This window comes from Lepisma saccharinum, unplaced genomic scaffold, assembly GCF_977018435.1.
Source record: "Lepisma saccharinum unplaced genomic scaffold, izLepSacc3.1 HAP1_SCAFFOLD_387, whole genome shotgun sequence".
In the NCBI taxonomy this organism is placed as follows: Eukaryota; Metazoa; Arthropoda; class Insecta; order Zygentoma; family Lepismatidae; genus Lepisma; species Lepisma saccharinum.
In genome coordinates this window covers 110,734-182,822 of record NW_028143093.1, presented here as the reverse complement: position 1 = coordinate 182,822, position 72,089 = coordinate 110,734, and the positions used below count along the sequence as shown (strand labels likewise).

The window sequence follows — 72,089 nt, the reverse complement described above, 5'->3', positions numbered from 1 at the left end:
TGAAGGATTTCGGTTTTGTATACCTATGTGTAATGATAAAGTGCTTGAAGAGTGTCATTAGGTACAGCTAATTATATAACAAGTAAAGGCTTTGTCAAATGTTTCACAAATATTTAAAATTTAGACTTCTTATGAGTTGATCGGGAACCATCTCAACTCCAGTTTTTTCTTCTTTTCTAATACAACGCCCTATAGATGTCTGAGAAAATACCAAATACATGGCTTCTAAAAGGCATTGGATGTAGTACACATCTGCCATAAATTGTTTAAATATATTTTTATGCGTAGCTATAGAACTTTAAAATTAGAATGATAAGAACTGAAGTGGAACTCCAAAAGTATGATACTCGTATATTCAATAATGTCGTTTCTATATCCAGTGGGTGGGAGATGATTATTCCTGATTGGGGTGGCTCAATATCCTCTTCACCCTCTTTAATCTCAACCTGCATTAAAATGAATAGATGCATCTTTGTTCGCAATTTTCACATTTCAAACTTCTGATTTCTCGTTCCGTTAAATCCAAATAAGTCCAGAACGAGGTCCAGAGCTTTATATGTTTCAGAATTGTTATCTGGTTTTAAAATCGGTTTACTTTTAATTCTAAGAAAAACAGAAAAAATATTTATGCAAATTTTGCATAAAATAACAGGATATTCGTGTGTGCTGTTCTAAAATATAATATTTCTCATGGCTTCACATTATACCTAGATATCAAGGACGTATTTAGGGGAGGGGGGCTGATTCCCATACCCGAAAGACTTACCAAGTAGTAAAAGTAAATAATCAAAATATTGTTTAGCATTTGTTATGTTATCGATGGTTATTTCCGCTGAACTTATTGGAAGGCAAGAAATTTGGCGCATACGGCTTTGAAGGATTCCAAAGATTTATCTACACTACTAATCACCCATAAAATATTAATCAGGAACTTTACTCTTCATTAATTGGATCTAACTCCTTTTTTGTTATTCATTAAATATTCAATTATTTTTCTATTTGACATTAAATTCCTTGCCAGGGCAGTTGTTTTTTATGCAAATCTTGGCGATCTTAACTACACGTAAGCTAGATAATGAATACGTGCTGTTATATCTATATTATTTTACTATCTTTTACCTATTCATGTAATAACAACAATTAATTATTGAGTCATTCCATGCCAAATCAACACAGATATGTGCAATTTCTAACCTGACCATCTCCGATTTTAATGAAATTTGGGGAGTTGAAACAATGCATGGAACTTAGTAACTATGAAAATTTTTAGTTTCGTGCGTCTTGTAATTGTTAAATTATTCAAGGTCAAAGTTAGCAGAAATTGCCCTATTTGAGCCCGCTTAGCTATACTAAATGTGCTGTAACTTCGCCCCTATTTCGCCTAGGAAGCTCAAATAAAGCTTATTGTACAGGGAATTAAACAAGCTTTAAAGTGATATATAACAAGCACACCTTTCGATAAAAATATAATTTTGTCACGTGACCTTGACCTTTGACCTTGAATATCTCAAAACATGTCATCACCAAAAATCGTGATAAAATATATTTGGTCCCTCATTCCATACTATAAAACATATCAAAAGATCATTTTGGGACTGCAATGGGATAAGAAGATACAAAATAATATGTGTAACTATGTGACTGATAAAAGCCTCATTACATGAACTATGACGAGTCAAGAGTCCTTTAACACCCCCTACAAAATCTAAAGGAGTTATCCTGGTCATGAAAGAAATAGGTTAGGCACAGGGAGATCTCTAGCTGTGTGTGTGTCAAGCGCAGGTCCAGCACATTTTTGACCGCCATATTGAATTCAACGCAAAAATTTCAAAGGAAAGGGTGTGATGTGATATATCAAATCAGGCTAGAACTTCACGAGAAATGAAGCAGCGAAGGTTTATCCAAAGAATCTTTAACCAGCAAAAAGTTATTACTGCATGCTTGTAACCATTTTCTCCTTTTCGAGGTGTTAAAAACAAAGTTTTAAGAATGCTCCTAACGTGTTAGGAACTCGTCGAGATCACGGTGACATCTTGGGAGAGAAAGAAGTATACGCAATTGCATATGATTTTAATCAGCGACATTCACCAAATACTTGATTAGTGGAGAGAATATTGGGAAAAGTATCTCAAACAATTACGTGACACTTCCTTTGGAATGAAAAATTCTTCAGTGACGAGGCTAATTTTTATGTTCAAGGTAAAGTTAATCAAAATTATATGCAATACCTGTGATTTGATAATCTACAGTAGACAGACAATGAGAATTAGGCCTATAAGAGCTTAATACAAAAATACAAAGAGGTTGACGCTTCAGCGAACAGAAATACAGTAGTAAGGAAAATCACTTCCATGAGGACTGTTTACCGAAAAGAGTTGGCCAGAGTGAACAAACCAATCAGTTCGTTCCGACTCTGGGGATGATGATGTTTACAAGTCAATGTTAAGGCATTTTCATTTATTTGGATTTTTGACTGATCAAGAAACTACGAGAGAGAACGAATTATTTTCTGCCTTTCCAGATTAGTCGCAACGATCAGATTGAATGTTGTTTTTATTGAACCGATGACGCCATGCTTACTCTGTCGCCATGTAATCAAGAGGCCGCGAGTTCAATCTAGGGGTAGAGACACATTAAAAAGTGGTTCGAATTCCACTTTAAATTATAGGTCCAACCCGGATTAGCCTATCTTAGTGTCTGGGGCAGAGTGGTTATCGCATCACGCTATGACGCCAGAGGTCCCAGGTTCGAATCTCGACCTGGGCATGGGTGTTTGTGAGTGTCCGTCAATTTGATCATACATCACCCATCCCATCTTCGCAGTTAGCTAAAAATAGCGAAGTAAAATAAACCAAACCACAAATGGTAACAAGGTGGTACTTTTTTCAACCCCTCAGGAAGTGTGCTTTAATCAGGGTGCCAAATCATTGAAGACTGGTGGGGTAGAAAGATTTTAATCTGCAAGCTTCCCCCACAAACATATTCATAAATTACAAGATATATACATTTATAATGTTATTAAAAGTAAAAATAAATTACTAAATTAAAAATATATTATCATTAATTACATAGAAATAAATTAATTTGTTACTTTTATATGTATTAGATATCATGAAGTAGCAAATAAAATCCTTTACTCACTGGTTAAAGATGTTTATGAAATAGTTGACGTTTTATTATGTGGACGTTTTTATTTAGTTTTTGCTTTATGTTAATTTAAATCAATTAGATTTTATAGTTATTTTTGTCTTGCATTCTCGTCTTACTTTTGTTTTGCGTACTGATGTAGATTTGTTAATGATCTCTTGAGAGAGAAAAATCATTCAACACTCACAACCACACTACTTTGTGTGTGTTTTCGATATTATTCTTAGTAAAGTATATTCAAAATTAAAAGTAATTGCTTATCTTTTGCTTGTTGTAACAAAACTCTCCCTCAGGGGATTTTTGATGCCAAGATTTTTGGTGGGGGGAAATCTCCCCCGTTCCCCCCAGGATTTCGCACCCTGGTTTTATTAACTTACCGTACCTTATCCCCATGGCAATACTGTCAGAGTAATGCTCTAGAAAGCCAGATGTCACAAGTTCGAACCATATTGATGTGCATGTATATCACTGTGTTCTTCCCATCAAAATTTAATCACTTCGTCATCCATTATTCAATTCAATTCAATTCAATTTTTCTTTATTAAAGGGCGAGGTTCAGCCTGCGGTAATCCTGAGGTAATCCAGGAGGTAAAAGAGCGGCATGAAGTAATGAAAATATAAATAACTTGTGCATTACAATTAATTTATTATTTATAATGGAAATATTTTTGAGCAAACTGAATTATAAATACATTTTTCATTATAGAATCATCAAGGAAGGGTATTTATGTTAACTTTTGATTTTTGAACATTGTAAAGTATTCTGTGGAATTAGGTAAACTAATCGTAGTGAACTATTGGAATAGTCTTTTAGGTAATGCTAATATAATATTATACGTTTACAATAAAGGTTCATTATTCACATATTTATAAGAGAACTTAGGTGATAAGTAAATAAGAACAATGTTTCTCACCACGCAATTCACGAAGTAACGTCACGTGTGAAAATTGGTGCATTTTCGGTAGTCAGTGCTTGTACCATCTTGAACGTCTCGTGCTCAATTTGCCTTCTTTTTGGAAGACAATCTGTGAAAATTGACCAGAGTAGAAACTCCAGTTCCTCCAGCGCAGAACTGAGTAGGAAGAGACGTACATCAAGACGTAGAGTGTGGACTCACCAGAACTGCAACATCTTCTAACGTACAGTTTTGAACTGCGCAAGCAAGACGTACATCAAGACGTAGCGTGTGCACCGGGTTTTAGAGAGCAGCAGCCAAGTTCTCACTGTTCTGTGTCGTAAGAGCAACAGACAAAATGTCCACGTTAAGCAAATATAAATATTTTATTTTGGGGAGAATCTTAACCTAATTTAAATTATGCTTGAAACTTGTAACAATTTGATTTGATTTGTTGTTTTTTAAATCAACTTCATGCACAGAAAGACTAATCGGGACTGGACCTACAGTTTAAAGTGGGATTCGAACATTATAGTACTTCTTATGTAATCACAAAAAACACAATTCTGCATGCTGCCGAATAAATGGAAACTTCAAATTTTGTATGATGATTATTAATTGTACTCCTCGAAAGTGTTACGTGTCAGTCACATATAAAATTATAAATACATATAATTACATTATAAATATGTACAAATTAAAGTTATATAAATATATTATATATTTTTTTCTGCAACCACCAAAATTCAGAACCACGAGCCGCCACTGATTTCAAGGGTTTCTCAGCATGCTATAATGAGCAAGAACGACTTTCAGAAAACAAATGGGAGGATGAAACATCTGCTTCTAGTTTTCGTAAGGACTTGATACTGGTAAAATTGGCTGGACACATGCGAAGAAATTTTTCAGTCGATAAATCATGCATCTTTATTCTCAATCAACATTGCTGCTCACGGCAGCACTGTACGAAACTGTCTGTCTTTTGGTGAATGCATTTCCCCCACATATAATATAACTTCCCTGGTCCGTCTTCTGTTTTTACAGATTTTTACTTTCTTGAAAGCAGACATTTCGGCTGTAATAACTAATATCGAGTATACACGTATGTTATGATGTTCTTCTGAACACTCCCAAATGTTAACCTCATTTCCACGTACTTCACCTCAGCAACTGCAGTCTTGGAGACCAACGAGGCTCTGGCGTCTGAACCTACGGCCAGCACAATCCTTTGTAGTGTTGTTTGATTTGAAATTTTCCTTTTATTGATTGATTGATTCATTTCTTGATTTAAGTCCACTTTATGCACAGTAAGGGTAATCGGGACTGGACCTACAGTTTTAAAGTGGGATCCGAACCACTTGTGCCTCCACCGGATATCGAACACGGGACCCCTTGATTACAAGGCGACGACGCTACCACTGCGACATCGGGGAGGCCTAAGATTTTCTTTTTAAATACACCTTTTGCACATATAGGAAAATCCGGAGTGGACCTACAGTTTAAAGTGGGATCCATCCGAACCACTTGTGCCTCCACAGGGTATTGAACCCGAGTCCCCTTGATCACAAGGCGACGACGTTACACTAAGCCATCGGGGAGGTCATCTAAGTATGGTTGTATGTATGGTCTCCTGTGTCTTGCTCATAGGAATATATGCGCTGGGTGCTCCTGTACCGCCTCGGTTTTTACCGTGGTAGGGAGATTTTAGAGACACGAATGGTGGTTTTTTATACATTGTAAGGAGTTTGGATGACGGGTGAAAATAGCCTAAGTACTGCCGCATGCTAAATTTTAATTTCACTCAATCAGTAACATTCTTCGATGGACATCGGTAACAATCACACAAAATTCATGGCTAATTAATACTACAACAAAAACAACTATTATTATTATTGTTATTATTATTAATAATAATAACAATACTAATAACAGTTATTATGATTATTATTAAATGTTATTGCAAGTAGCCTATAACAATAATATACTATTCATTAGTCAATGCCAGTTACAATACATGTAATTAAATAGGACTAAGGACACATGCTGCTAGAAAAATTCGATTCACAACTACATAATTCATTATTTTTTGTAAGGTGAAAACCAACAAGTGTAATATGTCAAATTATAGATAAGCGTTTACGCTACAATATTTGTTTGGAACATTTTCTTCTAAGATGCGTAGATTATTAATAAATTAATTATAAATATAAAATAAATAGTAAAAAATATTTTCTTTACTAATCCATGATTAACTACTTAACGGTTGTTTCTATCGAAAAACTTGAGATAACATTAAATATAGAACGCATATTAAGGTATCATTTTTAAAAAGTTCGTTGAGATCGGCCCGTTGGTTTCAGAGATATAGCGATTTTTTTTCAAATGTCAACATCCGCCATCTTGGATTGGCCGCCATTTCAATTAGCTAGCACTTTTTGATGGCAATTATGTTTTTTTGGTATCCTTACACACCCATATAACTGTGGCATAAAGGAAAATTAGTACCCCCAAATTATACCGAATTCTTGATTTTGGCCACTTGGCCCATGGACTATAATGTCTCCTCTAACGATCTATCGACTTCCTTCTCTCTCCAACTCTTCCTTTCAGAATCGCCGTCTCTCTTACTCCCCATCGTTTTATTCCCCCCCTATCGTCATACATTCACCTGAGTCACGGAAGCCATTGGACGTTTACTTAGCAAATGACTGAGTCATCATCTACCAGATTGCAAGTTCATACGTGTTCTTACAGATCCTCCCGAACGGGCAAATCCCCATTATTATAAATTGCAGTTCTGTGCACCAGTAATAATATATTTTTTAAAAACTAAAACATTAAAATAACGCAGGAGGGAAACTGGAGAAATCTCTTCAATGACGATGAAAAACTGTAAATGAATGAAGTAGAAACTGCAGATGTACTTGTTTTCATCAACCACAGAAGAGAGATAAGCGTAATGCAGTGACTCACAGTCTGCTTATTGTTTGAGCAATGCTCACAATCACAGATCCCGTTTTTGGTTTAAACACTGAGCATACACGACGACAATCGGAAATCGAAAGCGGACAACGTGATTCCCATGACGTTTGTTGAGGGTGCGGACCCTTGCACAGTGCAAACACCCCTTGGCGCCATGAGCGTGGCCAGAAATTTTTGCAGAGGGGGTCGGGCAAATGATAAAAGTAGAATAGTAGATAAATAATAAGTATTATTACCACGATTATAAATGTTATTATACAATAATAAATATTATAAACTAAAAAAATAAATTTTATTCCAAATAATAATAATAATTCTTATTATTATATAAATGTGGAGACTCGATCCACCATCCAGTGAATACCAGCACAACTGTTCTCCATTATTTCATTTGCATTTTATGCACTTAGTATCTGAAATGCATTTTGATATTAACCTTTGCACGTTTCATTCAAGGCTTTAAATGTTAGGGAGATTTTCTTTATAGATTGTGTTGTGTGACCTCTAACCTACAACTGTAATTATTAGAACTTTGAAAACTGTGAAACCATTTGTTCTTCGGATGGAATGAATGGTAGAATATAACCTTGTTCCTATATTTTCACCCAATGTTTTCGATCCAATGCATTTTTACTTTGATTATTCTGTTCGAATACTAACTAAATGAACTTTATTTCTGTTCTTAACAATAAGAGTAACAAACTTTCGGTTTCTTGTATCTTAGGGAGTGCACCGAGCCGTTCGACCCCCCCTCCCCCCTCCCGACGTCCATGGTGATGCCGTCTGTGTGAGCTACAGAAAGTTGTTAACGGATAAAAATAAGGAAGACACATCTCTTTCCTTATCGCAATATCTACCTCGACGAAATTCCTAGACAAGCTCTTGTGTCCATTGTCGATGTTCGTTACTGATGATTCGATAGCAGCCCTGATTGATTGCTTGGCAAGAGAGCGCTGAGGAAACGACAGGAAGACACCCGCCTGGCTTACCTTTCTGGATCCCGTAATAACAACGTGAATATCAAAACATATTTCTTTGAAGACGTGGCTCACCCAAATCTTTGACAGTCGTGAAGCCGCCCACAGCAGAAAGTCTGGGGCTGCCTCTATTTATAGCTGTGCAGTTCTGTCAAGGGTTTTTGAGATATTTCACGTTCTTATGCAAGTACCTATTTGCGTTTTTGCAAATTTTCTTTTGTGTGAGGAAATTTCACAGGACGTGAAAGAAGAATTGTGCTGTGGGCCTAGTGTATAATGTGAAAATACCGTTTCATGAACGTGTACAAGGAAATAAGAGAAGGTACTCAAAATTCTTGTCAATGTGTGCTTGATTTTTTTTCTTTTATATGTATCCTTCTATTTTTTTTCTGGTATGAGACGGAGCTCCCTGAGATGCCACTCTTACCCGCGACGTGAGGCTCGGCGCCGATAGTTACGCCACTGTGGACCTGATTCGCTGCTCTTGGCTACTACGATCAGGGGTGTCCACAGGGGAGACAAAATTTTGAAGTTTAGCTACCAATTCTATATATCTTCACACAAAAATGGGGGAATCGTTTCATTTGATTGACTTGTTATTGATTTTTAGTTATGGTTATTATGTACAGGTTTTTTACCTGCCTGTGGGTGATCACTGCGATGGGGTTGAAATCAAACACCACCTCTCGTTCCTTTAGAATCGGTTTGAAAAGGGAGGGACTTGCTTTCGCATTTATACAAGCGATTAGGGTGGCATTCGCCCCACTTCTTGCAGCTTTTGCCTTATCTACCAAGGGAAAGTAAACTGTCCTTGCCCCTAGTTTTGGCACCTTGCCCCCCCCCCCCCCAGTTTTGGAACTCAATCGCCGCCACTAAATACAAGGCTAGTCAAGCAGATAAAATGTTAAAAATAAGGTTCAGTACACTAGCAATGGCAGTCAGCCTATAAGCAGTTTTGCACGTTTTATGTTAGGAAACGTGAAAGTGAGCCGTGCTTTTCCTTTCTTTAGTCTTTTAATTTCAACTGCAATGAAAGATTTCGAATGCTATGCGCCTTTCGATTGTTGGTATTTCGGCAAGTGGTAAACAATGGCTGGTGTTTTCAATGTGGTAGTTCCGAGTTGGCTCGGAACTTCGGACACACTGCAGACTTCAGTTTTAGCCTAATGTTGGACGATTTCAGGCACGATGTGTTTCTCTTGCAGTGACAGCGATTGGGTGGGGGCGTGGGGGAATAGCCCACCCCATTCTTTGACACTCTTGCCCCTGCACTATGCTCAACCTAATCTACTAAGGGAAAGTAAACCGTCCTGCCCCCTCCCTAGTTTGGACACCTTGCTCCCCTAGTTTTGGAACCTAATCGCCGTGCTACTGACTGGATAATTGTAAAATATTGTCAGTTTTCGTTGTCTAAAGCTTACTTTCGTTGACTATGTAAATTGAAAGGGGAAAATCCATTTCAAAGAAGCTTACAAGCTAGTTCAAATACATGTGTATGTAGAGGCACAACCACAAATTGTTGTCTGGGTTGACGGGGGCAAGTACCAGGATAAATGTGCCAAAATGATATAATAATAATTATTATTATATAATTTTATTATTACTACTACTACTACTAGTAGTAGTAGTATCAAAGACGTTATTATCCTCGTAAATAACGCAAAAAAGGGAGTAGAAGTCGGTGCTAAAGTAAGCCTGTTTGTGTTGTAACAAACTATTTGCCAATAATGGAAAACAAGCACACACACAGTATTTTTGAAAGACAGAAAGTACATTCCGAATATAATTCTTTGTGTACACATGACAGGTATAACTTTCACAGCATATGTTTTATACTTAAGCAAGAAAATTTTTACATCCAATTTTTTGCAAACTGAAAGTAATATTGATTTAATAGGGCGCAATTAATTTCATGGGGTGCCATGGCATTCTCTCTTTTACAACTTTTTTTCATTTATATCGTTCGGAGTCGACTCCCGTCGCCCCCTAGCTACGGTTCAGAACTTGATGAGACCAAGAAAAGCAGGCATTGCGAGCATTGCCGGATCTACAAATTTTGGGCCTTCCCGCAAAGTATTACTAAAGGCTTCTTCTGTATAAAATATACGTACTTGCGAAAGGACATGTCAAAACTTTTGCTGTTATTCGGTTTCTTGTGCATGTTTATATAGACACATACAAATGCATATACGTGCTTTGGAAAAACATTGAATTTATTTTTGTTAGCGTTGCTTTACCGCCACTTTTGGCTATTCGCGATATGATAGGATGAAATTGAGAAAAGAACACTCACATACTCGTAGAACATCCATGGCTAAGCCGGATTCGAAGCCGGTAACCGCGTCGTAGCACGCTGTGCTAACAACTTCGCCACGGAGGTCGACATATCTCTCGAGCTAGGTACAATTCTCTTTCATAATAGTTCTGCATTTGCTCTGCTTCTCCTATCAGTTCATCATGCGTTGTGTTTGGTGCGCAGTAGTGTTTAGTTAAGAAAATCAGATTTGAGGGCCCCCAAAGTAAGTTGCAATATCGTTCTATCCAAGGAGTTTTCGTCACTTTCTCCGCCGTGTTTGAATTCTATGTACTAAGACCCGTCTCACCTCTTAACTCACATGTACGTACGTACAGTAGAAAACTACTCCTAGTTCCACACCACAGATCTAGGGAAGAAACACTTGCAGTTAGAAATAAATTAATGTTCAGTTAGTGGTGTGGAACATTAAACAGAACTTATTAACCGAAAACTACTGCGTCTGCCAACTTAAAATGAACAACTCCTTTCATTTTACAACATTTCGGTAACAGCTAGTTTGACTAACAACAATAGCCAACCTGATTGACTTCTGCTTTGTAAATCCCTATAAGGTTATTTCACCCTTTCAGTCTGTCGACGTAATCTGACTTTCATTCGTGTGTTAATGACTTGATAACCTTTGCCTTAAGTGATGTGAAACTGCTTCAACAGGAAGCACCGGCCAAGTAATGTAGTGGAGGGATGGAACCCACTACATGCGCTAGGTAGTCGCATTCGAGAGTGTAAGACCTTATACAGAAAGCTTAAAGGCTGAGGCAAAAAATTTTAATGCCATGATTCTTAGGATGGAAATGAGCCTTGAAGATGTAAAACGGAAGAAAAAATATGTTTTTGTTTTTTGGAGAGGAGCACTAACAAGTACTGTAGCTATAAGGAACTTGGTGGTATTCCTAAATATTTAAGAAGAATGTCATGTTTTGAAATTTGAATTTGAAATTTAGATAAAGTTAATAATTGTAATATTAAATGACGAAGCTCTTTTCAGTTATGAAGTGTGCAGTACGTATTCCTATAAAAAATAATCCACACTTTTATTATTAACTTATATATACTTTGGCTACTACTTTAATCATGTTGAATTTTCTATGATCCAAAAAAACACTGACCAGTCTCAAGTCCGGAACTGAATAGCTTTAAAAGAAATCGTTAAATAGACTCGGGAAGCGTGAGAGAAAGATGTAGGTCCCAAGGCAGAAAAATGTGTTGGCGATTAGGACACAGCCCTTCGAGTATATTCCTATTCAGGCAGCAAGTGTTCGCAATTAGGACGACACCTTTCACGGTTTATATATCTGGCAGTGATTGCGAACGAAGCGAGATAGAAAATTTTACGAAAAGTAAAGTATTTACATAAAATTTGAAATGAAGGGGGCAATCGCCCCTCTGTGACCCCCCTGCAGGTGCCCTTGGCCGTCAATGTTTGCCCCCCTTGCCCCCCTAGAATTGACTTCCATCAAGGTTGGGGGCAATGCACCCCTGCCCGATGTGGTTGCACCACTGTGTGTATAGAGTACATGTAGAAGTCTTTACATTCTAACTATTATGCAATTAAATATACGTGTATTGATATAATAAATCATCGCCAGGATAAGTGGGAAAACACACTGAACTTAAACATGCATATGAAACTAAAAATAATTTTCCCATAAAGTACAAAACTGTGGAAGTTAAATTTGGAAGTGGGCCTTGACAATATCACACCAATGATGAACCAGGTTAACAAAATCAGCCTAATGAGATGAGCTACGAGAAACATGACAGGTAATAATTTTAAAACTTCTTAATACTATCCTTCCTGTTCACATTATTTGATTGTGAAATGTTTCTGAAGCTTTGCAATCGTGATGGGGAAGATACGATTGATTTGATTTGATTAATTTTTACTTCGCTTTTGTGCCACTTTTGGCTAATTTGCGAAGATGGGGATGAGAAAGAAAGTAATTCAGGTACAGACGACGTGACGGGTTCTGAATAAATTATGGATAAGCAGAAAAAGGTTAAGAATGAATTTCTTCAATCATACCGTGTGTGGTGTTGTCCAGTTTTCGACCTTTCCAAATATGCAGGTATTGTATACAATTCTGATCTCTATACAAGCGACAAGTTGCTCTGCAGAATACACAATGAGTGTAATTACAATCATTAAAAACAGACGATGTTAGTGTATGACTGATGAATGTTTAATGTCTTCTACCTTAATTCCATCCTGTTAGTCCGATATTTTAAAAGTGGAGCCAATTGAGGAAATTATCAATAAGCCTGCTGCAACAGCTTTGCCACATCAGAAGTTAACATCATTTGTGTAAAATGTTATTTCAATCAATGGAAAAGTGGCGGGGATTAGGGGGGGGGCAGTTGCCCCCCCCACGTTTTGCCACTTTTGCCCCTGCACTATGCTACACTTTATCTACGAAGGGAAAATAAGCTGCCCTTGCCCCCTAGTTTTGGAACCCAATCGCCGCCACTGCAAAGTAATATAAAATATACATGTAATTGTCTGCATTGTAAACAATACCTAAAGTAAACATAAAGTACAATGATTAAATATGTCTGTATTATATTGTTCCGCAAATTTTGTCTGACCAAATAATTTGAGTAAATAGTTCGGCATAAAGGGGGGGGGGGAGTTCTACCTTTTGGGGGGAGACTGCGGCATAGGCCTTGGAGAGATGAACACCCCTGACTACGATTATCTTCCTTTTTCCTCTGATTTTTCCTATTATCCTTCCCCTCCATCTTTCGTGCATCACTCTCTCTCTCTCTCCCTCTCTCTCTCTCTCTCTCTCTCTCTCTCTGTGTGTGTGTGTGTGTGTCTTTCTTTGTGAACCTCTCTATCTAACTCAGTTTATCTCTTTCTTCTTCTCTATTCTTTCTTCTTTGCACTCCCTCTATCTTCCTGCCTTTCTCTTTCTTCCTCTAACGTTTTTTTCCTAAGCAATGACCTGAAGTTCTGCTCCCATTTGCATGCAATATATTTTCGTAGAATAAGAAATGAAAACTCCAACAATTTTAGGGCATCTCTCGAGTTAAAAATTCCTAATGTGTGATTTCGGAAGGCATGTAAGGACTGTTCTGTAAATCAAAAAGATGAATGAAACCTACCATTACAAAATTTGGAAAATACACTCGGCGCAAGAGATTAAATTATAAGAGGAAATTTGCTGTAATATATAGGAATCACACATCTTGCGTTGAATTACAGTCAGCGATTGGCATGCTTTCGGAACATTAAGTTTTATTTAAACACAGTGGCGGCGATTAGGGAGGCAGTTGCACCCACTTTTTGTCCCCGCACTACGAGAAAGTAAACTGTCATTGTGACCCTAGTTTTGGCACCCAATGGCTGCTACTCTTAAACATATAACACGTGTTTAATGTATTGTGCATTCATGCAGTAATTAAATACTGAAAGCATATAATAGTTGTCTATTTATAAAACCATCTTTGTATTTTCTTTGAATCTACATGATAATTACATGTGCTTGACATTAATGCTTCAATTGTTTTAACAACATAAACGACAATTAAATGCACATAGGTATCATCTTAAGGATTTTTTTCTTTCGTTACCTGGCGTCATTTTTCGTCCACGTTTGGCTAATCGCGACGATAAGGATGAGTGATGATGATGAAATTGATGTAAAATGACACTCACAGAGAACAAGCACGTTCAGGCCGGGATTTGAACTCGGAACCCCTGGAGTCGTAGCGTGCTGTACTAAGCAATCCGTCACGGAGGCCGACTCTCGTGATATTGAACACCCACTCATTCCTAAGTCAACTTCTGCACATAAAGTAATACTTGTGTTTGTGTGTGTGTGGGAGGGGGGGGGGGGTGCCTATCCGCATTATTTAATTTTCAAATACAGTTTTGTTTACCTTACATTTCCAAGGTTTCCACTATTTTCGCGAAGAAATGAATAGCCAGTATTAAAACCATTACTTCTCCTAATATCGCAATTCTTGATGAAAAATGAAACTTGCAGTACAAATATTCTGTGAGGGAGTAAATTTTCAGCGCACGCAATATTCTGGCGTGGCCTATGGATACTAATGAAAAGAAGATGGAAGGTTTCTCTTTGGTTTTCCGCTTTCCGAAGTCCCGTTACAATTGACATGGCTTTAAATCGTGATAAAGAAACCAGTTGACTCTTTTACGTGACAAGGAGTTCCCCGGTAGCTTCTCCTACAATTTGCTGAGCAGGTGATTCGAAACTTTTCCTCTTGACATTAAAACGGACTCCCTCCTCCCCTTTCCCCGGTCAACTCGGCGTGGAAAATGTTCGATTCGGCCACGTTCGTCCTTGCCAATGCGAACATTGCAATACAAGCGATATGAGATTCTTGAAACAGGTTCATGGAAGTCATATAATGTAATCCGTACATGTCAAAGAATGATAAGATCTTCCCTCCCTCCCCCTCCCCCCTCCCAAGGTACAGCTTTCCACTTCCCTATCAGTTGCAAAAGCTGTCTGCGAAAGCTCACGTGTTTGTTTTATTTATCTTTTCTAGAGAAGAAGTTTAGCTATAAAAGAGTTTTGTGGCTCAGCTTGCAAGTTATTTGACACACGGAGTGTAGACACATCATGAACTTCACAATATTATCAGTTCTTGCTTTCTTGACGTCATTGACAAGAGCAGCAGGCCAAGATTTAGAGCCACCGTGTGACAGGTAAGGAAGATTGCATGGTTATGCGTTGTTTTCAGATAATGTGTCCATAGGGATCGAAATGAACGCGTTCCGGCTCGTCAATAACTGGAACCTTCCGTTCCGTCTCGTCACTGTCGTAACAGTAGAAAAAAAAGCAGACAGCATGTTAACGGAAGTAAAGCGTTTCGTTTAGTGAAAATTCCCATTTCGAGCCCTGGGTGTCTGCAAACATAGAGCTCAACGTGTCGCATTCCACTTAGCGACGACGAGTGAATGGTTAACTAATAATTTGGCACACACAAGATAAACTATGTAGAAAGTAGGAGGCTCGACTAGGATTCGAACTCTGGTCTCTGGCACGCCGTGCCTTTGCTGTACCAGCAATTTTTCCTCTTTTTAATGCGGAAGGCTTTGCGTGTCATCCTTTCGCAACATTGCACCGTTCTAATTTTATTTTGCGTACAACCGAAGCGTGTACAAATGAACTACCGAGCCAGTCCTAGTATCGCCTTACCTCTTACCTCTACAAAATTGTCTCTGTCAATGATACTGGCAGGGACGGCATCTGTTAAAACACTTGGATGGTAGGTCCATTTGTTTAATTTTCCTTCGCTTTTCTTCCACCTTCGGCTAATCGCGAAGATGGTGCTGAATGGTGATAAAAATAATTTGCTGCCCTCAGACCATACATCTCTCGATGTCGCTGTGCGCCTCCCCTCCGCTGAGAAGGTCAAAAACTTAAGAGTATAGAAGGTCAAAAACTCCACCCCCAGAACGAACCTCGCTGCCTGTGACGAAATGCCACTTGGAATGAAACAGACGCCTACCCTGATTTCTGCTGGAACAGGAAGAGGTCAACGACACACTGTACATGTTTGTGGAAGCTGCAATAAATGACTTTGTTACCAACAAGATAGCGCGCTTTGCGAAATACCCAATTTGGTTTGACAGTGAACTCATTCTTATTTTGAAAAATAGAAAACAGGCTTGGAACTTGTGCAAACAGTACCCTGATGAACATGCATATAAAACGTTCTGTGATATTCGGAGGAACTCAAAATATTTATTTAAAAGTACAAACAACTTAACCCGACAATTCTCATTTCTTTATGAACAATGCTTTTCTTCGTGGAAATTTTCAGCGAAAAATGCAGGCTCGACCAAGACTCAAACCCGAGTCTCTGGCATACCGTGTCATTGCTCTACCACTTTTGTTTATAAGGAATGCTCCTATTCGGCAGTATCCCGCCATTCACACATTTCTCAACCTGTATTCTCGTTTTCAGTCATTTCGGACAAATACAAACATCCAAGTCCTAGCCGGGATTCGAACCCGGCACCCCTGGCTTTGTAGCGAGCTTTGCTAACCACTCAGCCACGGAAGACGACAACACTAAGCTACCGAACCGGCCTGTCTTAGCTGCGTGCATACCGAGCAATGGCGCGGTATGCCAGAGACCCGGGTTCGAGTCCTGGTCGAGCCTGTATTTCTCGCTGAAAATTTCTACGTAGTAAATCTCCTGTGTATGCCTAATCTTAAATAATGTTTTCTTGTTTCAACTTTATTTTTTTCATCTATAATGATAATATATGACTGACATGTATTTCTTTGAAATTGATGCAATACTTGCATTAATATTTATGTGTCACCTATAGGTGACGCTGTGCATAATTGCTAACTTTTTTTGAACTTCTGATTACTTTATTGATAGTTACAACTTCTGGCACGAATATAAAATAAAAGGTAAAGTTACCCGGGTTATAGCACCGTGCCATGAAGACAAATTTAGGGGATGAGGAGCTAGGGCTCCACACATTCTCGATTTGAACAATTTTTGAGGTGATGTGATCAGCACCACAATCTGACTGCCTTTACTCCCCCAGGGTTGCCCCCAGGTACCCATTGATAATGGTCAGCATAGTTGCCTTCGGATATAAACTATTTTCCTCCCCTCAATTACATACCTCGTTCTAAACAGACAAAAATGAATAAAATATAGTTTCATAACCTTGTTTTCATGATAAGAAATAAAATAAGTAATTATACAGGGGTGGGCATGAGACTGTAGGTATACAGTATACAGTATATAGTATAGTACAGTATAAACTTAATTAAATTCCACTATAGTATAATTTTATGAAGAAACACTTAACGCTGAAGATTACTATTACTATCTTAAATGTTCAAATTGGTGTCCTTCACCATTTACACACTTTTGTAATCTAGATTTGACACAATGTTAAATTCCCAGCCATAGCGACACAAGAAACTGAAAAGAATGAAAAAATAACAATTAATAAACAAAAGACAAACTGAGCAAAGCTGGGAAACTTAATAAAGATATATTTTCCTGTAGCCACAAACATGTGGTCAAAATACTCATTCCAATCCACCTAATATACCTATTATACAACTGTGTACCTACTTATGCCCAACCCTCAGTAGCGAAGCGTAGTCTTACGAAGGAGGCAAGCAATGTTTCGGTACGACAAAACATGTAGTACAATGGCACGCCAAGAGGGGGATTAAAGGTTTATAGCCTCGTTGGCCCGTTCGCTGGATGTGTCAAAATATCGTAATAAAGTGACGGTTCTAAAAATAAACCATATGATCCTCAAACGTCACATTTACTTTCGAAATTCCAGGTAACGTTATTCGTATGGTAGTAAACGTCTTACATATGCGAACTTTCCGCATACGACTAAAGGGGTACGTAATATCTTATTTATTTATTAGTACTTTTATTTGTTCATAATTTTTAATGTGGACAAACGGTGACCAAACCGATTTTAGATAAAATAACTCATTTATTTAATTTACACTGCGTGATTGTAATTTAGGATTTGTGGGCACCCTAAAAATCGCATTCGGAGTCAAACATTAAAATAAAAAGTTAAACACCAACTTTAAAAATTTCATTTCAAACCAAAGAAACACGTGCATAGACGATGTACTCACCACAATAAATTCCAAACTCCTTTGCATATATAGGAAATTTCCCGATATCGGACAATTCAACAAATCTTAGGGCCTCAAGGTTCTCAAAACGTGAAGACACTCCCATGCTCTTTCCACAACTGGATAGCATCCACGCAAGATCACTTTGGAAATCTCTGAAACGACCGAAAGTGATACCAACCTATTTCCTTAATTTTATCCCTCGTGGGAAGGAAAGATATATCAGTATGGAGATAGAAATTAAGCGGTGAAATCAGAATCATTACAGCAGAAAGAGTATATACATAATATTTAAGTAATAAAGTGTCACACAGAGGCGGGGCCGGGGCCGGGGCCGGGGGAGAGTTGCCCCCCCCCCCCCCTTTGGCCCAGTATTCCTAAGAAAAGGAAAGTCAAAGGCAGGAAAAGATGACAAAATGAGGACACTACTACAAAAAATCCTGGGAGCACCACTTGTGTCATAATAATAAAACTTAAAACATGTTCCTGTGTTCATAATGTGTACAATGTATACGATTTAATTGTGCTGTCTAAATATCAGTAGAGAGTTATTTTTAGATAGCTTTATTTTCACCCCAAGTTTTATTCAAAAGCAGTCAATTTATTGAATGTGGTTGTAAAATTTGTGAAACAGCTCACTTGAATTAGGTGTAAATAATTTGGCAGTTGCAAACACTGGTGCGGTCAACACTTTTGACGTAATTTGAGCTGGACCGAGCTGGACACAGGGTGCAGACCAAGGTCCGTCGAATCTTCCCTCCCTCCCTGGGGAAACTCTTCACGGGGGTGCAGACATTTCACTTCCTGAAACACAAACCCCCGCCCTTTACCATCTCGCCCGAACTCCCAATATCCATTTTTTTACACGTTTTACAATTCGCGAAATCTAAAATAAATTGTAATATAAAATGATATATATATGGAATTTAGAACAATGATAATAACTTATTTTAGTTATTTTATGACTAAGAATTATTTTTATATTCGCGATCTTGTTTACGTGTTCATGAAGACACAAATTCTTTACTCGTAGTTTTTGGTGGTAATATATCCTTCTGCTTTCGGTTGAGCTCGGCTATTTTCGGGAATCACGCAAGCTCAGCAAGCAGAGCTTTTGGTATAAGCGTTGTGGACGGGTTCCACTCGAATTTCACGCTTCGCCATGTGACTCCTTCGGGTGCGTTATTTTCCCGCAGAGCAGCCGCAAGCATTGAGGCTGGTGCTTGCTACAGAGCTGCTGAGGGAGTTTGCGGCCGTAATTTTTCGCGAAATCGAGTGCGATGGAAACGAAATAAGGCTAAAACATTAAGTACATTAAATGATATTCGAATAATGCAAGCAGTGCTTGCATTACTTGTACTATATCTTCGCCTCTGCCAACCCTGTATGCAACACGAAATCAAATATTTCATATTACACTTCTTAGGTGTGGAAGTTGTGCCAACACTTTACATGCAAACCATTGCTACACTTCTGGTGCATAAATCATGTAAAAAATATTCCAACAACTGCACCTCAAGTCCCTAGCGTACGCAGGATTTTTTCGGAGGAGGCTGGAATTGTAAAGGTGGATATCATAGCTGCGTTGTAGAAAAGGCGGGATACGCTATAAATGTTTCATAATTACTACTTCTAACCTTCTTTCTAAAAGTTATTCAAAGACAATAATTAATCATGGGTCATTTTTGGGGTGGCTTCAGTTAGCACTTCGGTCCCGAGATCTTTACTACTTTCTTTTGAAAATTTTGATTTTCTCAAAATTCCGGGAGGAGCTCTAGATCCATCAGCTTCCCCTGCGTACACCAATGACCCAGGTTATTAGGTGCATTGCACTAGTGAAAATTTTAATTTGGTTCTTAAAGATGTTGTATGTATACGTACAGTGTCTCTCAAAAGTTTTAGGACAACGACATTTTAAACTAGGCAACCCAAATTACGTAAGGCGCTGGTGGGTTGCGTGTAGAGTTAGGGTCAATTTCAGGGTTTCCATATGCACAATACATATTTATGAAATACGCGAAAGGAATAACACCAAGTATTATTGTATAAAACTCTAAAAAAATATCAGTATTACATTTGTCGCAAATGAGAAATAATTTCTGAAAGAAAGAAAATCGATTTTCTAGTATTTCATCGCTGATGAGTCTACACAAAGGAAAAGAAGAGAGAGGAAACAAAAAGGGCCAACAAATGACAGGAGAAAAGAGAAAGCGAAAGGGGAAGAGGAAAAGTAAAGGAGGGAAGAAAAGGTAGGACAGATGTGGATAGGAGAAGTAATGAGTAGAAAGGGAAAAGATGCGAGGAGAGATGAGGAAAATGGAGCAAAAAGGAGAAGAGAGGAGGTAAAGAGATGATGAGAGGAGAGGAGAAGAGGAGCTTTGAGAGGAGAGGAGGAGATGAGAAGAGGGGAGTTGAGAGTAGAGTAAAAGAGTGAATATGAGAAGAACGAAAGGAAGGGGAGAAGAGTGCAGTGGAGTTGGAAATCTAAGACAGGAGAGGAGATAAGAGGAGTGGAAAAGAATGGGATGGAGACAAGAGGCGAGAACAGGAGGGAAGGTGATATGACATATAAGCAGGGGAGAAGAAGTGGAGAGAAGAAGGAGAAGGATAGAAGAGAAAGGAGACGAGAGGAGAGATGAGGTATTTGTAGAAAATATCGTCTCAGCATCAAGAATTATGCATTGATCAAAATATCGACATGAAACATTCAGAAATATTTTAAAATGAATTGGAGAATGTATTAGATCGGTGTAAAATGCCTTTTGGCTGAGTTCAGAGCGAGATAAAATCTGACAGGTAAGATCTCTGATTCTACCTGCGATTATACCACTAAAACATGAATGTAATTTTCATATTTATAAGAATTATCTAATTTTTCTCCCCTTCTGAAATGGAGGTTTTGTTATTTAACATTTCTCCTCCTCCCATCGTTAATTCCAAACAGAATCATTCGACTTCACACTGCGCGGACATCAGGTTGACAACACTGTTCGGCAAAATTAAACTTTTTGTCGCTCCCATGAACCAAATTAGGTGATTCTTATAGATTTCGAGCTCCTGAGTTCGAATCCGCAACCCGTTTTTCTCCAAGACGTACCAGTTTTGAGGGAGGGGGTGGGGGCGGGTTTCAATTACCACGCAAAGGTGCTATTCTCCCCCCATATAAAATTGCATGCTATCATCAGAATTTCAATATAAAACAAGCAGATACAACTACATAAAGAGTAAAAGTTCAACATTTGCATGTCAATTGGTGTTCCTGCTCCTCTTGTAATTTGTACAGGGTGACTCGCGTGTCGCATTCCAACAGAAGTCGTCCAACATATTCACACTCCATTTCCCACTGTAGCGCCTCTCCATGGTAGCTATTTGTTGATGAAACCTTTCACCGTGTCCATCGGAGACCTCACCCAAGCTGTACTGAAAAAATATAAATATGCTGACCAAGGCAGTAATTTATTTTATTAAAAACATAAACTAAACGTAACGTTTCAACCTTCTAGCAAGGTCTTCATCAGACTCTGTATCAAGAACAAGACTTTTGTACTTGATACAGAGTCTGATGAAGACCTTGCTAGAAGGTTGAAACGTTACGTTTAGTTTATGTTTTTAATAAAATAAATTACTGCCTTGGTCAGCATATTTATATTTTTTCATAATAATGGAAACAAGGCTTAATGGTGTTACAAGCTGTACTGTTGAGGGAAGAAGTCCAAGTGACAATGCAGGAAATGTAACTTGAGGGACATATTAAATCACATGGTACGAAATGAAGTAATTAACCTGCCCACAATGTCTTTGTAATTAGGTGACTTATGATTCCCGAGATAATTCTTCAGTGATGTAGTCAAATTTCAGTTGTTCCATAAGCGACGGAATGTCACTGCAATACACCAAATCACCATCCTTTGTAAAATTAGGAACTAGGCTCACCTCTCTTTTTCTGTACATCGATATATTCACATCTCGGTCAAGTAGATTCCATTGTTGAAGTCGTGATGCAAGCAACAGGGCCTTGGTCTTCGGAAGGTTTAAGTCTCTGATCAGATCATTCAGTTCTTCCTGACTTATCACATGTGGTTCCTTAGTGTCAGACACTGGGGCGTAATTGGGATCTGAATGCGTACTCGAAGATTGTGCAACATCCTGACAAGTCGCAGGTTCTTCGTCGGATGAAACACTGCTCAGTGTGTATGAGTCTGGTGGTACGGGTACAGGCAGAACAACATCATGTGGGAGAGGTCTCCTCGCGGAATCCAAGTCAGGATACTGTATTTTATGCTTCGTGCCTTTTCAGAAACCTGTAATATTGGTCAGGCAGAAGTAACAGTCTGCAACATGATCCCGGGGCTCGTGCCAAACCACAGGTACGGCGAATGGTATCGATTTATGTGTACCTTTCAACCAACCTTTTAGAGAACGCGCACACGAGTTACAACTTTGTTTGGGAGCCCAATCGCGATCCTGGTCGCCGACTTTACACCCAAAGTACAGGTGGTACGCTGTCTTTAGGAACGGTGACAATGCCCTACTTTGCTCCTTGAAGACCACTTCCCCACATATGTAGCAGAATGAATCTACCGAGTTTTTACAATTTCGTGGCATGTTGGTTTAACACAAATGTCAATATTTCACGCAGAAATATTTTTCCTTAACGATATAAACAGACACAGAGTAACGCGACTCTCTTACACCACGATCACCTCGGAAGTAAAATATCTGCTTCATGGGACAACGAGGTGGATGTCTTGGCACCTTTTTCCAGCCACATCCTGTTTGTCGTCTAGACAAGGGGGTGCCAACGAATGACTACAAGTTGATTACGAATCCTTTTACCTTGAAGGAAGCCGAGGTGACAGTGTAGGAAGAGTGTAACGAAAATAAAACGTTGAACTCCAATGTACACAAATAAGCCTGTCACACATAGTTAAAAATTGTAAGATACCATTCATTTTAGAGCCAGTCACTTATGGCTCATGGGACATCGTGAAAATATTTCTTCCAGTAGTAATGTTAAAATGCAATATTATTCACATTTTTGTTTTGACATTTATCTGGAATTCTCAAAAAAATGTGTGTTGTGGCAGAATTCACTGTTTTTTTGGAGTGGGTGGGGTGTATTTGGAATTTTCTTCTATTTCGGGGGGGGGGGGGTGGTTGTGGGGGCAGGGGAAAGAATGTTCCTAGGATATAGTAACAATTCTTGGATTGAGGTAAAAATACACAATTATGCATTCCAAGCATAAAAAATACAATTTCATTACAAAAATACAATTTTTCGGTAATTTTTTATGGAAAATGCCCCCTAAAAAAAAACTTACGTGCTGGAACTTTTTCAATGCGATATTCGTAATCAGCGACTCGAAATCTATAAGGTACACCCTTTCATCCTCGTGGGAGGATTTTCATGCCGATCAGTGCAATCTACAACGGTAACCACTGCCTTGTTCTTGAGAAAAGCTAAGAGGAGCTGACCAATGTGAAATGTAGATGCAACTCCTCCTCCTACATGTAACGTGCAAAGAATACTTGTTTGTTAAAAAGAAAACGAAGGTAGTACGAATTGACGCAAACATTTAATGGAGAATTGCACATGATGAAAATTTTTCTTTCGATATTTGCGGAGGTATCGTTGCATTGAATTGGAGCGGGTAAAGGGGTAAAATTAGTATGTCCTAAATTACCACAAATATAAATAGTTGTTTCATTAATATTTGTCAATGTCTTTGAAGCAGTACACAATTATCATCATAATTCACGAGCTTATACGTAAAAATATTCCTTTGAATATGTGGCAATTCATTTATTTGTTTAATTTTTCGTAGTAAAGTCCAGATGCAGAACAATGTAGCTATTTTACACTGTTACAATGCACTTCTTTAATAAAAGGGAATTTTTTAAAAAAAAACACGTCGTAAGGAGACTCAAACCTGGGACCGCTAGATGCCCACTCGAGAACTCTAAGCACTACACCACGCCTTTACCTCCCGCTCAAACAACAATTTTTATATATTCAAACACTCCAATATTGTAAATGTCGTTGGATATTCATGTAGTTGAACTTCTACTTAAATTTTGAATTGCTTTTCTTGTATTAGCAGATATCTTCGAGAAAAAAATGTCGAAGTGATGAAGAAAAACGAGAATATTGGGAGCTGTTGTGAAAATCCGAGTTATTTCTTCTAACTTATTATTCTGATTAGACATTATTAATGGAAAATATCTAGAGGCTTCTACATTGCAGGAAGATGTTCTCTTCCTGTGATACTGCAACAGACGAAATGCCTTGTATACTGACGAAAGTCTCATGTTCAGAACAGTATTATGAAATGTATTTGCTGTTGCGTAAGGAAAGGCAAAACAAAGATATTCTATATAATAGTTATAAACTGCTAATTTCATTTCTCATTAATAAAACTACAGAACAATTTTTCCATAAACCTGTATGTTAAGTAGGTTGTAATTTATGTTTGGCTATTTATCATTCTTTATAATCATCAATCCAATCAATCATAAACATACACATGCCAGTTGATTTTTAATTTGACGAAAACGAAAAAAGCAGGCACTTCTACACATGCTGTGCAGGTAGTTTGAGGATTCGCAGGTTCAAATAAAGCTTACATTATTTATAAACATTCAAATACTTCGAAGCCTTCCCGAAGCCACCTTGTGATCAAGGAGTCCTGGATTCGATACCTGGTGGAGTCACAATGTGGCCACTTTAAACTGTAGGTCAAGAGCCGATTAGCCTTACTGTGCATAAAACGTACTTTAAGCGTCCTGCAATGTAGAAGCCTCTAGATATTTTCCATTAATAATGTCTAATCACAATAATAAGTTGGCCTCCCAGATGGCGCAGTGGTAGCGTTGTCGCCTTGTAATCAAGGGGTCCCGGGTTCGATACCCGGTGGAGGCACAAGTGGTTCGGATCCCACTTTAAACTGTAGGTCCAGTCCCGATTAGCCATACTGTGCATAAAGTGGACTTAAAACGCCAAATCAATCGATAATAAGTTAGAAGAAATAACTCGGATTTTCACAACAGCTCCCAATATTCTCGTTTTTCTTCATCACTTCGACATTTTTTTCTCGAAGATATCTGCTAATACAAGAAAAGCAATTCAAAATTTAAGTAGAAGTTCAACTACATGAATATCCAACGACATTTACAATATTGGAGTGTTTGAATATATAAAAATTGTTGTTTGAGCGGGAGGTAAAGGCGTGGTGTAGTGCTTAGAGTTCTCGAGTGGGCATCTAGCGGTCCCAGGTTTGAGTCTCCTTACGACGTGTTTTTTTTAAAAAAATTCCCTTTTATTAAAGAAATGCATTGTAACAGTGTAAAATAGCTACATTGTTCTGCATCTGGACTTTACTACGAAAAATTAAACAAATAAATGAATTGCCACATATTCAAAGGAATATTTTTACGTATAAGCTCGTGAATTATGATGATAATTGTGTACTGCTTCAAAGACATTGACAAATATTAATGAAACAACTATTTATATTTGTGGTAATTTAGGACATACTAATTTTACCCCTTTACCCGCTCCAATTCAATGCAACGATACCTCCGCAAATATCGAAAGAAAAATTTTCATCATGTGCAATTCTCCATTAAATGTTTGCGTCAATTCGTACTACCTTCGTTTTCTTTTTAACAAACAAGTATTCTTTGCACGTTACATGTAGGAGGAGGAGTTGCATCTACATTTCACATTGGTCAGCTCCTCTTAGCTTTTCTCAAGAACGAAAGTTTGTAGGGCAGTGGTTACCGTTGTAGATTGTCAACCTGATGTCCGCGCAGTGTGAAGTCGAATGATTCTGTTTGGAATTAACGATGGGAGGAGGAGAAATGTTAAATAACAAAACCTCTATTTCAGAAGGGGAGAAAAATTAGATAATTCTTATAAATATGAAAATTACATTCATGTTTTAGTGGTATAATCGCAGGTAGAATCAGAGATCTTACCTGTCAGATTTTATCGCGCTGAACTCAGCCAAAAGGCATTTTACACCGATCTAATACATTCTCCAATTCATTTTAAAATATTTCTGAATGTTTCATGTCGATATTTTGATCAATGCATAATTCTTGATGCTGAGACGATATTTTCTACAAATACCTCATCTCTCCTCTCGTCTCCTTTCTCTCCTATCCTTCTCCTTCTTCTCTCCACTTCTTCTCCCCTGCTTATATGTCATATCACCTTCCCTCCTGTTCTCGCCTCTTGTCTCCATCCCATTCTTCTCCACTCCTCTTATCTCCTCTCCTGTCTTAGATTTCCAACTCCACTGCACTCTTCTCCCCTTCCTTTCGTTCTTCTCATATTCACTCTTTTACTCTACTCTCAACTCCCCTCTTCTCATCTCCTCCTCTCCTCTCAAAGCTCCTCTTCTCCTCTCCTCTCATCATCTCTTTACCTCCTCTCTTCTCCTTTTTGCTCCATTTTCCTCATCTCTCCTCGCATCTTTTCCCTTTCTACTCATTACTTCTCCTATCCACATCTGTCCTACCTTTTCTTCCCTCCTTTACTTTTCCTCTTCCCCTTTCGCTTTCTCTTTTCTCCTGTCATTTGTTGGCCCTTTTTGTTTCCTCTCTCTTCTTTTCCTTTGTGTAGACTCATCAGCGATGAAATACTAGAAAATCGATTTTCTTTCTTTCAGAAATTATTTCTCATTTGCGACAAATGTAATACTGATATTTTTTTAGAGTTTTATACAATAATACTTGGTGTTATTCCTTTCGCGTATTTCATAAATATGTATTGTGCATATGGAAACCCTGAAATTGACCCTAACTCTACACGCAACCCACCAGCGCCTTACGTAATTTGGGTTGCCTAGTTTAAAATGTCGTTGTCCTAAAACTTTTGAGAGACACTGTACAAGGTAACCGGGAAATAGCCCTGTCTTTTGAAACAGTTTTGAATGTGTATTTATTTTTGGTAACAGTATTCTGCGATGGCGATAGTTAAAATATTGAAGAAGGAATAAGTCGAACCCAACTCTAAAAACGTTTTTAATGCAACACGATGGGCAGGAAGAAATGAAGCTGTGTATACTGTTAGAGAGAGGATTGGTGACGTTTGGGAAGCTTTGTCTTCTATAACATTAACAAGCAGAAAGTCAAATGAAAGAAGTGAGGCTTCAGCATTAAGGGGAAAATTTAATCTTTCAGTTTCATTTTATTATTAGCTGTTCAATCTAAATCTTGAAGCAGATAATATCGCTTCTAAGTCATTACAAGCAGAATCTCGTGATATTATGGCTCCATTTGATCTCTTAGGGAACGCTCTCTTAGAAATGACTGAGCTTCGGGGATAATTTGAAGCAATTGCTGAAGTGATGGAAATAAGCCAAGTGGAGGGATTTCAAGTGAATTCTCTGACAAAAGAATCAAAAAGATAAAGATGTATTTTGACAAAATTATTTTAGCACTTGGTATGGTTATTACAGCGCGCTACGACGCCCGGGGTCCCGGGTTCGAATCCATGCCTGGACATGGATGTTCTTTGCGAGTGTCACTTCATCAATTAGATCGTATCATCACTTACCCCAATCTTCGCGATTAGCCAAAAGTTGCAAAAGAGCAAAGTAAAATAGACTAAATTTGAGGACCAAAGACTTACCAACCGAGAACGTTGGTTCAAAGTATCAATATTTTACTAACTAGACACAATTTGTTCACAACTGCATAAGCGTTTTAATGGCATGAAAGCAGTTGTAGACACATAAGAACTGATACAAGCTTCTATTTGTCAAATTCTATAGAAATTAAGCTTCGCCACGAACCTCATATAGTTAGTTAATTGACTTCCAGTTATCCTGCTGTATGCATGTCTCGGTCACAGCAGCGAAGGCAGAGACATTGTTTTCTAATTGAAAATAATTATAAAAACCTATTTACGGAGTACTATGTGCCAGGAATGCCTTAATGGTCTTGCTTTAGTCAATTGAAAATGAGAGAGCCAAAAATAATTAATTTTAACGAAGAAATCGTTGCTTTTACAGAAAAAATCAAGAGAGAAATAATGTAAGTCTTAAGTTACAAGTGAGTACAAATACTTTCTTCATAAAAATGAAAAATGATAATGAATTAATAAAAAAAGTAAGCATTGCAATTATTAATTTTCATTTGTTAATGAGTAAAAAATGTATTGTACTTCACAGTATCTATTTTATTGGTTATTTTGCGCAACTCTTATTCTTATTAGTCTCTAGCATTTGTAAAAAATAAATAAACATATTTAATCATAATCAAGAGAATTATATTTGTTTACCACCCCAGATGTTAAAATTAAGCATTTTTTGTACTAGTAGATCCAGCCACTATAATAGCAGTAACTCGGGGCCCTACTTGAGTAGTTTGCCCCGGGTCCCGCATGAGTCTCCCTACGACCCTGGTTACGACGCCAGGGGTCCTGGGTTCGAATCCCGGCCTGGGCATGGTTGTTTCTGAGCATCCATTCATCAATATCATCATATCGTCACTCATCCCCATCTTCGCAAATTAGTCAAAAGTGGCATAAAAAGCGAAGTAAAATGAAGCAAATCAATCAATGAACAAACATTTTTTTGGAAAGTAGAGGGGTCTGAATGATGACCAACTCTGCAAAATTTATCTCACTGGTTATTTGCGTTTCAGGTGTTGCTTGGTGGATAACTATGATGATTATGATCAAACGAGGGAAAAGAAAACAATAGTTTCTTCGATATTGGAACTCAGAAATGTTGGATTAAGGGGGAGTGGGAGAATATAACTTATTATTATTATTATTATCCTGTGCCCAGTGATGTGTTCTAGTTCGTTTCCCCCCTTATTTTACGTCGCTCGTCTGCCTCTCTACGCTAATCGCAACGATGAGAATGAAATTAAATAGAAGAAGGAACACATGTTCAAGTTAGAACTCAAATCCAAAACTTGTGGCTCGATCGTAACCAATCAACGCTAGGAGGCACTTTGTCGAGCCTCCACAAAACTAGCATCTTCAAAGTCAACTATAGCTCCATTTAAGGTGCAATTTAGTTCTTTTGTTCGCATGAGGTTTGGCAACACTGCTGGGATGGCCGTGGAGGCAAGGAGAAACGCATTACACTTACGGGAGCAATACTTTATCCGTTCCCTCGGGAATAACAAACTTCTAAAGGCGTAGGAAAGTATATGGACGGAGAAAGACACGTTTAACAATTTCTTGGTCTTAGGAAAAGTCGAAACTTCCATTTGATTAGCCGTAACTTGAATTTGAAGTTGTCTGTCCATAAGGAATACATCGGATTCTGTAAATACTTATTCATCATATTTTTCAAACATCGTGTCTAGCTTAATCAACTTAAAAAATCGCTTCCACTTGCAACATGCATACTCTCTTGCCGAGCCTGTTTATTTCTTGGCGTGCCCATTCCGACGATATTGAAATAAATGCGCAACTTGTACGAAACTGTCGCTCTTCTTCTCCTTAATATATTGAATATTTAAATAAATAGCTTGGATTGGTGGTTATTGGTAGTTATTTTGTTCGTGTGGGCGAAATGGCTTATAAATCCTACATGCACAATTTTGTGTTTGAGAATAGAATAGCATAGCACATCGTTGCGGCAACATAATATTATTAAATTATGAACTGTCAGCATCCAAGTTAGGTACCTTCTTTCTTCTCCGAGAAGTTCGATCTATCCCATTTCTATTTGTATATTTGGGAATTCCATGTCCTTTTCTAAACAGGATGAATGGTGAATTGATGAAGTAACGAACGTAATGAAATACATGTCCTGTCATACATTCGAAACCAGAAGCTTGAAATAATGATACGTGGAACTAGATCCTTTGAGAGTTGTAGAGACGTGGAACGAGACAAATTATAGATTCGATATTCATAATAAAATACCTAACCAAAATTTAATTTACATTGCGACTTCTTCAGACATACCAAGCGGATATGAGACTGATTATTCATAGATAAGTCACATATTATGTTCAAGTGAGTGCTTCAATTAAGAGTGGTACGGGGGATGGTGTGCCCCATTTACCAAAATGTTCGTACAGCTTCCATGTGATGAAAACTTTGATCTTCTCAAAATTTCGGGAAAGGATGTAGTGCAGTGGCAGCTGGTGGTACGGATCTATGTGCACCTTAGCCTCGCGTCCAGAAGTGTTGTTACCTCCATCTAATTAGTTCCACCCGTTTCTGCTAATTATATTGCCAATCCAAGTTACGATGCACCTTTCACTGATAATGAGGCGATAGCAGAGTTATATTTCATGAAAATATATAAAAATAAGATTTATTACAAATTCGAAATAAAGTGATTTATTTAATCGATCACGAGAGAATATATTGTTTGGTCTCTTTCGTGACCTGTACAGAGGCGTAACCACGAATTTTTGTCTGGGGGGGAGCAATTACCAGGATAAAAACGTACCAAATAATAATAATGATGATAATAATAATAATAACAATAATAATAATGACTACTATTGTTATAGTAGCCGCGGTAGCTCAGTCGATGTCGGCCCCTGTGGCGAAGTAGTTAGCACATCGCGCTACGCTACGACGCCAGGGGTCCCGGGTTCGAATCCTGGCTCGGACATGGATGTTTGTGATTGTCTGTCCTGAAAAGTCCTGAAATTGAAATATGAATGAAATGATATGAGTGAATGAAGTGTGATGGGGGAAGCTTCCGCATAGGGGACTTTCCTTTAAAAAAAAAAAAAGGTCGTTAGGGCGTCTGACTACCATGCGAGAGACCCGGTTTCGACCCGGGGGGGGGGGGAGAGAACCGGGATTTTTTCCACCTGTTCAAGCGGCTCCGGCACCCACCCAGCGTCGTGTAAAGTGGGTACCTGAAGGAAACTCTGCGAGGAAACTCTGATCACATCACCCACACCTTTGGCCGTGATCAAGAAAGTGTAGGGCCCTAACCCCCCCTATACGCCTTCATGGCATGGTGCATATCACAGGGGAGCACTTACCTTATTTTTTACCTTTATTATTATTATTATTATTGTCATTACTAGTGATAATAGTAGTTGAATGATGTGATTATCCTCATAAATTACGCAAAAAGGGGGTAGAAGTCAGTGCTAAAGAATTCGTTTGGAAGAAACGATTAATTTTACATTAGCTAATATTGGAAAAGAAGCACACAAACTGTAGTTTTCAATGGCAGAAAATGAATGATTGCATTTAGTTTAGTTTATTTGCGTCCAAGGACTACCAGTGTGTACAAATTACAGTACATGGTAATATAGGACATGTCAATACTTACATTACAATACAGGTACATTAATAGATTTTACAAATACAAAATATATAGCCAAAAATTGCAAAAAATTGGGTCTTACTCTGCTATTATATCAAAATCACAAAAAAATATAACATGAGAAGATATACTAATTACCCACTTTCATTTGACATTTAATTTTACAAGAATAATATGTGATCATACTACATTATGTACATTTGTCTTATGTAAAAGTCGCTTCCATGTATTCAGCTATAGAATAAAAAACATGCTTCAGAAGCATTGATTTTATCTTGTGCTTGAATATCATCAATTTTGGTTCTTTCCTCACATCTTGTGGTAGTTTATTGTAGAGATCTATGGAAGAATTTAAGGGACCTTTCTTACATAAGTTAAGGCAGCAGTGTTTTATGTGAAGTTTGTCTTTATTTCTTGTGTTTAGGCCATGTATTTCCTCATTTGTGGCAAAGTTGGAAATATTTTGCTTAACATAAATTAAGCATTCATAAATATATATGCAGGGGAGAGTTAACACATTAAGTTTACGGAAAAGAGTTCTACATGAATAAGTTTTCTTTACTCCAGCTATGATTCTTATAGCTCTTTTTTGAAGCATAAAAAGGACATTGGAGTGGCCCTTGTTACCCCAAACCATAATACCGTATCATAGTAAAGCATCAAAGTTTGCCATATAAAGGCACTTTACAGTTTGGGTGCTTGAGATGTCTACCATTTCTCGAAGGGCATAGCACACACTACTTAATTTTGATTGTAGCGTGTTTATGTGTTCTGTATAGCTAAGGTGTTCATCCAGAATGATACCCAGAAATTTTGAATTTTTTTAGGCTCTAGTTGTGTATTCCCAGATATTAGATTGAGTCTTATTTGGTTTCTGGTTTGGATTGTAGAAAATGTAATGTAATTTGTTTTTTTTGCTGTTGAGGAGTAGATTATTATTTAAAAACCAGTCATCTAATTTGTTTAATACGTTATTAGCCTTAGATTGTAGAGCATCTTTGGAAGTGTCTGTTACTATAATATTTGTATCATCAGCATATAATATTGCATTTGCCTCAGGTATAACATTTGGTAAATCATTTATGTACATAAGAAACAAAAGATGGCCAAGAATACTTCCCTGAGGCACCCCACATGTTACACTTTTCATGGTGGAGTGTTGATGTGTTACGTATCCTTTTGCTGTGGTGTGAGCGATTTCTACAATTTGCTTTCTATTGGTAAGATAAGATTGAAACCACTTTTGTGGTAGTCCACGAATACCAAGTTTTTGAAGTTTCCACAGCAATATCTCGTGATTTACAGAATCGAAAGCTTTTGATAGGTCACAAAAGACTCCTACCGTGTGATTACAATTATTCAGAGATTGTGTGACACATTCTACTAAGTCTGCTAACGCTGTTTTCGTGCTTCGTTCGGACCTAAAACCATGCTGCGACAAGCTTAAGATTGAGTGTTTACTACAGAAATTTTCTACTCTCATCATTATTGCATGTTCAATAATTTTTGAGAAGACTGAGAGTTGCGAAATGGGCCTGTAATTTGATAAATCCTTTGGGTCATTTTTCTTCAGTAATGGTTTAACAACAGCTATCTTTAGCCTGTCTGGGAAAATACCCTGTTCAATGGAATTGTTTATTATATGTAGTAATGGTTGACATAGGGAACTATAACATTTCTTAATTAGGAAGTCTGGTATTTCATCAATGCCGGAAGATCGTTTGTTTTTTATACGCCTGAAGATTATCTTTAATTCCTGTTCAGTAATGGGGGAAATGAACAAGGATTTGTCATTCACTGTTATGTGTGTAGAACATTCTTCTGGAGCAGCCATAAACCCATTCCTTCTATTTGGAACTGCATTTACAAAATACTCATTGAAAGCATTCGCAATATTAGGGGGATGTTGGACTTATTTTCCATTAATGCATATCACCATATTATTACCTAAAGATTGGTGTTTTGTTTATGCATTTCTTATAATTTCCCACATTGTTTTACATTTATTGTTTGAATTATTGATTTTACGATCATTATGATTAATTTTTGATTGGTGGAGTACATTTCTATATATTTGCTTATACCTCTTGTAATATTTCAGAAAAGATGGATTGGGATTCACCTTACTTTCAGAATGGAGCATTTTTAGTTTTCTACTTGAGATTCTGATTCCGTTTGTGACCCATGGTTTACACTCGGTGGATATGTTTACTTGTTTAGGTGGAAAACATTCATTGTGTAACAAGATAATTTTGTTCAGAAAGAGATTAAATTTTTCGTTTGTGGAAGGTAAGTTATAAATATCTTCCCAATTTTCGCTGTTTACTTTTCCAATAAACATGAGTATAGAACCTTCATCATATTTACGTTTCTGCATTTTTAGTAGCTTTCTATGATATTCAGTAGCTTCTCTTTTACATGTGAGACATAAAAATTGTGCTTCATGGTCGGAGAAGTGGACTGATATGTTTTCACATTGAAACTCTTTTGAGTGTACACTTATTAACATGTGGTCTATGAGGGAGAGTGTCTCTTTCGTTATGCGCGTGGGTGTAGTTACAATTTGCTTTAGGCCAAAAGTGTTTATTGTGGCTTCAAAGTGCAGTTTCCGTCCTGTATTTTTTAGAAAATCAATGTTTAGGTCCCCGCATACCAAAATTTTACATGTATAACTTTTTAATTCATCTAACAATACTGACAGATTTTTTATGAATATTGTATAGTTATACTATTATTAAATTATATTGTGCAAGACGTACAACACTAACTTCAAAATGTTTTTCTATAGGTCTCACAGTTTTGGGGACAATTTGTTTGGCAATTATATCATTTTTTGTAAATATGCCTGTTCCCCCTCGTTTTATTAGAGACCTTGATGAGAAACTAGCTAGGTGGAAATTTGGAATTTGAAGGTAAGTAATTTCATCTTTGGACAGCCAGTGCTCAGTAACACACAGTACATGTGCATCTAAACATTCATCGGTTAGGAGCATTTCTAAATCTAACACTTTGCCTGTAATACCTTGAATGTTTAGATGCACAATATTGCATTGTATAACTCTCTTTTTCATTTGAGAGAAACTATTGGGTGTAAGACCTTGTTCCTTAGGTTTAACATTTACAATATTTGTTGCATTTTTACATTTTACAATAAAAAATCATCTTTAAATTTGCCCGGAACACTCCTTATTCTATTGGATGTTCGTGCAGATGGTTCTTTTTGTTTTACATTAACTCTTTTATCATTTTCCACTTCCTTGTCTTTTTCATCTTTTCTCACTTCACTGTAATCTTCATTTTCTTCACTACCATTTTTATCACTTACCATTTGACTGCATTTTTCACCATTCATCACAAGACAGACTTTTCCGCTATTTACCACATCACTATATTTCTTTCCATTTACCACTTCACTTCCCTGATTATTTATGGGGTGCCATTTCAGTTCAATAGGATTGCACTTTCTTCTTTGGTTTATAATGTATTCAGTTATCACCGTACCTATTGCTTTTGACACCTTTTCTTTTCCAGATTGGTTCAGATGCATGCCGTGATTTGTGAAATTGTTTCTCTCTAGCCTGCTTACATCAACAATATCGACATTACTAAAGTTTTTGCACAGGAGTCTGATATTCTTGTTTGTCTCTTTTATGGCCACATTAACACAAGATTCCGGTATGAGATCGTATCTCGTTGGTATATTAACTATGATCACTTTAGAGTTTCTTATTTCAGGTAGTTTCTTTTCCAATGTATATATCACATTGTGACCCTCATTGCATGCTACATTGTTTGAACCTGCCATTAGCACTACACAGCTGCTGATTTCTTTGTTTTGAGGTTTTAGGCTACTTACAATCTGCCCAAGTTTTGCACCTGGCTTGACAAAACCTAACACTGAAACATCGCCTAGCTGACTCTTCACTTTTTCTGCCATTCCTCTGCCATGACTATCAGCATAGATGATCACTTCTGGTTGACTAACACTCGATTTTTTTATTTTCGAGATGTTTGTGGTTGTGTTTTTTGACTTCACATTTCTTCTGTACATTCTTGAATTAGTTTCTAGGTGTATTTCTTCAGTCTGGAAATCTTGTAGTGTAGAAAATCTGTTTTTACTCTCGAAATTTATGCTATCGATGTGATGTTTTTTCTTTGTTGATTTCCTAACCACTTGAGTCCATGAGGATGTAGAATTTGTTATTTCCTTTGCCTTTTCAATAGTTTCTAGTCTGTTTTTCAAGGCTTCATTTTCATTTTTTAACTCCTTTATATCACTTTGCAGTAGATTCACTACCTGTAAAAGATTCACGAGTTCCTCATTTTCAACACTTTTTTCTCCGTTTTCACATTGCGGACAGAACCATTCACTGTTTTGGTCGATTTCTTCATCGGCATTCAAGTTGCCGCACTTAAAGTGTAACCATTCGTCACACATGTCGCAAAGAATTCAATTTTTTACAGATCTTTTACACTTTGCACATTTATCATCATATTTTGTCTTCAATTTGAGAGGAGCTGATAAAAGTACGTCTTCACTCGTTGGCGCCATCTTAATGAACAGAGTCGTAAAAGTACATTTATTTCGATAAGTGATGATTTTGTTACAGAAGATGAATTACTTTCCTGGCTTTGTATGTTTTTCTTGGGTTAGCGATAGGGTTGTATGTTGGTACATAACATGTATAACGTTCATATAAAATATATGTTTTACACATACGCAACATGGAGCGACATAAAATAAGAAAATACATATGCAACATGCAAACAATAAATTGTGTACGTATTCAAAGTTTATGCAATACATATATACAACACATATTGTTTAAATACATCACAGAAAACAATTACATTGCGAGCAAGAAAATTTTGAGGTCCAATTTTTGCAACTGAAAACGATATTGATTTAATAGGGCGCAAATAATTTCACGGGGCGCCATGGCATTCTCTCTTTTACATTTTTTTTAAAAATTTAGATCGCTCGGCGTCCACGGCTGACTCCCGCCGCCCCCTAGCTACAGCTCTGAACTTCATGAAACTTAGAAAAGCAGGCATTGCGGGCTAGCGAACAAGACAATTTTACAAAATTTGAATAAAATAATCGGGGCAGTTGCTTCTCTATGCTCCTCGAAACTTTAATCAAATGCAACTAGTTCTTATCAGCATCTTCACAAAATTATCTCAAATCAGTGACATATAGTATAAGTTACAGACCCTCGTGTGCACGAAATAACGAATTGGATTGACTGTTCTGTGACAAAAATACAAGATTAAGCTCCAATTATTTTAAAGTTTCGTTGAACTTCCAAATACAAGAGAGAGTGTATAAATGACACCAATAACTACGACGTTATGAATGGGTTTATTGCAAACACCTGACATTTGTTAAGTAATTTTCCAGCACTTGTATCAATGCATTCCACTCACTGCATCTGGCCTTGCATCGTTGAATACGCTCATCACTACACGCTACGCATGAGCATATCATAATCATAATCTTTATTTATCCGTTGACCCATTTTCCATGGGTATGGATATCGTCAGATACATGTAAATATACATAAGATATAATATAAGAGATATTACAGTATATAAACATCAAAGATGTTTACATAACGCACATATGTGATACACAAATTTACATAAATTGAACATTTTCAATATTAAAAACAACAATAAGCAGGTATACCCATAATAAAAATATAGGTATAGTGTATGCATGATTCTTTTTCTTAAGTTAGATACGTTATTCCTTAAATTTATGTGATAGTATTTTTAAACACTAAGGTCTATGAGATTAGTAATTTTTTTTTACATAATTGACAGCTGTGCCCAATCTATTTTGCAATTCCTTTATGTCATACAGCGTTCTTTCTGCGAGATATTGCTTGATTAACTGCATTTTTTTCTTAAAAGGAGTGATATTTTTTAGCCAAGAAGGAAGTTTGATGTAAAATGTTCCACCTGCAGAATGTGGTGTATATCAAAGCTCTAAGTTATTTTCAACCTGTTGATCCCACTCTCAAAAAACAGACTGAAGCAATAATCTCTCTCTGCTCTTTTTCTGACGTTGACTGCAAAATATAAAGCGTTTGTTTTTTGAGCAGAGTTTCTTTGTCCTTGTTTTACAACATTCTTCTTCCCTCGCAGATCCACCCGGAAATTGTCGGCAAATATGACATCATTTTTTCTTTCTTTATAGTGCAGTCAAAATAAAGCTGAAATTTGGTATGTAGTGTCTTTATAGCATTAATAACAACATATCAAAAGTCCCCGGCGATCAGCCGTATGCTAAGTCCGCCATATTGAAAAATGGCGGACAATAAAAGTTTACACGAAATAAAGGAACTATAATTCATAACATGCTGAAATTTGGTGCATAGCATATCTTCCTTATGTTTAATAATAACATATCAAAAGTCCCCGGCGATCTGCCACTAAGTCCGCCATATTTAAAAATGGCATGCAAATTCAAGTTTTCACTAAATAAAGAACTAATTGACAATGGCTTGGTGTTTTATATATATTTTTTATAACACTAGTAATATAATGTATCAACTGTTACAAGTCAATTCCATTCTCTTGCGAAATATTGAAATTATCCGCAGTGCTTCCAATATGGCGCCCTTACAGAGGTCATCTGGTCATCCGGTCATCGGGAGATGCGGCGATGACAAAGCAAAATAATAAAAATATTGCTTTTTAAATATTTTAGGGAAAAATAAAAAATAAATCAGAATATTCGCATATTTGAGCGAAATTAGTGAAGTAACACCATTAAACAGCTAGAAATATGCAAGAGATTCGCTAAATTTAGCGCATCGAAAGGAGAGCCCAGTTCTACACTCCTCTCCCCCCATGCCCAACCGTCCTGCTGTGTTTCCGTTGAGTGCAATATGATGTCAGGCGGGCCAGCTCATCGCAGCAGGTCTGCGAATCCAAGGTCCTTCGACCGCTTTTGAAGGTATGGTCATGAGAGCACTGTAAAGCATGCAACGCTTTTTTTTTTTAAGGAAAAAAAACATATTGAAGAGCATCGCAACGCAACTTACATAGAATACATGATGAAAGTAATGGTGCATAGAAAAAAATATAAGAAATAAGTAAGCAAAAGCATAAATTTCCCCACGGTTAGTGCTAGAATGAACTGAAAAAAAAAAGCAGTTCTGGATCCATTCTATTTTCTTCATAGTATTTCTTCTTTGAATTTTTTTGGATCCTGCGGTTGAAATATCGATTTTTTTGGGGGAAAAAATGTTCTTGGTTTACAAAACACGAAGTACTTCCTGCTGTTTTGTGTTTACTATGCTTACAAATGACAAGATTGATCAAGATTTTTGTTCTCGAGGTGAGACATACTTACTCAAACAGAACCTTTTCCCTAACATATCTTACTTTCACACCAGGGATGGCCACAAATATCAGGATTCCAGAAAATCTAAAAATCTCGATTCAAAAATTCTGCTATCCGGATTTCGGAAGCAATCCGAATTTCGGAGAGAGAAGCTTAACGATTTGCAAGTCTTGCGATGACTAGGTAAAAATGTCACTTTCGCCACTGGCCCTTACATACAGTGTCAATGATCTGCAGAAAACGTAACATGAAGTAATTGATATTACTAGTGTTACAAAAAAGATATATATAAAACACCAAGCTATTGTCAATTAGTTCTTTATTTAGTGAAAACTTGAATTTGCATGCCATTTTTAAATATGGCGGACTTAGTGGTAGATCGCCGGGGACTTTTGATATGTTATTATTAAACTTATAAGGAAGCTATGCACCAAATTTCAGCATGTTATGAATTATAGTTCCCTTATTTCGTGTAAACTTTTATTGCCCGCCATTTTTCAATATGGCGGACTTAGCGTAAGAGTGATCGCCAGGGACTTTTACTATGTTGTTGCTAATGTTATAAAGATGATACATACCAAATTTCAGCTTTATAAATTAGTTCCTTTATTTAAAAAAAAATCGTCTAAAGTGACTGCACTATTAAATGCAACATTTCGTTTACAACTCCGGTTTTGCTATGAGCTGTTTCCCACTTGCCTTCCTTTCCCGCCGTTTTCTCCTTCTGATTTCTATGCTATGCTCGGTACAGCGTGATGTGAGAGAGATATTATATAAATTTCCCTTTCTAAAAAAAAATCCTCAATTTGCAATGATATGTGGATTGCTCTAGGCTCTGTTACACGGTAAGGAATAAAAGATTGCAACACTACATGACAAAGAGGGAAGTCAGCTTATGCCTGTAGATACTAAATCTCAATTCTCTGTGCGAAGCGAGACCGAAAGCCTACTGATCCAAGCCATAAGAGCCTTTCTGCTTTCTCTAGTCGCCATTAAAAAACAGCGCCAGGTAGTGGTTTACTTTGCAATTTTGCTCATGCGAACCACATTCGAGGTGCGAGAAACTGGAATAGAAATGCTGGCATAAGGAAGTAAGTGGAAGGTGATGTGGCCCGGGAACATCTGATGTTTTGAGGGAATGGCATTCAATGAATAAACTTAATAATTAATTGCATTGCACAATTATTTGGGTGTGCACGTGTGATTATAAGAATAGGCAGCAGTCGCTACTGCTGTAGCGCCATTCAGTTCCATCTGCGTACGTCAGTGATACAGGATAAACTACCACTTTCAGGTGCTCGTAACATCAAAACGAGGCGTCAAGCAAAATATTATTTTAAAAAAGTTTGTGATAATGTGTTGACATATTTTGGGTTCTGTGTGTGCTTGCCCTTCGAGAGCAAGACAGGTTTTTAGAGTCTGAGATGAAACGAAAAACAATGACAACTCGAGAAATTTCATCTCAAAATTATTCCCAACAAGGCACCTGGCTTTGTACAGCCCTAGCGAACTATGTTAGACTCTCTGCCGCAGGGACTCGCCGTATTTACCATATTCCCTAGAAAGTTCTTAGCAGTGCTATCCTGGTTGCTTTGTTATGTCAAAGCAGGTGCTTGTGTTCTAAAAGAACATTCACACCTGCTGCTTAGTGATAAACCCCGAGTTTCCCACTGGAATTAGGCTGTGGGAATCTGGCCACTGAGGAAAATCTACGCATAAAATACTGTAATCTACAAGTAACACGTTGTAGATATTGTGTGTACCATCTAATGCAAAGGTCATTCCATACAAAGTCATTCCATCAATCATTCATAAAACAAGATGAATGAAGTGTTCATTCATCTTGTTTTATGAATGATTGATTTATTTTATTTCGCTTTTCTGCAACTTTGAATTAATTACGTAAATGAGGATGAGTGATGATATGATGATTGGTTGGTTGGTTGATTTGGTGTTTTAAGTCTACTTTATGCACAATAAGGCTAATTGGGACTGAACCTACAGTTTAAAGTGAGTTCTGAACCACTATGTGCCCCCAAGATGATATGATGAAACTGAAGAAACATTCACAATGAATACCCACACATGTAATAGCATGCTGTGCTAATCACTCCACCACGAAGGTCAGCATTCTGTTTTTATTCAATGCAAGGATCAAAAATTGAAAAGAAAAATCTTTATTGAATTAGTTTACAACTTTTGCATGAGCAGTAGTGTACAATTCTATTAACACGATATTAACAAATATGTATATTTTCAGCTTAATATTCTGCCATGGAGACTTGCTGCACACAATCCAGTTGGCCCATTTATTCAATGACTCGAAGACATTTGTAGATAGGAAACTCAATTATCAACCTGAAGATGTTCTCCAGAGATTCCAGAACCTAATGAACGAGACCAGCCACAATGCAACCAGGGAACAGCTGCTCTCCTTTGTGGAAGAAAACTTTGGGCTTCCAGGAACCGAACTGGAAACTGCCGAACTTTCTGACTGGAGTCCTGATCCGGAATTTCTAGACAATGTATCTGATCCAGCATTCAAGCAGTGGGGTACTGAATTGCACAACTATTGGAAGAATTTGAGTCGCAAAATTATAGATGATGTGGATGTTAACCCACAGCTGTACTCCATTCTCTACGTACCAAATAAGTTCATTGTTCCAGGAGGAAGGTTCAGGGAATTTTATTACTGGGATTCCTATTGGATTATTCGTGGTCTTTTGATTTCTGAACTGTTTGAAACGGCGAAAGGAATGCTCGAAAACTTTTTTCACATTGTTGAGACATATGGGCTTATTCCAAATGGAGGCCGCATATACTATCTTGAAAGGTCGCAGTTTCCTACGCTGTTGCATACCATGAAAGCATACGTAGATTCCACCAACGACACACAGTTCCTCAGAGACCACATAGACATTCTGGAAACAGAATTTCAGTATTGGATGCAAAACTATCTTGTGACAGTCGTAAAGGATGGCGTCAATTATACTCTTGCACGGTACAACGGGCTGTCTTCTGGGCCACGACCAGAATCCTACAGGTAAGGCACCACTTCTTTTCCCTTTCTTGGCTATTGTTAGAGAATAAAGTACTGAATCGTAACTGATGAATACCGAATATTATTGGGTTACAAGAGGCTTAGACCCACCCAAAATTCACCAAACTCCAAATCAATAGGTAAAATGTTTTTATATTTTTCAAATTTATTTTTTGCTTCTTTAGGTTCATTATACAATGAAAATGATTATTAGATGAGAAACGAACATGAGAATCCATGCCCTGGTAGGAATATGAACCCAGGACCTTTGGTGGCAAGTATATTGCCATGCAATTTATTTATTTGTGCCATATTTGGATGAAAATGTTTTCATAATAGCTTTATTTATAGAATCCCTGCGTCCTTATACATTTTTGTAATCTTGTCTAGTAGCAAGCTAAATATATAATGCATTATGTTTTATTTCTATTTATACTATTAAATTAGCTATTATACGGGGCAATTCAAAATGTATAGTGCATAGCTAGGTTGATCAGTTCAGGGGGGCCCAAAACATAAGATTTTTTTTCTAACAAACTATTAATATACCATATAGGCCTACATAAGTATATGTACAGTATGTATATATATACACAGGAATAGGATCAGAAAAGGTGCCAAAAGGGCGGATAAACACTAATGATGAAGGAGACAGTAAACACTTACCACACGAAGAGAAATTATTGTATATTTCGAGATCTATGTCACATTTTCAAGTTGAAGAAGAAAGATCGGCGTCTGCGACATAGATCGCGAAATATAGAATAATTTCTCTTCGTGTGGTAAGTGTTTACTGTCTCCCTCATATATATATATATATATATATATATATATATATATATATATATATATATGAATGAAATTTACGGATATAGACTCACGAAATCCACGGCCATTATTCGGGAATCTAAATGCAGAATGAACTTATTAACTTAATGGCATCTAGTCAGTCTTTAAAAATCCATGTATTTTCTCTTATGTCAGATTTTTGAGACACCAAGAACAATGTCATTAGTCCTTACTCCTTAGATTTGTAAATTTGCTCGAAGAAAATTGAGAAGTAGAGAAAACTCTCTTCCGTGGGTTTAGATATAAAAAGGTGCTGGAATCAGGGTCACAAGTATGACAACGGTGCGAAAATGAAATGTTTGTGTAATGAGTTCAAGATAGGCATCCCATGTATATTGTTTATACCAGAATCGAATCCGGCGGCCTTTAGCGCAAGGCGACACCCTTAACCACAATTCTATGGGACATGCACGAGTGTTTTGTGGCGTCGTACTGTACACATTGGAGAATGATGACTATATATATGAAATTTTATGCACACATCTAATTTCTTAAAAGTAGTCCTCTTTGCCCGTGAAAAAATTGAATATATGATGGCAATAGAAACAACAAAATTCCCGCGTGCTCAAATTATTGCGCTCTAGTCTTTCAAGGTTCGATCCCTGGTAGGAACTCCAAAATTTCTGTGATGGCCCAACATCGTGAGGACAATTGGGAAGCTACTTGAAATCAATATGTAAGCGAATTCCACTCTCAAAGCTAGATAGGACTCGATGTGATGACCACACGATGAAAACATTTCAGAGGCTTTGTCCCTCAAAATTAATTTTACTGAATAACTGTAGTTTTCCTTAGGGACCTAAACATGGCTTTTTTTTGCACAGTACAATGTTGTTTTCTTTCACCCTACTTTTATAGTTTTTCATTCAAAGGATTCCACTCACGAAGCATGAGCATAATGCACTACTAAACCAGAGGTCCAAGGTCCGGACTTTGGACATCATGTCTCGCATCACTATTCCTTCGGATCATCATTCAATCTCATCGTCGCATTTAACCCAAAAGGTAGAAAAGCAGCGTAAAATAATGAAATAGAAATTATTGATAGACTTGGTTCATTTTACGTCACTTTTCTGACACTTTTCGGCTAATCGTGAAGATGAGAATGAGTTAAGATTAACTTGATGAAAGGACCATCACAAAGAAGACACATTCTCAGGCCGGAATTCGAACATGGGACATTCTGCTTCGTAGCGTAACCTGCTAACCACTCCACCACGGAGTTGTCGGCCCAAATAGTAATGAAAATTAGAAAATGCCGTCTTGAATTTGCAGGAACCGAGTTCACCAGCAAGGGCAAAAGATTTTCGCTCCCACTAGGATAGGTAAGGAACCTCTTCATCTGTTTCAATTCGGTCCATGATTTTTTTTCCAGATGAATTTAATTTCGATCCAGGAACCTTATTTCCTGAAGAATTTAAATACGGTCAACGAACATTTTAAATTTAAATACGGTCAATGAACAGTTTAAATAGGGTCAAAGTTCCGCACTGAAATGAAACAATTCGCAACTTGGTACGAATTTAGATTGTGCGAGAGAAAAGGTTCCGGTCCTATAATGGAATCCTATAGAACAAATAAGAATGTATGCATTTCCTAATCTTTAACAATCCCAGGGTTGTTAATGGTCCAGGTATTGTAAGTAAATTCATTTCCCATCCGGGAGAGAAAATCAGCAAGTGTAAATGGGTTCTAGGCCTCAATTCGGTCCAGGAACCTTTTTTCCATATGAATTTAAATACGGTGCAGGAACTATTTTTTTCGGTAAAATTTAAATACGGTCCAGGAACCTTGTTTCGCGGCTGAATTTAAACACTGTCCAAGAACCTTTTTTCCATAATCAATTAAAATTCGGTGCAGGAATATTTTCCGGATCAATTTAAATATGATCCAGTAACCTTTTTTTAATGGAACAATACACTACTAGGATCGAATTTAAATTGTGCGAGAAGAAAGGTTCCGGTCCTGCAGTGGAACCCAATAAAACACATAGAAGTTATAGGTAGATGTACCTTTGACAAACCAAGTGAAGGCTAAATGAAGAAAAATCACTAAATATGCAGAATTTTGAGACATTATTTCTAGAGCATGCACACAACTATATAAAGTTGACTACATACATCGTTTCCTTCCTTAATTGAAATGTGACTTATTCTTCATCACATGTGACATCAACCACCCTGGGAGTCAAACCCGGTCTCCTGTGTGGTAGTCGGACACCAATTTAGAAAGTCAATGTGTTGGACATTTGGTCGATCAGTCGATCCTACTTCAATTTTTTCGAGAGGAAAACGAGCTGGCAGCTTCACACTCGATATTTCACTTCGCCTACCCCCGTGGCAGAGTGGTTAGCACATCGTACTACGATGCCAGGTATGCCGGGTTCGAATTCCGGACTGAGCATGGGTGTTTGTGAGTATTCATTGATCAATTTAATCATATCATCACTCATCCCCATCTTTGCAATTAGCCAAATGTGGCAGAAGAGCAAAGTAAAATTAACCAAATCAATCGAAATTTCACTCGCAATGCATGAAAATGAGATCTCAAGCACTCCGTGATCCTAACGGAATCTCACGTTTACAGAAGCTAACTATCAAACCATTTCTCGGATCAAACTCTTCTTCGAACTAGCTGAAAGTCATCAATTGTCGACCAATCAACACAGTAGGGTAAAAAGAAGCAGAAGGATATAAAGACGGTACATTACAAAGGCTTATTATGGCCTTTCCCTTCATTGCAGGTTATGAGCACAAGGGTTGAGTGAAGGAACCTGAAGGAACCATGAAATCTTTGTCATTCATCTCCCGCCAGAAAAGGGACAAACAGTAGAATCTTGTCTCTTGCAATTTGAAAAGCCTATGTCCATGCTGAACCATAAAGTAATTAACCCAGAAAGTCCTAGGGACCTGGGGTGTAAGGGGTGATCTTCCAAGTAGTACACCCAACTGTCAACCTCACTTCCACACAGTACACCCTGGACTGCAGACTAACGAGGCTCTGGCGACTGTCCCCATGGCCAGTATAATTTTGTTTGTGTTGTCCTGTCTTTTGTCCTTATTTGTGCCGAGTGCTCCTTTACAGCCTCAGCTTTTAACGGAAGTCAGAAGATTTTAATATTTTATGCTTTTAGTTATGCAACGTTAGAGTTGTTATGTGTAACGATAAGGGGCTGGACCCTGTATAATGTGACGGGTGAAAATAGCCTTAGTGCTGATGCACCCAAAATTTTAAATTCAAATCAAATCCAAATCAATCCTAGGTACCTGCAGTGTGTTTCGGCGCGGCCGATAACCAGAGCCAGATGAAGAGAAGATTTTGTGGGACGGGGGTGACCTGGCTTAGGCCCGCTGGTGTGCATGAAGGGAAAGTGTGTTTTCAAAAGGTCCCCGACTTCCCAGAAAGGAACGGCACATAAAATCACTGCATTTCCTACCAATGCATCTGTTTGTGTTCAACCAAAGTGTATGTCACCTTAGGATCCGAGCGCTTCGAGTTCTGTCAGTTGCGGGACTTCTTGAGTCTTTTGTCAACATGGTACCAATCAGAGTTTCTTTTTGCCAAGGTCGTTGCACCTATGAATCGGCTCTTAAGCTTGAGTGGCAAGAGACATGTTGTACGGAGGAAAGTTGCACCGGAAAAATTACCTTTTTAAATACGATGAAACCTGTAAAACATCTACAGATATTTATTCGGGGCTGGTCCCTTTGACAAAACATCAATATTCTAAAAATTCTTCGAACGGACTGTATAAAACATTGCAATACTCCAAAAACTGAACCTGCTCTGCAACACAAAGAAAATGCCTCATTTAGCAATCAATGTGTCTTTGATAAGTTGGTAAGTTCAGTATGGCACTACATTTTAAATAATGCTGATGGAATAATTCAATAAAGTTTGTTAAATGACAATGACTCCTTACCACAAGAATATAATTATTCTTTACGGATATCGCCTATAACGGTTGGGGGTTCGACGTGCTGACCCCACATCACCTCGTTACTGGTTAAAGATCTCCACACCTCTAGGTAGGATTGTGGGAGAGACTGGCAGTCGGGAGATAGACCAAGGCCCTTGTAGGGCTGTCGAACCCCTTATAATTATTTATTTAATTTTGTTTAAATATATGTTCAACCTCACATGTCTTTCCAGTGACTTATTGCAAGGGTTTGTTATTGTACTTGACTCAACAAAATAAGCTTACTGTGTGAGGCAGATTCGTACGAACAAAAATATCCAAAATAATAACAATAATAATAATAATTTACTTCAAAATTACAAAAATGTATATACTTGTTCTTGTTTAAATTTTCTATTCTTCGAAAAGTTTGTTAAGGAGTTGAGTTTATGATTTTAAGTCCACTTTATGCACAGTAAGGCAAATCGGGAGTGGACCTACAGTTTAAAGTAAGATCCGGACCACTGTGTACCTCCACTCATGTATCGAACCCGGGACCCCTCGATTACAAGGTAACAACGCCATCACTGCACAATCGGGTAGGCATCGTTTGTTAAGGAGGATTCTCAAAATCGGTCTTCACGATATCGAGAAAAATATGCGAATCGAGAAATCGTACAGTTTGTGAAGATAATTACTTTTAACACATTGCGTGTTTTAGACTGTTTCAATAGTAGAATAGATATTTGGTGCGAATAATACTACCTTACCCGGAGATATGAGGCATCCTGCCACCATTATACTTATTTAGCGTGTATTGCGCTCTGATTTGGGACCAGTTGTAACTGTTTGCATATATTTCGTTTACCGCTGCACAAGCGGTCGTTCTTCAATCTACTCAAGCTAAAAACATTGTTTGGACGCAACAGCAACACTCAATGCCCAACTCTGCCTGTTGTTGACCTGCGACTGCTAGGGGTGGAAAGACAGCTCCCTCAAAATTTCGAGAAACAACGAAGTTCTAGGTTCCTACACTGACATCCACTATAGCTAGAACCAGGAAAACGAGAAAGAAATATGGTTTTGGGTTCATGCCACTCAAATTAAGAACTGTTTTTAACTGAAATTAAAAAATACTGAAAAACTATTTTGCAATATTTGTCATGAAAGTAAAATTTTCAGCAAATGTAGAACAGTTTGCCGGGGCCAAGTGAAGGTTTCGGGGGGCCAGTGTTGACACAGTTGCCATCTTCAGAGATAAGTCACTAAATATGATGGATTTGTAAAACCTGTTGGGGAAGTAATTCGCGAAAAAGGTACTATCTACTTTTCTGCCAACTTTTGGAGAAATGAACCTAGTATTTTTCCAAAGTTAAATGAACATTTTGATAATAGATAGATGCACCTAGAGGGCCATCCAGACTTTTTAAAAATATAAAAGTAAAAAATCCTATGGTGATGCAAGTTTCCTTTGGCATTTCGACAATTTCTTTTTACATGAAATATCTAGAATATTTTCAATATCCAGTTGGAATACATGTGCATGGGGGAGGAGAAGGTCAGAAGATTTGTTTTCCCTTCCTCTTGTAATTGTGTTTTTAGTGAAGTGTATAAATATAGGTTAGTGAGTGAAGATGAATCGTATTAGTGTGTTATTACTTAAACACACACTGTTTTCAATAAACATCTTGGTCAGTGGGACAACCTCAAGGAGGGGGCGGGGGCATTGTAGAGTTTTTTTGTTTTTTTTTCGATTTCTTGATCACGTTGGCACTACCCATCATACTTGCCGCCGGCCGCCACTGCTACAGAGTATTTCAAAAACCAAAGAATCAAAATTTTGATGAAATTTTATATGAAAACAGAAAAATATATTTACATAGTGTTTTCTGCAATATAAAGCCTCATCATTTGAGATGCTTTTTGATAACATTGTCAGTTCACTACATACAGGAAATTCTATAAATTAATCAATTGCAGAAGCTAGGGTTAAAGTTTTTCCACAATGTCACTTTTTGGTGAGAAACATCCGTAAGAAATTACCAGAGTCATAATTAGACGTCTGATGACTGATGTAATGTTAATCCGTCACGACGAATGTGGGTCATGTGGCAATTATATCGGTTAAGTGCAGAAGTGCCATTTTAGGGGAATATCTCCTTAGCAGGCAACACTAGCTGGTCGAAATTTTGTCAACAGATGCAAGCAGGAAGGAGATGTTGTTTTTAAAATACACAAAGAAGATGAAGTTTCAGAATAATAGTTTGCTTTCACACTCTTTCCCAGGGAGGACTTTCTAAATGGACAAGCTTTCGAGAGTGACGTGGAGCGGGAGGATTTCTACCAGCAGCTGAAAACAGGAGCAGAATCTGGCCTTGATTACACTTCCAAGTGGTTCATAAAAAATGGGCAGAATGAGGGTAAGTGGGGAAGAAAAATAGTTTTCCTTCAATACGAAAGAGAAACACAATTATTCAGGGTGGTCCATAAGTTTGGAAACTCCTTTCTAAAATAAATTTGTTAGGAAATCAAATCAAATGTAGAGATATACGAAATAGAAAAAGGGGGTGGAACTTGTTAGGATACAGAAGGCTGTTAGGGATATATCCGAATGACTTTCAAGGTGTACTGACCTAATGAAATACCATGGTGCCACCAAAGAACACTATTACTCTACATGGGAGTTTCCATTGTAACCAACTAAGATGGAAAACGAGCATGGGAATCCTATCCCATTCCTTTCTGTAGGCTTTCCAAAGACTGGGGAGAGTGTGTGGATGGCAATGTCTCACATGTCGTTTCAGGACTTGCATCAGACCTTTTCACCAGAATGTCCTTAAATGGGATAACATGGATCCTTGTTTCCTGCTCCATCTCCTCATAAAACGGACCGATGTTTGGGTAGTATGGCTTGAGGCCTTCTTCATATGAATATGCACCTGTTGAGTGTCCTCTCTGTAAAAATGAGGTATGTCTGTATGGAAGATGGGGGTCATAATGGACTACTGACTGATGTCCTCTTATGGGTGCCTCTTGTGGCTGAAGGTTTACCAGGGGACTCTCATTGTGTGCAACACTTTCTCTTTCACAGTGGTTTTCTCAACCATCAAGCCATTCTCCTGACACTGTTTTACTATTCGGTCATTCAAGAAAAGTGCAAGGAAAAGGGCCATGACCTTCAACATAATGCTTCACTTTTGGCACCATTTGACAGATACATGCACAACACTCTGGCACTTGCAAGCTGCAATACATGTCTCATAACAACAGCTGCACCGTCATCCCAGCTCAATCCCACAGATGGTAGTGGCATCACAAAGTCATTTGGATATATCCTGAACAATCTTCTGTATGTTGCCATCATAGTGGTCATCTTGCAGTTCAAATGAAGTTGTCTTGGGAAGAACTTCATTTCTTTTAAAATGGAAAGGTGACCATGCAATATTAAAAATCAGCTAGCATTTCACAACAAACTCAAAGGCACGCTTAATTTGAATCTGACTGTAACCTTTATCCTGCTTGAGCCCCAGATAAAGAGCTTAACTGTACCCACTTCCCAAAAGTTTTAAATTAACTTTGTAGTCTGTCTGATTGACCTTCATTAACATCTCTTGCAATAACATACCATGATCAGAATGACTTTGCATTAATTTTTCTTGAGTTAATGTTATACATTTAATGAAAAATCATTTTGGATACAAGCAGGTATGTTGTTAAGCATGCAATCGTAATTATAGTGCAATTCTAGTCCAGTTTGATATGTCACATTCCACTCTATTTAAAAATGAAGTTGACCCCAATATGGCAGATTTCAGGATTTTCACCATGTTGGTAATATAGCCTTAAAAGTTTTCTGCCTTTCATATATCATGTATTTGAAATGTCATTCACATTTGCATAACCATAAAAATCTTCAGAATTCTAGCAACGTAAAGGCTAAAGTTACCTTGAAAGTAAGCATAACAGTGTATTTCTTGTAAAAATGTAGTCAATTTTTGTCACATGACTACATTTTAAAAAATTAAGACCGCAAGAAGGTTTGAGTTTGTGTTTTAAGTCCACTTTGTGCACAGTAAGGCTAATCAGGACTGGACCTACAGTTTAAAGTGGAATCCCAACCACCATGTGGTTTACTATGCAGTATTGAACCCGGGACCCCTTGATTGCAAGGCAATGATGCTACTACTGCGCCATCAGGGAGACCCGACCCCAAGAAGGCTATCATGTTGGTAACATATTCTAACAAGTTTCTGTCCTTTTCTATCTGAAGTACAGGGAAGTTAATTCATGTTTCCCTATCTGTCTTTGTTTTAAATTGATGTTTATGGACTACCCTATGTTCTGTGAAGATAATACAAATCTTTGGAAGTAACAAGTTACTGTAACACAGTTACATGTAATGATTATTTTTGAGTAACTGTAAATGTAACTATAACTCATGTATTTTCTAAAATGAGTAGTTTTGTGATGTAACAAATAACAAAATTAACTACTTTACGTTTTCATGTGGAAGAAAATTTTGGATCACTTAGAATTTTCTTGCCTCTCTGGTGGCCATGAATGTAAAAAAGAATGGTGTGCTTGAAGTTGTTGTTTGAAATGTGTTGTACAGTCATGGACACTTCTGAGTTGTAATGATTCCATTACAACCCAGAAGTATCTCGGACTACAAGTACCATGATACTGCAGATTGTACATGTAGAATTTTGTTTGATAATAGGTTATTGAAACCACATTAATTTATATTGTGATTTTATCATAGTATGTAACAAAACAGAAACCTCCAGACAAACAAACATGAAAATGGAGCAATATAAGAACAATGAAGTTATACATGCACCTTGGGCTGTAGAGCAACTGACATGCCTCCCCCCCCCCCCACAACTTGTTTTTATCTTGTGTGTTTAAAAGCTCTCCTTTCTAAAATATTTTATTCACGTCTACACTTATATCAGGTATACACAAATATGAAAATACTTACATGTAATTTGAATTAATGTAAAAACTGGTAAGAAACGTTAACAAACTAAAAAATTATATATGAAAATACACGAGTTTTAAGAAGTCTATGATGTCCTTGTCCCCTGAAAGCCAAACTACAGGTGAATAATGTTATTATTACATCTAAAATTCTTTTATTGATTTTCCGCCATGTATCCAGACCATGTTGTAACATTGTTTAAATATCTTTATGATTTTTCCAGGCACTATATGCCATACACACATTCAAGTGAATTCAGCACATATTGTGACCTTTGATTTTTTACTTAAACCTATCCAATCATTCATTTTACCTTTACACCATGCACCATTAAAGTGTTTATCGAATCTACTGGCAAACAACTAATAAACACAATAAACAGCATCTAAAATAGAGGAGTAGCATAGCCAAAATCTCTATTTTCTGTCCAGTTTTAGTGCTAGCGTATAATAATCGGAGGTTGCAATATTCAACTAATGAAAGTTTTCTTCTAATTTGGTAATTCGCTTTCTACTTTTATAGTGATTAATATTTTATGTTTGCATTTGTAGGTGCACAAAAATATATGTTTGGTTGAAAATATATTTTAATGCCGATAAGAAAACATTGTGAACTGCCAGTCTTTCTTGATCTATCATTCTTAATGCACCCCTGAAGCTCATGCCCCCTCCACCCCTGCATGGTGGGGGTTGCAGATGTGTTATTTATGCCACTGACCTTGGGAGTGTCAGTGTAACAACAAATGGTGGAAAGTGCAGGAAAGAGACAAGGACATGTCTGTGTTTTAATGATCCAATTGAAAGTTAATGGGATCGTTACAACTCAGAGGCATTCATGACCAAGGAAGTGAAACATGTAGAAGTCAATTGTCTACAGCGAATGCATGGTAGAATGTATCCTCAGGCATGAAGGATTAACGTAAACAATATTTGAAGAAATAATAAAAGTAAAAATAATTTTAGCAGGTAAAAGATGAAGGACATCAAGCAAATACTTAATGGTGTAAATTATGGAGATCTACCTACATGAAATTTCTGCCAATATCAACAAATAGAAATATAAAATTTACCGGTAACTCATTCTCTACCAGTCTGATATAATACAATTAAATGTTACTTAAAGAATATGAAAATTTCATTAAATTACTTAATTAATGTACATAACCAAGTGATTGCACTCGGTTTTGCTTTGAAAAAGAAACAATATTTTAGATATTAAATTTACAAAACTACGGCATATGAATATCCAATAAAAAATACTAATAAAATAATATTTGATTGATATTGATAATTTTACTGATAAACTGATATATCTATGTCAGCCAATAGTGATTGAGTATCAATTAACCTTTCCCATCTCTGCTAAATTGCAAAAATTACAGACAAATGAAGAACATGGCACAACACCAAAACAAATTGAGAACTGAATATAGTATGTATTGCAACCTGCTTTCTGTAAGTAAAATGACACAGTAAAAAAGCTAGAAGGGAAGGAAAATAGGAAGTGAACAGAAGAATGATTGCGAAGAAAAGCAACATTGGTGGGGGAAGAAGAGGATAACTTAATGAAACCTAGATCAAGATTGAAGAAATAATTTAAATAAGTGTACATGCTGTGGTGACAAATCTGAAAACAATAGAAAGAGTCACTTATTTTAGAACTACATACTTGGGTCACATCTTGTATCTTACTGACCAGTTACTAATGTTATTAATTGGGGTTTCACATTCAAACTAAATTTCTTATTGCCTTATTTTTCTAATTGCAGGAAACCTTACAGATCTGAAGGTCAGGCACATAATTCCGGTTGAACTAAATTCCCTTTTGTACTTTAATGCTAAGATACTGTCAGAATTCTTGCAAGAGCTGGGAATGCAGCAAGCAGCAGAAGAATACAGCAACATCGCAAAAGACTTCCTGAATGGAATTTCCAATGTGTTGTGGGATGAAACTGAGGGCACCTGGTTCGATTATGACACGATCAACAATAAACTGAGAAAATACTTTTACCCTACGAATGTGGCTCCTCTATGGACAGGTGCCTATGACATTACAAAGAAAAGTGTTGTAGTTTCGAGAGTGGTATCCTACCTAAAGAATAGCTCAGCCATAGATTTCCCAGGGGGAATACCAGCAAGTTTGAGAAATACGGGCCAGCAATGGGACTTGCCTAATGCCTGGGCCCCTCTGCAGGATATTGTGATTTCAGGGCTGCACAACACAGGAGAGCCTGAGGCAGAGGATCTTGCTTTCGCATTGGCTGAGAAGTGGGTCAGGTCAAACTATGCAGCTTACTCAGAGACTGGTCAAATGTACGAAAAGGTATGTTCTGTTTTTGGTTGGCTTATATCTTTTAGGGATGAGCAGATATGAAATTTTCATCAATACTAAAAATCATTGACATAATACATACCAATACCAATACGAGGGTCACTATTTATATTTTGAGCCTAACAATGAAGAAACAGGAATTTGGCATTGAAAAGTGCTTTATTGTTTTTCGAAGTATTCTCCTTTATGCTCAATACACTTTTGCATTCGTTCGAACCATTTGTCAAAGCAGTTTTTCCAATCTTCTTGAGACACCTCCATAATATGGTTTTTGAACGCATCAACGACGTCTTCCGCCGACGAAAATCGTTGTCCACGCAATTTATTCTTGACATTCGGGAACAAGAAGATATCATTGGGTGCCAAATCAGGACTGTACGGCAGATGACCCATCAATTCGATTTTTTGACTGTTCATAAAGTCGGTTGTTAGACGAGATGTGTGACAGCTGGCATTGTCTTGATGAAGAATGATCCGACGGCGTTTGTTTGTTTTCCGTATTTGACCGAAAACCTCTGGCAAACAAATTGTTGTGTACCATTCAGAGTTGATCGTTCTACGTTCCTCTAAAGGCACAGTTGCCACATGACCAGTTTTCCCGAAAAAACAGACGACCATTTGTTTCGATGTGCTTCGAGCGCGAACAACTTTTGTCGGATTGGGTTCATCTTGAAACACCCATACAGTCGACTGCTGTTTACGTTCCGGCTCATATGCATATATCCATGATTCGTCACCTGTTACAAACCTATATACGTCTTTTGAAGCACCACGATTGTATTTATTGAGCATTTGTTTGCACCAATTGACGCGAGCGTCTTTTTGAGTTTTTGTCAAATTGTGTGGGATCCAACGAGAACATACCTTTCTCACAGCTAAATGATCATGTAATATTTTATATATGCTGGTGGAACTAATGCCTATGGTTGCCTCAATCTCACAGTATGTCACATGACGATCTTGCAGTATTAGGTTTTGCACAGGATCAATGTTTTCTTGAACAACAACTGATTTTGGATGACCTTCGCGAATTTCGTTGGTGAGCGAATGGCGGCCACGATTAAATTCGTTATACCAGCGTTTCACAGTGGCAAAGGATGGGGCTTCATCGCCAAATATGGAAGTAAGTTGATCGATGCACTCTTGTCTTGATAATCCATGTCGAAAATCGTAAAAAAATCATCGCACAAAAATGTTCACCAGTTAATTCCATTTTATTGTTGTCGCACAATCTCCAAGGCAACATAAACAACACAAACCAAGCTATTGACAAAACATTTGAAGTATGTTATGGTCAATAATGCCAGACAATTCCGTGCAAACGTCAAATCGTGCCTAACTTCAATCAGTGTTGCCAAGGCTCAAAATATAAATAGTGGTCCTCGTATACAACTCATCTTCAAAGAGCAACAGCCATTTCTTTAGCTTCTTTAGCAGAGTAAGCTAATATTGTTTTCAAATTATTCCACAATTGTCTTCACAATGCTGGATCAACACTCAAATTTTAAAGCTCCCACCAGGGATGAAACTTATGATCACCCAATAAATGTAACATTTTGATAGTACCTTCTGTAATTGGAGACTTGTCTCTGTTGAAGGGAAATAAATAAATAAATAAAAACCACACTCACCTCATGAAGATAAAATACACCCTTCACTCCTCCTCCCCATCCTTCAGAGTGATCCTGACACCAGGAATATATTTCAGGACAAACCCAGGGCAATCTTCTGTCGCCCTCCCAAATTCAAGAACATCTTGGTCCGAAATACGCCAACCCCTTTAATCCCACACTCCCAGCTCACAGATGCAATAAAGCCAAGTTCATCACCTCTCCTACCTTCCAGATCTCCACCACTGCTGGGGAGTTCTCTTCGCCCAAAGGGCACCTGCATCTCCTCCAAATTTACATACATCCTTATCTGCAAAATCTGTGGTAACTTCTACCTTGGTGAAACCTCTACTCCCCTGAACTTCTGAATCAATAACCACCGTTCAACCCAAAACTCTGACTCTTTAACAACTGCTTCGGTGCAACTATTATCCACACACCTCCTCCCACATATCGGGCATTCATGCCACCATAACACCCAGAATAAACTTCGCCACCCAGTAATCATCCTTTTCCCTCCCGAACTTCACCCACCACCAACCTTGCAGTAAACACTGGCCAAAGTACCTACTCGTCAATTCCTGTTACCTATCGCCTCTTTCTGGCTACACTGCAGTACCAACACAATCTGTTTTCCTGATTTGTGAACATGCAGCTAGGCCACAAAATATCAACCTTTATTTTCTGTCTTTCGTAAATGTTTATTGTCTCTTTACTTACTTACGTTTATTTAACCCTATTCTGGCTCTTTTCCTCATTCTATTCTATGAAACTGTCTTAAACACAAACACATTAGCATCATGGATCTAGAAAGGTTTTGTTTGAAATATTTGACCCCAAGATAAATAGAGATAGCCTCTGTAGCTCAAAACTCTTGAGAGGGAATTGTGCATACTTGACAATTACACGTGAATAATGTCAAATATTGATTATGAGCCATGGTGGTTTAGTAGGTAGGGCATCTGACTGCCACATGGAAGATCCAGCTTCGATTCTCTGGGTGGGTGTCTGAATTTTTCCAGCTCTGTTCCTGTATAAAGCAGCTTCAAGGCTCACCCACCCACAATGGGTACCTGGGGGGAGCATGGTGCTCGACACATCACTTCCAAAATGTCCTAAATGTGCCTTCATGTCATGGTGAACTTTACATATTGAACATTCTGTTACAAAGAAATGGAAACCTCCAAAAAATGTGAATTTATATTCAGAATAAGTATTAAAAACCAAAACACACCAAAATCATTCATTTATCAAAATCTAGCAGTGCTACCTGCATTGCATTCACCTTCTTTAGACGAAATTGAAGAAATGACAACCTGAAAAGAATGCTTTTGTTCATTCTGTAACTTCAATCCAAAACCTTTAGTGGTGATTTGATGCATCAAGTGCTCAACATACTTAACCAACAACATGGTTTATCATTATTATTTGGAAAAGGATAATATGTTGTTGATGCATGTGTGTGTCACCCACAATGTACTACAATAAGTTAAATCTGTATAAACATTTTGAACATAAAATCTGATGGGTTTGTTGTGGATAGAAGTTTTTTTTTTATGTTTTGACACACATATATGCCTTTTAAGCAATGTAACTGTAATGAGGAACAGTTACATGATATTTCTTTCCATGCTTCGTCCAGTACCTGGGTGACCTTAAACTTCTTCTTTCTCACCACTTCATGGAGGTATGCTTTGCCTCTGGGGTGTAATGGTGGACATAAGCCTCGTCTGCCAGCACAATGTGGGACACAAAATCATTGGCTTCCCGCTTATGATGTAAATGTTGCTGACTGATGCTCATTTGTTGTGAATTGTGATTGGAAGTTAGTTGTCAAGGCACACACCAAGGTGTCACTTTGTAGTAGTCCAAGATGTCACAAACGATGTGGTGTGATCCAATCTTCAATGCTGAGGCACCTTCATCCACAGACTCATCAGTCAGAGCAAATCACGGCATCCACATTTTGCGTTCCCATCTCTAGTGACGTTGAAGGCTTTCCAGGTTGCTGCTCATCTGTAGCACTTCCGCAATTGAACCGACGACACCACTGTCGAACCATTTGCTCTGACATCATGTCTGGACCACACACGTCAATGAGCTGTGCATATGGATTTCTGTACCATTCATGCCATGTGCACACTTGTAGCGGACAACTGCCTACACTTCATCTTCCACCCATGTTTGTAGCATGTGTCTGATTGCCAACATGACTCAAGCACTTACGGCATGGGCACACTCAGCGTGCAGATCTTTCACTTCTGTCAAATCCTGCCCATGCACAGCATAAATCTGGGGACCACACATGACCCTCAGTTGAACAGGTGAATGCCCTTTAAACACAAATGGTATAATTTCCTCATACATACATTTCTTCTGAAAATGTGCTCTGCAAAACTTGTTTTGACAATCACACTTATATTTTATCATGTTCAACATAAAATATGTTGTTTATGGGGATACAATATGCAAAGGTTTACATCCTTGTTTTTATAAATTTTCCAGTATGATGCAACAGTATTTGGTGGCATTGGTGGAGGAGGTGAATATGTAGTGCAGACAGGATTTGGCTGGAGCAACGGTGTTGCCCTCATGTACCTGGATAGATATGGCAATGAGCTCACAGCTGACACAAGCAACGCCTATTGATGGGACTTCGCTGAATCAGTTAAGCAGATACTGCAAATAAGCAGTAAGTGCACCATTATTTATTATCTTGTATTATTTTGTGTTGCAAAATTTCTCATTATAAAACAAAAATTGTTGAAAATAAAGTTAATGCACCAGCTTGTATCCTCTCATTACACGTATTTATTAAAATTACTGAAAGTCCCTTAATGTGATTTTATTGTTATTTTTTAAATTGAGTTAATGTAATTCACAGAACTTCACCACTGTGGTACCAAATGGGATAAGTGGACAAGATAGAACCTTGCACCAGATCAAACTTGTTGCCTGATGAAGTGAAAACGTGATGTGCATCATTGCAAATGTTCAAACATATCAGAAAAGCAAAACAGGTGATTGGCGTGGATACATAAAGTGATCATAGAGCCCAGAATATGAAGTTTCATAACAGAGATGAGGATGATACATTAACTAACACTAAATAACTACATGAAAAGTTGTGAAAACAAAAATAATTATACAACATTGTTCTTTCTTTCTACTTCAGTTATTTGATATCATGTTCTACCTATTAGGTTAATTGTGACAAACTGATGAAATGGGTGAAGAGACAAACACAATGATATAGCCCAGAGCTCTGCATTGTCTAGGTATCACTCAATGTTTTGGTCTTGAAGCCAGTGGGTGGAGCTTATGCTCTGTGTAAGATGGCCTCATCTACCTCAACATACAGAACATCGTATCGCGTGCTTCTAGCACACACAGGGTAGAAGTAGGCTGCAACTGCAAACGTTTGTGCGCATAAGATTATCTGGGGATTCGAAAGCTGCAATGTATTTTATTAGGTATAAAACCTAGAAATAACTATGCAGTTAACATATAACACGTTTAAGTTTCGTTATTAGTAGAGATTTTTGCATGACTTTTCGTATGTGGTGTGAAGGCTACACCTCTATGGATATCTCTTAAATTAGATTGAGTTCATCTTCCATTTGCCCACAATATTTCTTCCTGATCAAGAGTGCAAAGTAAGGTCATATGTACAATGTATCATATTAGGGTCATTCCACGTAATTTCAACCAGGTCACCCCAAGTAACCACCACCATTGGGCCGTTAGTTTTTACATGGGAAAGGTTGGCTTTATGTTGGTTGACAAATTGACGTTGGTCTTACGTTGGGCCAAGATTTGCCCAACCATGGAAAAGTGAATCAAAACCAGTTTTAAAAACAACTTTTTCATGTTAAGACAACTTTCAGGAATATGCTGAAAATTCTAGTGTAAAATAAGTGACATGGAACAGTGTTTCTTATCAAATATTTTAGTCACAGCACATACTGGAAATATAATATATTTTTAATGAAAGTAGAAGTTATTTTTAACTTGCAGTCACTCACCAGTCCTTTGTCAGCCACCATGGATGAAAGATGTGTTGGGAATTGCTTATTGTTTGTCTCTTTAGCTGTAGTAGAACAGGTATTATTGTGAAGGCGATTAAACAATGTTATGTGCAGACTAAACTCCATGAAAGATGGAGAAGTAAGTAAACTCTAGAAGGTTTTTGTGCTACCACTTGAAGGTTTGGTGCGTTGAAGGAAATAATACCAAGTGACTGAGAAAGTGCTGTGTATTTTGCTCATTTTCATAAATAACTTGTACTATTGTTTACATTTGGCCTCACAAAAAAATTATGTTTGTATCAGAATACAAACCTATCCATTCTTTATTTCAGTACGTTGGCCCAACATAAAACCATACTTTGGCCAAATGTAAAAACATACAAGGGGCCGATTGGTTATTACAGAGAATAAAATCAAGCGAGAACATTTTTATTTTGATGGTATACAAGTGCATACCCTGGATATTTTTCTACATAGTCACCATGACGCTTCAAGCATTTTTGGTACCGTGGAACAAATTTACGTAGACCCTCTGCATAGAAATCTGCTGCCTGAGATCTCAGCCAGTCGAGAACTGATGTCTTGAGAACTTCACTATCATCGAAATCTTGTGAAGCAAGCCACTTTTTGAGATGAAGGAATGGAAAGTAATCACTTGAGGCAAGATCGGGACTGTATGGTGGGTGATTAAAACATTCCCATCGGAATTTTTGAATTGTCGCAACAGTACGGTCAGCTGTGTGTGGGCAGGCATTGTCATGAATAAGCAGAATTCCAGACCGTAACATTCCTCTTCGCCGGTTTTGGATGGCACGTTGCAGATTAGACAGTGTTTGGCAATACACATCTGCTGTGATGGTTCGTCTCGATTGCAGGAATTCCACGAGGATTACACCATTTTGTACCCAAAATACGGTTGCCATGATTTTGCGATATGATGATGTATGATGGTGTTTGCTTAAATTTCTTCGGTTTCACTGAACTGGAGTGACACCATTGCATGGATTGCTGCTTCGACTCACCAGTAATGTACGATATCCAGGTTTCGCCTCCAGTCACTATGTGAGAAAACAAGTCATCCCCATCCTTCTCCCAGCAGGTGAAAAAATAATTTCTTAGCATGACACAAATGAAAAGTCTCAGCATAGGCAAACTGCGGTTCACTTCATTTTTGGTGCACGACAAATTCAATCTCATTTTTCTTTCTGATATGGAAAAACACCATGATAAGACTTTCTCAGTTGTAAGAGGAATGATGGTAGAGGGGGGTGTTTTGAGCTGTTCAAACTTGAAATTGGAACGGAGTGTTCAAATTGGACCAAGTTTCAACTATTGATTATCTCATAATATTCTACTTTCCTTCCTCTTTACGAGCTCAAGAACGCCTCTGTATGTGCATTCGTTCCTGAGATATATGCAATTGAAAATTGCATGTTTGTGAAAAATGACTTTTTGTTTGATCAACCCTCCTATATTACGTAATAATCATATTTTAACAAAATCCTTTCACAGGTGTTGGTTTTGGAGCAAATCAAAGCTGTGTACCAAATATCATCAAAATCGGTGACTATGAGGGTCAACTCCTGGCTGATTTGACATGGAATGACCCATATATAATATCATGAAGGCTCTAAAGATATCAACCCTACTGATTTAAAAGATGCAAAGAAAATGCTTCCAGCTATAATAAAACAAAAAGTACACCAACAGAGACCTTAAAACTGATACAGGGTCATGATTTTATTAACTTCATTTGATGAACCTTGCCCAAGAATAAAGACCATTGAAATTGAAAACTTTGCCGATAACCGTGGCAAGTGGCAAACGAACAAAGTTTTTCAAAACTAAAGCTAATAAAAAACTATCTTTGGTCAACCATGTCTGAAACTCACTTCAGTGGTCTAATGGTGATATCAATAGAGCACCAGCTGGCTAAGACGTCGATGTGATCAAGGAATTCACTAGTCGCAGTAAAGCAAGAAAAAGTTTTCTTTGATTAATTAAGATAAGTTTAACTAATTAAGATAAATTTAACTAAATAAGATAAATTTAGCAACTATAGTTATTACGTTTTAGTTACTCTTAAAACCTACATTTATGTAGTTTTATTATATTAAGAACTGTATTATCAATGCAAATTGTTTACATTTTATGCAAGATAGCATTATACGAAAAAGAATATTACATGTATTTTTTTTAAAAAATCCAAGTATATATAATAGACCTATAATGGTAAAAATATGAGGTCAAGTCTTCAAAGCATTTCTTTCCTAATACGTGTTGCATTCAAGATTTGTTTAATAACAAATTTAATTTTGTGTTGCATTTTTAAACATTATCTGTGCTCGAGACATCCCTTTGATCATAATAGCACGTATTACAATAGTGTAACAGGTCTTATTGTTTATTTTATAGTTTGACGTGTAGTTTTACTTAGGAATATATTGTTTTTCAATTTCCCGTTGCTGCATAGGGAGTAGGCGTTATAAAGGGAGTGGCATCTGCCGCCACCACCCTGGGTGGCAAAATGGCTGAATTTTTATAATTCTGTATTATGTTGCTGCTATTTTCGGCTAATCAGGAAGATAACTGTGAAGTGGTGACCATTCATGGGACACATACATACAAAGGAAGTTATAATCTGACGAATACACACCGTGTCCCAAAAGGTACTTTACAACTTCGATGTCATACAGCACAACTTGTAATTGACAAAGAGGAATCATACTTTGCTGTAGGCGATTCACCAACGCCTAAAGTTTCTTTTTGTCAGGTAAGTAAGATGGTGCACCACCAGAATTGGCCTTAGACAAGAGATATGTCCTGCACAGGACATTTTGAGGACGTTGGATTGGAAGAGATGGTCAAATTGCTTGGCCTCATAGATCCCCTGACATTACACCCCTGGACGTCTTTTTGTGAGGCTATATCGAAGACACAGTGTACAGTACTTCTGTCACTGATCTTGATGACTTGAAGGCCAGAATAAAGAGTTGCCAATGCTACAGATGACAGGGATATATATTCTGTGGAGATAGATGTTGTACATGCCACCAGAGGTGCACATGTTTAAGTGAACTAATGCAAAATAAATCTTCATGTGTTGGAAAATCAAATGGGGCATGGTATGTTTCTTTGTGTCAATTGCAAGTTGTGCAGTATGACATCAAAGTTGTAAAGTACACACACACATAATACTAACTGCTATAATAAATAAAATACACCAACTGAAATTGTGACAGTAAAACTTTTATTAACTTTTCATTAAAACAAAACTTTTTTTGCTTGTAGTTAGCTACAAAAGCAGATTTGTGCTAGTACCTCAATATACGTAAGTGAATAATTCTTTAACCCTGCGTTGGTCGTGCACAGTCTCTCGTTCCAGGTGTGTGATTTTAACATCGTTCAACTCCCTCTGTCTAGCTGAGTTTCTAACTTTCCTCTTTTACCCCACAATTTTGTTTTCATTGTTAGTAAGATATTCGAGCCCCTAGGGAGGGAACTTTGAAGCCCCTTGCTATCTGAGTCCATGCACGGCTATAGGAGTACCTAGTTTTCACTGAAAACTTGATATGCCGTTCCATGCCGGATTAACGAAGAGTACCTTTTTATAATTTTATAGAATTTCAATTTTTATAGTTTTATAGAATCTCAATTGTTGCAAGAAAAGATCTAATTGTAAAAATTGAGGATTTGGTGATTTAGACCATTAATTTGGCATATTTATAAAACCTGGTCTGAGACCGTGCACAACCATCGAAGTAACTTTTCTTGCGGGACCCACGAAGGGTTAATCATCAACACAATTGGCCAAAAAAGAAAATATATATATATATATATATCACAAACTTATTCCAAATAAATAAGATGGAATTATGAGTATGTCTTTTAAAAACACTAAAACATAAAAAAATCAATGGGTAACTACAGAACTATAGATGTCAAAAATATATCTCCCAATGTTAAAAATCTGATTCCTGATTGATACCTTTCTTTCTTGTAATTTATGATTGTTACATGGAAATTGCACTTTTCAACTGTATTGGAAGAAGGAAACTACAATGCAACAAAATACATACATAGAGAACAGATAACTCGAACCGTAATTTTAATAAAAATATAATAATCAAATCCACAGAACTATAATGCTCTCATCTTGTGTAAGCAGACATCATTTTCTGATGATTTGGGTTTTTAATACCATTTTGCACACTTCTCATGGGTTGCTTAATATATGTTAAAAAGTTTGTTTAAAAAAATATATATTTTAAAATTTTCTTTCTAATTATGTGTGACAAAAACAATTTAAGCTCATAATTAACTATTGCTGCCTTTTTCTAAACTTTCAGACTCTCAAATCACAAACAATGTCATGTAATAATGTTGCTAGTAGTGATATTTCTTTAAATTTTACAACAGAACTAAAATAGGAACCATTTTGTAAACTGTATACATATAAAAGAGAAAACATTATATTTCAAGTGGAAAGGTAAATAACATCTAGAAACCTTAAATATTGCAGGAAAGCGTTTACATGTGTGTGTAACTTTTCAATGAAATTATATTTTTCACTTAAAATGAAATTATGAATTAATGCAAACATGGTATACTTTTAATTTTCTACATAGTTTTGCAAATTTCAAATGGCTAAAAAGTAGCTAAAATGAAATATTAACAGCAGTTTCATTGCACGTTCAATTCAAATATCCACCTTCAGTAACAGTGTTTGTGTACATGATTTTTTTAAATACGATTACATTATTCTCTCATGGTTAAAAACTTATCAACAAAACTGATTGTAGAGTTACTTGTAGAATTACATTTGATGACCTTTATCTGACTGAATATATCATTTATAACAAATATATATAAATAAATATTTATAACGACATGAAAATACAGGTTTGGGACACATTTTTGCAGTTGAGAAGATTGTTATAGTGTGACAAATGCATGATGAATCTGGTTACAAAATTATGCACACTGTTAAGAAATTTTACTATAAACAACAATCACAATATTTTACATTTCATCACACAGAGAGGTAGAGCACCTGGAATAGATGAAGTGCCAGCGGAAATGATACTAGAAGCACGAGTGATTGGTGTGCAGTGGCTATACTGTGTTGAAAACAGTGTGGCAAGAGAGAGAAGTTCCAAAAGATTGGACAAAGGGACTAATACGAGGTGTGGCTAGAAAAAAAACAGGATTGATGTTGCTGTTGACAAACGGCAAGCACGTCAAGGTCATGCGGTGCATGAGTGTATAACTGCCTATCGACTGTGTGATTTCCCAGGGTGCGCGGCGCTCAGTTCCACTGTAGCTTGTCGACAAGTGAACCGTACATCTGTATCAAAAAATGTTAAGTGTGAAAGTGGAACAGCGTATCAATGTGAAGTTTCTTATGAAACTCGGAAAATCCACCACAGAAACATATGGTTTGTTCAAGGAAGTATACGGAGATGAGTGTTTATCACACATGCAAGTGTTTGAGGAGTTTCAAAGGTTTAAAGAGGGATGAGAAGTGATTACAGACGACTCGCGTCCTGGACAGCCTTGCACGTTGAAAACGGAATAAAAAATTGCAAATGTTGGTGAATTGATTCGAGAGGATCTTCGATTGAGTATTCGAGCTATTGCAAAACCAACATTATTACATTAAGGTGCTGACGAGCCTTCTTGAGCGAGTAAGATGACGTTGACCTGATTTGTGGGAAAGCTAGTCATGGATTCTTCATCAGGACAATGCTTCTGTCCATACGGCATTGTCAGTCAAGGCTTTTTTGGCCAAGCATGGGATCCCAGTGTTAGAACATCCACCCTGTTCGCCAGGTATCACTCCATGCGACTTTTTTTTTATTCCCAAAGGTCATATCAGCACTGAAAAAAAAAAAAAGATTTACGACCATAGAACCTGTGAAAACAAAAGTGACGGAAGTCATGAACATGGTTTCAGAAAAAGATTTCCAGCACTGCTTCCAGAAATGCAAGATTCGTATGGAGCGGTGTATCGATAGTTCAGGGGAGTACTTTGAAGGGGATAATGTTCGTATTGTACAAAATTACCAATAAAAGATTTTGTAGAAACAGTCCTTTTTTTTTCTAGCCACACCTCATAGTTCCATATTCAAGAAGGGGAACAGAAAAGAATGTGAAAACTACATAGGAATTATAACCTATTGTTGTAGGACTTATGCTTTGGAACGAATGAGGATGAAAAAAGACTTCAACCCCCTCTTAAATAATAGACTGAGTCCCAAAGGAAAAAGAAAATAATAAGCGCTCATGAATTTCGGCATGGGGTAGTTGCAACAGTCGGCGAGAGAGAGTTATGGCTCCTCGTCTTTGCAGTTGATGTCCGCACGTACGTTGCTGGAAAAACATGAAAAGTTTGCAGTTGTTGACATTTTTCAGATTTCATCACCGCGAAACACAAACGGGGCATGGATAATTCGAGTTCAAAAGAGAACTCAAATGGTGAACTCGTAGTTTGAAGTGTGCCTCCCCGATGGCACAGTGGTAGCGTCGTTGCCTTGTAATCAAGGGGTCCCGGGTTCGATACCCGGTGGAGGCACATAGTGGTTCGGATTCCACTTTAAACTGTAGGTCCAGTCCCGATTAGCCTTACTGTGCATAAAGTGGACTTAAAACAACAAATCAATCGTAGTTTGAAAGATGGAAAGACTTGTAGTGTGATGGATCGGCGAGAGGTGGCTTCTACAGCAACTTTTTAAGGATACATACAGGAGGAATAAAGAGGAGATGAAGAATATAAGTACTCAGTGATTTTGATAGTGAGTCTTCTTTAAATGTTGAGAGCTCTCAAATATACGGCCTTATTAGCGTCGGTCTTCATAAAGTTAAAAGTACAGTGCTGAACTACACAACCGTGAGTAATATTTCTCAATGTGTTATATTAGCTTCTATTTTGTGTTAGTTTTTAAGTATGGTTACATTTTTTAATCTTAACAGACACAATCAGGGCATTCTCCATAAATTCCCGTATCTGAACCTTTCAGTATAAATCAGATGAAGGAGACATACCAAGAACCTCCTCATAATTGTTTATTGTTAATTAGAAATTCAGAAATAAAAGTTTGGAAAAGGTTATTTTTTTTCTACTTTATACAGTAAATCTGATTTTGTGAAAAGCTGAAAATCCTGTTCGTAGCTTGAACGAAAGCAGTAAGCTCATTCTTAAGCAAAATAACAATTTTGTTATGTTATAGAATAACAATAATGTGCCACTCAGCAAAGGTGTATGAGAAAATATTAGAGAAAAGACTAAGGGAAGTACCAGAACTGAACATGAGAGAGAAACAGTATGGATTTAGAAGAGGCAGATCAACAGTAGACCTGATATTTGCCATAAGGCAAATACAGGAAAGACACTACGAGTATGGAAATGATTTGATAATGGCATTCCTGCATATACCAGGTGGCCCACATAAAAGTAGCCTGGCTGGGTAATACCAGAGACGAGCTAATAATTGTGTGTAACTCTAATATAACTCTATATGTGTGCCTCAGAAACAGATCCTGCAAGGTGCATTGGTTATATCCTGCACGAAACACCACTCCATGACCACAAAAGTTGGCGCCACTAGTAATGAAAGTAATTCCCTGCCTAGCATTTCTGGTAAACAAGTCGAGAAGATGGTGTTTTCCATGCAGCAGCGAATTATGATGGTGGAAGAAAATGTGCGGACATTTTTTCACTCATATTGTTCTTCTTCTCTAATTTAATAATAACCAGTGACTTACATAAGGAACTTAACAGTCAAAATGACACATGCTTCTTCTGGACGCAGCTCCTTCAGTTGTTTAGTTTTGTTGTTTAGCTGGAATTAACCTTGTTCTTTGAATCAACAGTGAATAGTGCAGTTTATCGTGGCTTCTTTAAATTTGCAAACGTTTTACGATGAACTGACACCAGAAGAAAGACTATACTCCTACTTCCAACAAGATGGAGCCACATGCCACACTTCGAACAAATCCCTGGCATTAGTGCACGAACTGTTTACAGAAGAGCGCACAGTAAGCAAGGAGTTGTGGGCCCCCTCGTTCTCTGGATTTGTCCTGTGATTTTTATCTCTGGGGATGCTTAAAGCAGAAGGTGTATGCAAATAACCACCATACCTTGGCTGAACTGCATTCAATCTCAGTATATTATTGTATCGGGCCTCCTGATGGCACAGTGGTAGCGTCGTCATCTTGTAATCAAGGGGTCCAGAGTTCGATACCCGGTGCAGGCACATAGTGGTTCGGATCCCACTTTAAACTGTAGGTCCAGTCCCAATTAGCCTTACTGTGCATAAAGTGGACTTAAAACACCAATTCAATCAATATATTATTGTATCGATGGGTACGAAACAACAGGGGCATACCAACACCATCCGGAGAATCACCCGTGAAGAGCTACACGCTGTGTCAGCCAATATGCTGCGACGTGCGCAGAAGTGTTTCCACGTTAACGAGGGCCACTTTCAACATCAGTTGTAACATGCAGGTAAGCCAGTGTTCACATTTTCCTACTCTTTCCTAGCTTTCTTTCGGCCAGTATCAGGCATTACCACGCCGGCCTACTTTTATGTGGGCCACTCTGTAGAAAAGGCATATGATAGCATGCACAGAACAAAGATTTGGAAGGCTCTAAGAAAGAAAGGAACGAGGAAGAGATAGTGTGGAGTCCAGAGCACATACAAGGCCAACCACAGCTGTGTGAAGACACCAGTGGGAAGAACGGAGTGGTTCAGTATAAGTAATGGACTAAAACAGGAAAGTGATCTTTCCCCACTGCTCTTCATAATTACAATGGATGCAATTAACCAAGAGGTGGGGAAGAAGATAGGAGAGGAGGAGATGAAGGCCCTGTTGTTTGCTAATGACTTAGTAATATTGGCGAACAGGGAAGAAGAAGTACAGAGACAGGTTGATAGTTGGAATGAGGAAATCAGAAGAGTAGGAATGAAATTCAGTGCAGAAAAGAGTGAGGTGCTAATAACAACAAGAAACAGAGCCAGAAATGTACCAAGAATAAAGATGCACACAGAAGAGTTGAGGATAGTGGAGAGCTTCAAATATCTAGGAAGCATAATTGAAAGAAGTGGAAGAATAGATGAGGAAGTAAACAGAAGAGGACAAATGGGTGGTGGACTATATCAAAGCATTTGAAGATTAATATGTACCTGTGAAATGCAATATGGTAATATATAACACAAACTATGTGCCAATAATTACGTACGGAGCAGAGACTTGGACAATGACAATGACACAGAGAGATAAAAGTAAGATGCAGGCAGTGGAGAAGAATTTTTTTTAAAAGACTGCCAGTAAGAGCTTACCATGCACGAGGAGTGGGAATAAGGGAGGAGACCAAGATGTTGGTGGAAAGAGCAGATAGCAGAGAGTGTTAGGAGAAGAGGACAAGATTGGAACTTCATGGAAAGAGAAGGGTGATGGAAGACCAGGGAAAAATGGAGAGGCTAGACTTCTATTCTGACCCAGCCAGAGGCAGGAAATGGCAAAGGATGATGATGATGATGATGATGACCACAAAGTGATGATTTAATAAAAACATTAATTTTGGCAAAACTTCAATGAAATGGTACAAAAATGGAGGTCTCTATAAAAATTTTAAAATGGTGATAATTTTTGTGTACCTGTAGCAGTACAACACATGAAAACATTAAATGTGAACTGAAGCCTCTTCTCCTCATCCTTCTCCAGATGGAAAAGACAATGTGTTTTTCTTTTACTGTGAACGTTGGCAGTGAGTCATCAATAGTAATAGGGTAATAAATTATATTTGTACAAGTAACATGAAAATTAATGTACTGTGCATCAGAAATGAAAATGAACTTAATGGCTTTAGGTGATTGAATAAAAGTATATCAAAACAAAATATACAAATTACATGCAAGATTAATGCTTGATTGGTTTCAAATTAGATTACCAATGCCTTCTGTTCTACATGTTGCATGGATGCACTGATATGAAATTTATCAATACTGATAAAGTACTGATAGAAATTTGCCGACACTGATAACTGGTACATTGCTGATCTGATATAATAGGTATTGCAAATGTTCCTTGAAGAACATAAATGGATCATTCATTAGTCTTTAATGTTCATCTTTAATTAGTGACTGCAATGAGATTGGCTTGGAAAAAGGAACTGCATTTTTACACACTTGCATTACAAAACCATAAAGTAAAAGAAACAATGCATTGCCACTAAAAAAGCTAAATGGGTCACACAGCCTATGAGCAGTACACAACCCTGAACATTATCACAGATGTGTTTCAAACATGTGTCGAAGAGTTTGATCATGTCTTGAAGTGTCACTTTCAGTACTTGTACTGTTCATTGCAAAGAATTAATTTTTTGGATCCGTGCGACTTACTCACTATCATATATAAGCATAAATTCGAAATTAGTTAATTTACTTACGTAAAGTAAGTATATAGTTGTCGTAGACGACATTTCGGTGGCAAATGCCACCTTCTTCAGGTCATGAAGTCGGCTATTACATGCATACGTAAAGCTTCGTCATTTAGAAAGGATCAAGGTATATGCATGGACAGGTTGAATGTTAGGATGACTAATGACTAAAACATGGTAAAACTGTTAAAACTGCTATACAAATTGTTAAAACCCGTAATGTTACTCTATCACAACTCCATGTTGACAGGAACAAGTATGTTCAATTACTGTTAAAAATTGTTAAAACCGGTGAGGTTACCCTAACACTGATACACGTAGACAGGAACTGGTATGCTTTCAAATGCTCGAGGTTGCGAGTGAGTCACTTTTCCTCCTTCCCCTTACTCCCCCTCTCTTGCTGTTATGTCATTTCAAAAGAGAAGTCACTTATGATACTTGCCTCCCGCTCAACGTCTGGGTTAACCTTGAAACCGATTTCTTTATATTCTTGATTATTCCATTTCTAATATCTTTATCATGCTCTTTCCATCTAATCCTAATACTCCTGCCAGTTTGCCCCACATATTCTTTCTTACACTGACATTGGATTCTATATATGCCCCTTTAACCTTCTAATTTATCGCCCTTTGTTTTCCCCTCTCTTTTGAACTATTAAAGTGTTTTTCTACGCATTTAGGGGCTTTCATCCCACATTTAATTTGTTACTTGTAACAAAAACATACAGGGAGTCCATAAAGTCCTGCAAAAAACTAATACTCTATAACTTGAAAACTATTAAGTTTATTAACAAAATATTTTGTGTGTACTTACAGCAAGGTTCAAAGTTTATTTCCTGCTTGTTAGGTTCATCGCCAAACCTCCAATTGTGCACCATTCACGTCCAAACACTGTTGCAGTATTTTTGTGAAACCGAGAATTGCGTGCTGACGGTGCTCTCCTGGGTTATTCAGAATCACATCTCTCATTTTTTTCTTTTAGGTCATCCGGATTAGCTGGTTTCTGTGAATGCACCTCGGTCTTTACATGTCCCCACAACCAATAATCGCAAGGTGTCAAGTCTGGTGATCTTGCAGGCCGAGGCATGGATCCTCTTCGGCCAATCCATCTACCTTGAAATTGTTCGTTAAGAAACTGCCGAACTTTAAGGGCAAAATGCGGCGGCACCCCATCTTGTTGCATGTGGACGTCATTGATGATGCCTAACCTATTAAGTTCTGGCACAAGGAATGTCTGTAGCATGTTCAGATAGTTGTTGCCATTTACCATGTCTTCCTCGAAGAAAAATGGACCAATGATGTGGTCCAATGAAATCGCACACCACACATTCACTTTGGACTACTCGTGTGGATTTTCAACCCCCCATATGGGGTGGTTTCCCATATGTTGTCTGGAACTTTCTCTGCACTAAAACACAAGATTTTAACTCTGCAAACCACAGAACACACTGTGCCTTTTCCTGGATGGACGCCATCTTAAGTCACATGATCACGTGATTACCAGTGCAAGCATCACTGAGCAGTGTGGCCAGAACAAAACTTTAAACTTCCACCCTTCTCACCCAAAAAATGTGTATTGTTAAACGCAACAGCTAAAAAGTTATAGAGTTTTAGTTTTTTGCAGGACTTTATGGACTCCCTGTATAAAATTAAATGTGGGATGAAAGCCCCTAAATGCGTAGAAAAACACTTTAATAGTTCAAAAGAGAGGGAAAAACAAAGGGCGATGAATTAGAAGGAAAAAGGGGCATATATAGAATCAACTGTCAGTGTAAGAAAGAATATGTGGGGCAAACTGGCAGGAGTATGGGGATTAGATGGAAAGAGCATGATAAAGATATTAGAAATGGAAACCCCCGCATGGGATTATCGGAGCATATTAGAAGAGGAGCATGAGATAATCACTCGGGAAGTTATACGCGAGGAAGACAAATTATTAAGCAGGAATGTTTACGAGGCCTCATTTATATGTAAAGATAAAGAAAATAAGCTGAATAGGGATGATGGGAATATTGATGAAATTTGGTTAGGAATGTTGAAGAAATGGAATAATCAAGAATATAAAGAAATCGGTTTCAAGGTTAACCCAGACATTGAGCGGGAGGCAAGTATCATAAGTGACTTCTCTTTTGAAATGACATAACAGCAAGAGAGGGGGAGTAAGGGGAAGGAGGAAAAGTGACTCACTCGCAACCTCGAGCATTTGAAAGCATACCAGTTCCTGTCTACGTGTATCAGTGTTAGGGTAACCTCACCAGTTTTAACAATTTTTAATATTAATTGAACATACTTGTTCCTGTCAACATGGAGCTGCGATAGAGTAACATTACGGGTTTTAACAATTTGTATAGCAGTTTT

At 37.6% G+C, this 72,089-nt stretch overlaps 1 protein-coding gene across 1 annotated transcript; it reads left to right on the top strand.

Annotated features, from left to right (window-relative positions):
* The first annotated feature begins 14,799 nt into the window (after positions 1-14,799).
* LOC145982749 (trehalase-like) lies at positions 14,800-57,909 on the top strand. The gene is made up of 5 exons (XM_083116119.1): positions 14,800-14,991; positions 40,812-41,594; positions 48,625-48,758; positions 53,088-53,641; positions 57,766-57,909. Exons 1-5 carry the CDS (start codon positions 14,906-14,908, stop codon positions 57,907-57,909), a joined length of 1,701 nt encoding a protein of 566 aa, XP_082972245.1. The 5' UTR covers positions 14,800-14,905.
* Positions 57,910-72,089: the final 14,180 nt, after the last annotated feature.

Coding starts and splice junctions, on each gene's coding strand:
- LOC145982749 (XM_083116119.1), top strand. CDS start 14,906: ATGAACTTCACAATATTATCAGTTCTTGCTTTCTTGACGTCATTGACA. Junction 41,595..48,624: donor CCACGACCAGAATCCTACAG/GTAAGGCACCAC, acceptor ACTCTTTCCCAG/GGAGGACTTTCTAAATGGAC. Junction 48,759..53,087: donor AAAAAATGGGCAGAATGAGG/GTAAGTGGGGAA, acceptor TTCTAATTGCAG/GAAACCTTACAGATCTGAAG.